The following is a 72089-nucleotide window of genomic DNA, read 5'->3' on the forward strand; positions in this document are numbered from 1 at the left end:
AGACAGACAGACAGACAGACAGACAGACAGACAGACAGACAGACAGACAGACAGACAGACAGACAGACGTATACGGGCATTATAATATAGGTTTGTTACTAATCCTTTTTTACCAACTGGCATTGATTCTAATAATTATTAATTATAAGAATTTCATAAAAATTTAGGTTTTTTTCGAGTAAGAGCTAATATTTAAGGTTCTGGTAAGAACGGGACTAAAAAAATGGCAAGCAGGTGTTTAATAGATAAAAAACGCAGTGTGTGTCATATCAAACTCAAATTTTGTTTATTTTTTTATTTTATTTTACGAATTTACGTCGTAAATTCGTAAAATAAAATTCGTCCGTCCGTCCGTCTGCGCAGGTAGTGAGACGCATGCAATGCGGTATAAAAAGGACGGGCGAACCATTGGATTTTTCCACGGGCTAACGACTAGTTTTCCAAAATTATCTAACCCCATGTTTATTAAGACCCTCCTCCACCCTGTTTATATGTATGTGCAAAGTACATGGTGGAAAACAAGCTCATGTAGCTAATACCATCTGTGGGGTGGGACGTAAGCTCCTAAAATTGCGCCTGAATGGGGTTAAATTATCCGGTTAGTTTTTTTTTGTTTTTTTTCAAGTGACACAATAAGGATAATATAAGTATTTAAACTCACATTATACAATTTTTGTGGTTTTCAGATATGATACTTAGTATGTAGATATGTGTCCGCATGTGTGTTCGGTTAGTTGTGTTTTTGAAATAAAGTATATTGAGTTCACACGTGTTGTTAGTTTGTACGTATTAAACTCTTATGTTTTTACAATTTGTGATTTTAGAATTGAGATAGTAATTTGCCTTAATAAGGCAGATTGAAGCTACCCTTTAAATTTCTATTAAAGCCATATAATATTTGTTGATTATTAAACACAATATTGTACACGTATAGTAACCCGCTTTAGCCTCTCAGAAGAAGTGTTGACATAAACAAAAAATGTATGGCTACGTTTAAGTTTTATTCTATTTTAAAATACCTAATAAAAGTTATGGAAGGTACAGAATCCGCTTCACACGGATCATAATATGCTTAAAATACTCCGGGTTAAAAGCATTTATAAATCGAGCTATATTTTTAAAAACGTTAATAAATCTTTTATTAATATGCATTTGAAAAACTGAACAAATGTCACTCGTTATTCAGCTTATTCAACACGATTGTTTTTATCGCAATTTTAAAACAAGAATAGAAAGGAGATACATTAGCATGCAATGTAGAGTTGGCCTAATGTTGTTTTGCCAGACCTCCACATAGTAACATCTTTGACTATTTCATTTAAAAAAACGCAGAGGCAGATACACAAGTATTCAACTACCTCTTGCTGCTTCACTTGGAGAAAAGAAGATGAAGCTCGGATTGTTTGAAATTGCAGTTGCTGCATTTCAAATACTTTTTGTAAGGGGTGGTTATTATACTCAGGATGATGAATTACCTGATGGGGGTGTAACAAAGTATTTGAAAAGAGAAACTAAAATAAGCTGTGTGTTAAAATGCGAAATAGATGAGGATTGTGACAACATCATGTTCAAGTTACAAAATAAAGAGATGATGAATGGAGAGTGTTGGTTTGTGAAAGACAATGCAACTGATACAGCTGAAGACAAACAGGAATTGAAAAAGGACAAAGCAATTGAAGGCTATAAGAAGGTGATTTAACGTGTTTATTTTCTTCCTTTTTCTCTTTTTCTTCCATGCTAATCTTCCTTCGGCTATTTTATCATGTGTTTACATGTTTTACTTTTTTAAATGCAGTAATAGAAAAAAAATGAAATTTGTAGAATACGGTAGACTCCTTTGACGCATGTTCAATATATTTGAAATATCTCCTTTACATGACACTTTTTCATAAAGAAAAATTTAAACATTATAAAACAATAAAAAATTCTCTACGAGTAAGAAAGAAGAAATATTCGTAGAAGAAAATTGCAACGAAGAACTTACCTCAATCAATTTTTGTTTTCATTTCACTCTCTTATTGAGGTCTATAATTTCTTACTAAATTTTTTCAAAAAAATCTTCACAAGTTATAATGCATTTTGCTCTAAAACACTGCAAAAAAATGTTGAATCTTTCGTCGATGACTCAATTATTATTCAATTTTCGAAATCAAAAAAAGCAAGACTTTTTAAATAAACTGACATTTAAAAAAATATTGATTACCCAGTCTTAGACAAAATGAAGGGTAGTTATCAACGTAAACATGCAGTGTATGACTGAACTTCTTGTTTTAAGAAAAGACGGTTGAAACAATTTAAGGTGTGGCGTTGGGTTTTTACTTAATGAATAATTAATGATCAAAACATTTTCAGTTTAAAATTTAAGTAATTTAAAAAATTGATAACGTAAAAGAAGGATTCAAAACGTACAATAAAAAAGAATGATAGAAAAATTAAATGTTAACAGAACAGCATGATAATGATAAATCTTTCTAAACTGCCGTTTTCAAAATATGCTTTAAATCAATGCCATGGGCACATAACGTTATTATAAAGTTATTTTTAAGTGTTTTTTTTTTTTGGTTGCTTCGTTCGGAACCAAAAAATGACGTTTATTTAAACGATTCTTTAGCAACGTTTTCCACACAAACCTAAATTAAACGTTTCTAAAACGGTATGAAAATAAGGTTCTTTAAATACCGCTTAAATGACGTATTTTTAACGTTATTAGTGTGACGTTATTAAAACATTACACGAATAAACGTTTTCGTAAGTAGTAGTAGTAGTGTGTATTTTTTTCGTCAAAGAGAGTTACAAGTTCGTTTATATATACAAGTTCGTATCGTTTAAAAGTAAATAGAAAATATATACATACATCAGCTAGTAAAATAAAAATCTCAAACCATACGATGGAGTTTAAAAGACTGACTGGAGCTTGCAGAAAGCAATTTTGCCTTATCACCAAGCCCCCCCTTAAGTTTCATTAGAGTAGAGAGTTATTATTCCTTGTTGTTGTTTAAAAGAAAGTAACTTCGTTTTCAAATTTCGCAATAAAATTTTTCACACACTGCTTAAAAACACATAATGATGTTAACTTTTTTAAATCTTCTTTTCTAACGTTATTAAGACAAACATAAATTTAACGTTTAATAAACGTTGAGAAAAAAACGTTTTTTACACGCCATTAAATGACGTATTTTTAACGTTATTAGTGTGACGTTATTAAAACGTTACACGATTAAACGTTTTTGTAACGTTTCTTTTCTAACGTTATTAAGACAAACATAAATTTAACGTTTAATAAACGTTGAGAAAAAAAAAACGTTTTTTACACGCCATTAAATGACGTATTTTTAACGTTATTAGTGTGACGTTATTAAAACGTTACACGATTAAACGTTTTTGTAACGTTTCTTTTCTAACCTTATTAAGACAAACATAAATTTAACGTTTAATAAACGTTGAGAAAAAAAAAACGTTTTTTACACGCTATTAAATGACGTATTTTTAACGTTATTAGTGTGACGTTAAGAAAGCGGTATAAAAATAAACGTTTATCTAACATCTGTTTTGTAACGTCATTTACACTAACCCAAATTAAACGTTCTTAAAAAAACGTTTTTTAAAAGTCACTGTCACGTATTTCTAACGTTATTAGTGTGACTTTATAAAAATGGTATACGATTAGACCTTTTTGTAACATTTCTTTTGTAACGTTTTTTTAAGAATTATCTTAAAGAACCCGAAAGTTACGTTTTTAAATAACGATACTACAAAAGCGTCGTTTGCATAGTAGTGTCAAAAAAGTGCTAAAGAAGTGCCCCCAGGGAGTAACATATTCAAGAAAACACACGTAGTGCGGTAGCTTATTGTTTTAGTGCGAGCAACTTATCTCGTTGTCCCAATCACATCGTTTCCAGAACTCTGTCTCTTTTACTTGTGCCTTGGTAGTCAAAAGAGAAAAGGAATCCGGGGACGAGGTTAAAGACCATCAGCTGAATTTTGATGAATTGGTTTTCATGTCAGTGTTGTAATGAACTGCATGCTTAGCCTGTCGTACAAAGTAAGTTTTTTTGAAATTTATGACTCGGCTTTCATGTCAGTCTTGTAATAACCTGCATGTTTTGCCTATCACACAAATTGTTTCCTTATTTTATTCTAGTTGTCGTCCTTACCAGACCGATGTGGAGAAGGTGGATGAAAAAGCAACAGGTGATAGAAACCTCAAAGGAGAAAAAAAATTATTTATTATAATTTATTAAGTAGATATACAATAGGTAAACATAGGTTATTGAGATTTATTAACCCGAGGTGATTTATATTCAACGATACGTCACAAGCATTGAATAATACGGGTGGAATACGATTATTTATTCAATGGCTGTTTTTGCTTACGGGTATATAATAATAATATTTAATTAATACTGATAGTTTGATGTGTTCTATAATAACTAACGCCGTTTGTATTTCACCGATTTTAGTTTTAATAAATTCATATATTTATATTCTGTTTTTTTTTAACTTCCTTTCCTGCGAAATTCACTTAATGACGTTGGAGGTAACTTAAACGTTCCAAATGGAACGTTATTTGAACGCCCTGAAAAAAGTTGTTATTGAATGTGCAAACGGTACGTTATTTGACCGTTAATTGAACGAAATGACGTCTTTTGAACGTTAAAAAAACGCTCTTGTGCCCACTGATGTTACGAAAAAATACATTTTTTTTATCCACCAAAATATTGCTTTCATTAAATTTCTTTTGAAATTTGTAGGAAACTTAGCATAGAAATTTTATCTGCAAAAGAAAAAATATAAAAAATTTACTTAAAGGGTCTACCGTATCCTTTAACGAAGTCTACCTGCTTGTTAAGGAGCTAATCCTTCAACATCTAATCGTGATAGATTAAATTTGCCTTAAGTTGTAACTAAAACTTAACCAGAATATTTACACGCAATTAAAATTTTGTTCATGCGGCTTTGACTCTTTTTTAGCTGTCCAAACAGCAGCATTATTTACTCAACATTTTATGCATGTATTGACGTTTTACTGTTTCCCCAAAATATGTTCTTTAACACGTATAAAAATTATCTTCACTTATTATATAAATTGCGAAGTCAGCAAAAATTTTCGGTGATGTAGATGTATAACTTCACTAAAACGTCGCATTGAACCTATATTCGGCAGAATTAATTAATTATTAAACAATGTAATTAAAGCTCGGTTCCCACTACTGTGGTTTAAGTGTGTTTTAAGTGTGTTTTAAGTGTGTTTTAAGTGTGTTTTAAGTGTGTTTTAAGTGTGTTTTAAGTGTGTTTTAAAGTTAAACCATAATGTGAACGTGTTCGTGTTTTAAAATTTTCGGCATAAAACCTGTTTTAACCACAGATAATATTAAACCTTAGATCAAATTTTTTTGATATTGTGGTTTAAAGTTCAAAGGTGCCAACAAATGCCGAAGGAGTTTTCAATGATTTTAGGGCACATTTTGGCCATTTTCACGTTAAGACAGAAAAGGGAATAAAAAATGGCAGAAAAAAAACTTAGTTTGGTACAGGAAGAGAATCTTAGCGTACTTATTCGCCAATATCCAGTGATAAATCACACAAAGTCTACAAAGAGAGAAACGCTACATGTTTTTGCTTTTAAAACATAGTGGGAATGCTCAGCTTTTATTTTAATTTTTAAAACACATTTAAAACCTTTTAGGTTTTATATTTAAACCCAAGTTAAACCACAGTGGGAATCAAGCTTTAAAGTGTTGAAAATCAATAGGTGAAAGATAATAGTATGCAATAAAATCGTGATATAATAGACAAAAGAAAATAATAATGTAAGCGATTATGTGAATTTTTTTTCCGAATATGAAAGTGTTACTGCCACCTCAATATCCTCACTTTAATATTTAGACACTACCCACAAAAGCCGTCACAGATACGACCAAAGGATTGTGCAAAGGTGAAAATCTGAGTTATTTTGAGCTGATTTCTTTCAAGTCTGTGTAAATTACTCAGCTAGGCTGCATATTAATTAAAATTTATTTTTATTTTTTTAAGGACAGTTGCATAGCAATTTTCGTCAGAATTTAGAAATAAAAATCACAAAGGCAGCATAACTATTTTTCTTCCGACATTTTAGATCATGGCACTTTTCTTGAAATAATGCAAATATAACCTAAATAAAAAATATTGTTTATGGAGGAAGGGATCGTGCGAATTCAAATTATGAGAAATACCCTAACAGTAATTGCGCAAACTGCGGAATAAATAACCGCAAATTAGAACTCGAAAATATTGTTTTTCTTGTTTTCTTTGCCTGAAGTGAATTTAAAACTAGTTGTAAAGAAAAAATTGCGAAGGAACTAGAAATACGTAAAATTAAAAAACAAAATCTTGTTAATCTTCGTCTCTGTTTAAAATGTTCCGATTTTGTCCAGAATAGGGAAATACAAGGCAATTCCTCAATTATTAATCCTGCAATATTTTCGTTTCAATATTTTCTTTTTTATTCATTGTAAAGAGCATCTACTTTTCTTACTATTCTTGAAGCAGCAAGTATCTACATTACAATACCCGCATACGTCAGTCTGTCTGTTCAGAATTGTTCCGCAAGTAGCGAGACACACCAATTGCGCGTATACAAAGGACGAGCGAACCCGTGGGTTTGTGCAAGGGCCGACGACTAACTATTTAGCCGGTATGTCTGAAGGCATTGCAATGAGTTGTATGTTAGAAGAACTAAAATCTGTGCATTTTTTTGTTCCTTCCCTAATTTTAACTGCTAATCGCCTTGGCCTGCTTGTTTGGAACTTTAAAGGTTCATACGCTTGGAATATGTGAAAAGGCATGATGGTATACTATAGTGCCATTCGGCGAAACTAGTTTCTAGCTTTAAGATTATTTTTTTTAAAAAATAGATTAAAAATAAATTGAAAAATTTCGGTGAAATATAAAATATAAAAAGTAAACAATTAAAAAATTTAAACTATACATATAGAAAAAGTACACAAGCACAAATTAAATGAAGTCAAATAAAATGACAGTTCAGGATCAACATGTTATGGGTATTTAAAAAAATAAAAATAAATGATGAATTATTAGTAGTATGAAAACATTTCTTAGGTGAATGGATTTTATTGAAACGCAATGTCTGCTTTGGAGCACGTGAAAACGAGTTTGGAATATTTAAAATACAAAATGACGCAATAATGACTGACATAAAATTGGTACATGTTGGTGGACCTGGTCTAGCGTGCGTAGAAAACACACCGCCAACAAAGTGGGGATGTGATTACATAGGCGTTTATGGTTCGATAAATGTTGCGGCTGTCATTACAGATGACCAAAACAACCTACTTTATCCATCTATGGAAAATCATGAAGGTTACGGATTCTTTACTGTACCAGGATACGACGCCAATTCTCCCTACCTTATCTACAATGCAACAAATCACACTGTTCACAAAGGACAGGAGCTGAGATTACATTATGGTGAAGCTATCATGTCTAAAGAATACCTCTATAATAACAGCGGTGAATCATGTGCAGATATATATGCAAAATTGTGTGACGAATAATTCTTCTGTCACTGATGCTATTCTCTTCAGTCTGAACTAAATAGAGTTCTTGTTTGTTGGAAAAGTGTTACTTAAATGCGATGAGTGTTCTTCTTAAACTTTAAATGAAAGAAATTGATTTTAAAGACTTTTCACGATAAACATTTTATATAAAATTTCTATGTAGATACACCCGAGATTGAAAGAAGTTAGTTAGAGGAAAAATCACTTTTGAAACTTACAATCATATTATTTTGAAAATATTAGCAATAAAAATTTGTTAAAACTGCTGCTAATGTTTAATAAGACATTCGGGATTATCCAGCCAAACTTTTCACGACGCTCGGCTGAGTCTCCAAGCCTTATGTTCCGGTTCGGTTCCAGCAGTGGTTATTTTGTTGTTTTATATTTGTGTGTTTTTATTTATTTAATAGTACATATTTCTACTAGAGATATAATGTACAATAGTTGCACGAGGTTATAAGATATATTCCTAAGAATTCAGCAGTTTCTTTATATGAGACTTTAAAAACACTTTATTTAACCATTAAATCCATTTGTGGAGTATTTAAAACAAAGGCATTTTTAACTGTGTATTATTTAACACTGTCAACAATATAGTGTTAAATTTAAAAACAGTATACTTTTGGAGTCCTTGTAGTTATTTTGTTTTTATCGTTTAAACATTTCCACCACTATTTTTCAAAACTTCGCAGGGATCAAATTTCGTGAATAGGCTCATCCATCCGCGAATTTTTTGGTTTAGTTTCTTGTCACAATAAACACTTAAGTATTGTAAAGACTTTAATTTAACTTATACAATCCATAATTTCTTTTCACATTTTCCTGACAAACACAAAACACAACTACTGAAATTTGTCGTGAATACTTCACGAGTAATGCAAGTAAAGTTTACAGCGAGAATGTTGGCATGAGCTCATTGCACAGAAATGATTACTTTTATTGAATCGCCACCTACTCCAGAATAACAACCGCCGTACTTTGTTATAGCCGAAATAGAGGTTATTATGCTTTTTTTCGTCTGGGACAATTGGTACTAAATGACGACGTAAGCAATTACTAAAATACTTTCCTATTTAACAGTGTTTAGACAGAATAATAAATACTGAACTATCGTTGACTGTTGCGTCATTCTTTATTTCCAAGGCTTTTTGTGGGAGATATTACATGTTTTTAAATTGATTAGGTAGTTCTTTTGGTTTCGTCAAGGTTGACATAATATATAAAAAAGAGTAAACAATTGTTAAGTACGTCCTATACATATAAAGTTACCGATGACAGCTTGTTGCGAGAGAGAAAGAATAGCATTGAACTGTTGAATATAAATTAGACGCGCTTCCAACGGAGCGTGTATAATCCGAAAAGAAACTTCGTTTCCCGACATCTTCGAAATCGGGACACATCGCTTCTTTTTACATCTTTCTGACAAACACAGAAAACAACTACCTTTTTGGTTGGCCGGCTGAAATCCGAGAAGTATATAATTTTCTAGCCGCTTGGTATGAAATAGGATGGTGACCTAGCATGTTATGACCCTCTTCAGTTTTTGCAAGGCAACATATCAAAAATTACTCGAATGGATCTTTAAGGTTCGTCAATGCTAAGTATTTTCTTAGCCAAAATGCTGGACATGTAGCAGAATCGCTTTTAGTTGGTGTGTTTTTGATGTTTCTAAAAGTATTTTGAATAAGTCGGCCTTCTCGTTTATATTTTTTATCTTCAAGTTTAATAGTTCGCTAATTCTAAAAAGCCCTGCAAACCCTAAAATAGCAATCAAAAGAAATTTTAAATGAATTAAGTTTTGCGAAGTGCAATATATTTCGACTAGATCGTTTCAAATCTCGATGGTATAAGGCTCTTTTCTGTAGCTGTTTTTGGATTGGACAAGACGTTTGGCTCCTGTAAACACGAGTTTAACCATTGTAGCATCGGTTGGAGGAAAACATTGCCTGGATATGTCCCAAGCGGATTCTAAATAAAACGTTAGTTATGCTATTGGTAGACTGGTTTGATAATATTAATTTCTTAAAGTAAATGCATATAGAAAATGGATCTGCCGGAGAGTATGGAACCTCGTAATAGTTTTTAAGAAATAAGATAAGAAAACAATGTCTTGTCTTAGGATACTATTTTGAATAGAGTTTAACTTTTTCTTATTCTTTTCTTACAAATCTACCCATTGGATAAAGCCCACCTTTATTTTTCAAATGCTCTGTTGGAAAAAGCTGCGTCGAAAAGTTGTGGCAATAAACATGCTTTTTGTCTTAGGATACTATTTTGAATAGAGTTTAACTTTTTCTTATCCCGAGGTCCAAGATGTGATCTCCTTCTCCAGTCAAGTTGCTCATTTTCTAACCAAGGCGGCTCTTTTCTAGCCAAGGCGGCTCTTTTTCTAGCCAAGGCAGCTCTTTCCCTAGCCAAGGTGGCTCATTCTGTAGCCAGTAAGGGCTCTTCACTCGACAAGGTGGCTTTTTAATTCGCCATGGTGACTCTAATGCTAGCCAAGTCGTAATTTTTTCTGGCCAAGACGGCCCTTTCACTAGACAAGACGGCTTAATCGTAATTGTTTATAATTAGTTGATTTTGTTCAAAATATGTAAATTAATTAAAAACAAAAGAAGTAATAGGTTAACCCAAATTTTCTTGTTTCTTTTTTGACTGAAGTATCTAATAACAACGTACACAACTTAGTAATTAACAAGATGGCTGAAGAGCTACGAAGCTGTGGAACCAATGTTATCACGAAGCTGGTTTTTTTTGTTACTCTAGGATATGCGAATCCTATTTCCAATCATCAACGTATCGGAAGTCAATTAAAAAACTCATGCCTCGATTGCGTAGCATTTGCAACAGGTGATGCTAGACTAATTACTAAAAATCGTTTTTTATTACTTTTCACAAACTCAAGACTGAAATATAATGAAATAAAATGTTACATCATTTTTTGATTAAAAAAGTTTTCTAATAAAATTTGTACTAGTAAAAGCATGTTTAGATAAAACAAAATCCCTGCCTAAGAGCTATAGTTTATGTCAATAAAGTATATACATCATTGACAAAACACGTTAAAGTATGGAAGATCAGAAATTCATTTAAGCAACAAAAGGTGAGCATTGCAATTTAGGTTGATCACTTAGTCCAGTTAAACCATTTCGCACAACCAGTGTGGAGTGCTTCCAGTAAAACTCTTACAGAGGTCTGTTATAACAAAAACTGTCAGACGACATATTTCATTTTACTTCATCTGTTTCCCTATAAAGGTTGCAAAACTAATGTTAAACAATGACCGGTCACACAGTCAACACAATAAACCATATTGACCACCAGGATACAGGTATGTGTGTTACACATCCAATGAGAAGGACCTTTAGAAATATAAACATAACATGACAAATTATTACTTCTCTCGGTTAAGCGCACAAGATTGAATATATATATACTGTATCAGAAAAGACAAGCTATTAAGCTTGCACTGTTAATACTTTATTTATAGCATGACTAATAAAGAATGAGCTTTTGGTGTTTTTTTACAGCGAAAAGATTAAATAGGCTGCCAAAATTGTAGAACCCCACCTGTTTAGTCACCTAACAGAAAGCTCAATAATAATATAGGTGTATCCAAATTGTAATTTTGTGCCAGGGACGCCCGAATAAAGGGATGACAAGGAGATATATCATGGGCGAAAATCTAAAAAGGATAATTAGCCATTACAGGGTAATTATACGGTACAGTAAAATTACCTGCAGAGATCTTATTTGCTTAAATTACCACACTTCAAAATCAACCTTCAGATCTGCCATAACATGTTATGCTTCAGTAAAAAAAAGCAACTGCGCATGAAAGTATTCATTTTTAAAATATTACCGGCTAATTAACCGTATAAATGCGAATTTTACTAGAACTGCATGGCTTCAGCTTTATCATAACAAATATGACGGCTTTTACTGTATAATTAGCCGTGTATATAGTGTATATATAATTAGCTGATTTAATTTATGAATGCTCTTCAAACGACAACGCTGACTTTATGGATAAACATTGAAAAGAAGTAGGCAGGGGTGAAAAACATGAAAAGAAGGCATACTCTACAATATCGACATATTAAGACGGTTTCCATAGAAAAAAACTATATCACAGAGGATTGTCTTTTCTGAGGATACTTGATGAGGATATCATAGTATGTGACGGTGCGACAAAATTAAGTCAAAAATTTTAGTGATTGGTTGTCATGGTTACTCGTTGCTAGGAGAAGTATAGGCAAAATATGAAATTTTGCTGCTCGACGCCTAAACAAATTACTGAATAACATGCGTTATTTCAAGCGCCTTTTTGGCCGTTTTTGTTCCTCAAGGGACACGTGTAGGATTCAGTGAAGCGCATTCTCGCAAGGCTGACTTGTCTTCCAGAGAACTGATGCGGTATTTTTTGGACGACAGGAGAGCCAAAACAGGGCAAAACAGACAATATCTCGACAAAATAACTAAAAGACAAAACTTCGATTTAAAAATCGGTTTCATTTAATCACTGGGTGGTACTAATGTCTGCATCCACAGAAGAAATTGTAAAGCGTGGGTGATTCGATCTTGAAAATTCTTGTTTCGCGTGGACTCCGAACTTAAACGGTAAAAGACTTGTTTAAAGATTATTTTATGGACATTCTTGACTTGTGGATCGACTAAAGGTGTACGCCAGCACTATTTCGACCTGAGAAGCACAAAATACCGAAGTCCGTACGTGGAAACTCTGACGAGTTCACTTCGGAGGGTGCGTCGTTAAGACAGCTTTCTGAATGCTTGTGGAACACCACATTTAATATTCAGAACTGTCATATATTGTCTTAGGAGGCCCTAAAGTATCATCTAGCTATTGCAGGGAATTAAACATCGACGGAGGGGCAAGAAAGCTGTTTAAAAATGCGAAAATGGTTGCTATGGGCGTTGCTATGCACTTATATTTGGGGTTGGTTGGAAAAAGTGGCAGAATGCGCAATAAAAACCTAAATTTGACATAAGCACTACTTGCCACGTTATTCTAAGATGAATTTGCTGTCAGAAAACAGCTAAATGACAATTCTTGAAATTTTTTTTCTAGGGGAACCACCTTAAGGAAAATTGTGGAAATTTAAGCAAAAAAAGATCTCGACCGTATCATAGCCGTATAAGTGTCGACTAACTATCATGTTACAGGCTAATTATCAGTTCTCCCTGGCTGTTAACTTTCTTCTTCCTTATAGTCTGCATTTTATTATATGTCGATTTTTCCGATTTTATACACAAGCTTGGAAATCCCGTCAAAACGTAAACATTGAAACCCGTTTATACCACTAAGATAAAATATTTTTTATGTTGCTGTGAAGCTAACACATTAAATTATGATGTGGGGAAAGATACAGCTTCTAGTTTCTGCTGAAAATTCGCACAAATTCCTGATCTTCTGGGATGTTAGGGAAGATATGCGTATCTCGGACGCGGTTAGTAAAATTGACGTTTAATTGGCCATTTTAAAAGTTGTATAGCTCAGGTTTGGAAAAGATTCTGCAAATTTAGCTATGATACTCTCCTTTTTGATTGGGTGTCCCTACTATCCAGTGGAGGATTCGAAGTATTGTATGTAGAGAAAAGATGTTGTCTGGGTAAAGGGATGACCTCAGAAACAAGGGCTTCATCCGACGCACAGGCCTTGTTTCTTATACCGCTTTCTGCTCGGATAGTGAATTTGATCCATGTATAATCAAAACCACCCTATCTGGCGTAAGCGGTCGGTCATTATGAAGGGTCTGTTTATAATTAACGAAAAGGCTACCTCTATATAATTCTTTCTCGATTTGCTTGTTGGCCATGCTCAACAGATTTGGTAAGTGATCGATAACAAACCACGTGCGATTATTAGCGAGGTGAAAAAGGAAAGGGAAAAAATATGCTGTCTGGTTGCTAAAGAAAATTAAGTCACGTGATTTTATGGGTAATTATATTGGTAGGTGAAAGGCACCTGTAATGGTGAAATTTTAATTGGTTGAGAGCATCACTGCGCCTCGGGTAGGTGACATAATGTACAGTTGGTGATGGGCGATTGTAAAACAACGCAGAGGGGCCGTGCTGGAGACGTGGAACACGCGCACCTAGGGGTAATCTGGATGAATAGAAAACTTTCGAACGAGCTAGCGTCTATGTACAGTGAAATCAGTCGATGAAGTGTGCACAAGGGTAGAGCCTTGACTATAAAGGGGTAAAGGAAATGGTGAAGGTACTCATACACCCTTTTCTCTCGTTTATACGGACTCTCGAAACACGGGTACACTGCAGAGCTGGCTGCACATGGGGCTGTTGAGCTACGGCGCGAGTAAAGTCTGTGTAAAATATGTATTACGCATTACATGTTAATTTACAAATAGAATAATATCCATTTTAATAGATCCGTACCACGTGGTAGTGGTGATTGTTTGTTATACATTCTATATAATAAGTATACAATAAAAAATTTCACTGTCAAAAACGGATTCCTGAATAGTTGAAATAGAAAGGATCTAACAACTACAAATCTTTTATAAAATATTTGAAATATTTACCGTTTGTTGTTAACATTGACCAGAAATAGGAAGATTGCCACAAGGGAATAAAGCAAACGCCTTTTGCTTTGTTATCTTTATGAATCAAAATTTCTCCAATTAACGAAACAGGGGGCAAGATCAATTAAATTGATGCGCCCGATTGAAAGTAAACGCATTAACACTAAAAAAACCGATACAACGAAACTTGGAGTTAATTCTCTTAAATTTAAATTCTGACTGTCGGCAAATCGGTCGTATGTAAATGATCTCAATTTTGATTGCATAAATTTTAAAGTCGATCCCCCAGCTATCAGTGTCTTAGAGTTTTGAAAAGTTGTCTGCGATTAGATTAAATTCTCTCGGGATTCAAGCCAATGTTAATTTGATATTAATTTGCATGCACAAATCGTAAAGTTCTATAGAGAGCTATTGAGATCTATTGAGATCATATTGTCGAAAAACCATTGTACATTTTCGTTCTGTAGTTGTAAACCGAAAGATTGAACAATGAATTTTACAGCTAAAACTTCGGGAGATGTTGGGCAAGTCGCAGATTCTTGGGGTGAGAATCTTTCGGCTGCTAATAAATTCTACAAATTTTGTACCACATATCCACCATACTCTGCATCGCTAGCTTCTGAGTAGACAAATTTTGATTACATGTTTTGATTCGATAACGGTTCAAATTGATAACGCTTCAAATCTTGATTGTTGAAAATGGGTGGTCCCATGTATTACATGCATCAATGAAAGCATACATTTGACGTGTAAACATTCGAGTTAGTGGTCTGATGGCTATCTAAACTTTAGAAACCTCTGTAGCTGAAGAGATATTTCTTTTATATAAATTTTGAAGTAACATAAACAAAGTTTCGATTTTTTCTTGAGATACAGAAAACTCTGTGGTGGTTATATTAAAGCCAAGCTATAAATCGCCTGTTTTGGAATAAAGCTCGATTTCTTTAAGTTGATTGTTAGTTCAGCTTTTCTTAAATCGTTCTTCACAAAATCCGCGTGTAGTTTTACCAGGTAGAAACTTTTTGCTGACTGAATTCCGTCATCTAAGTACATATATTCTTTATGCCCTGTTTCCTCCATTTTTTTGTGATAGAGGTTTGATAAGTTTAATGAAAGCGTAGGAGCAGCTAAGTTAAAAGGTAAAACTTTAAATTGAAAAAATCTTGTTGTGCCAGCCTCATATGTCCATGCAAATCCCAAGTTTTCTTTTGTCTTCGTCATAAATAGAAACATGGTGACAATTAGTAAAGTAGTATTCTCTTTCCAGATGGTGTCTAGCAATTTTAAATCCTCATATTTAAACTTTGGAAAATTTAGATATTCGTTGACATGCCTCAAATCTATGACTAATCTCCACTTTTGTCCTTCAGCAACTATCAAAGGATTGCAGCAAAATTGCATGCTTTAACCTCTTCTATGCAACCTTGATGGAAAAGCTTGTTTAGGCTGGTCTCGACGAAATGGCTGTGTCTTAGACTAGACGCGTTGTTTTTCGCGCAGAAAAAAGGGATTTGTCTTGAAGAAAAAAGTATTCTATATCCATGTTTAACCATGCCTAAAGCGAAAGGCGATGCTTCGAGGTCGCTTCGCCAGAATTCGTAACTTTTCGATAGCTTTTCGATAGTTTTGCGACAACGCTTTCTGTAGCCTCCTGTTCTCCCACTTAATCCCTAATATGAAAGGCGACTTGCTCGTTTTAGATTATATATGTCTAAATTTCACCGCATATGTAAGCCACAAAAACTACAAAAACATATAAAGTATTAGTTAACTTTTATATGTCTTGGTTAAAGAAGCTGGATGTCTGAAGGAACTTGAACTGCTTGGGTTTCTGTTGAATTGGTATTGCAAATATAAATGTCCTGTCTCACCACAACCCCAACAACTTTGCTCAGAATAACCTTTGTACTTTCACTTAAATTGATGATACGCATTGGTCTCATCAAAGCTTTTCTTATCACTTCTGGATTTCTTTCTCTTTTCCATTTTCGCGTTGGCTGATCTAATTGCCCTGTTTATCCCTATCTCGACGTGCGAGTTTGAGGCCATATCGTCGCTTAGTAATATTTAACTGTAGCCCAATTTTCTCTATCAGCCAGTCTAATCAGTTTAACACGTTTGCCTATCAACTTTTCAAATTTATCCAGGTTTTCTTTAGTTAATTCGAGGTTCCTGGTTTCTGTTTCCTGATCTTAATTAGGGGAAAATTAAGTTGCCGACAAAACTCGAATTGTTATCTGTTGCCTTTACTTTTTAAATCCACAGCACGAGTCTTCAGTTCGATGTCATCGTGGAGGGCTTCGTTGTCTTTCCTCTGTTTGTCGAAGAAGTCGCTGGCAATCTTCTCAGCTACTTTGGAAACAGCCGTCAGTGTTTGTTCTTGATATTTTGAGAGGGCATTGTATGCTTTGAATCTTGTCCTTAATATCTTCCATGTCGATTCCAGTTAACGAGAATAACTTATTGCGAGAGAGAACGAACAGTATTAAACTGTTAAATATATATATATTAGACGCGCTTCAAATAGCGCATACGCGCTTGTAATTATTGAATTTCCGCGCCCGAAGGCGTAGGAAATTCTTTAAAACCGTCGTTTTTTTCTTCTGGAGCATTTTTTGAGAAAATATCGACCCTGGGATTTCACGTTGACGGACACAGATGTAAACTTCGTACCCAAGCTCCTTAACCCTATTCGGTCCGGGGTTTGTCGAACATATTATGACCGGGGGGGGGGGCGCATTCCGCACCCCCTCAATAAGTTTTCATAGGATTGTTCAAATTAAATCAAACTTGGCACACTTATAGTACGTCAAAAAGGAACAAAATGGCGGTAATAAATTTTTGCTTGCGTCAGCACATTTTTTGTGACGTCATCAGAAGCTTGAAAATTGTTAAAAATGCCACTATCTGCTTAAAATATAATTACTTTTGTTCTAGAGTGAATTTTTACATTCTGTTTGAAGTTTCTGAAAGCTAAATAAATTTTTTTAACATATCTTCCGGTTTTTACATGGATCGGTTAAAAAATTGCCAAAAATTGCCCGAAAATCCGTTTTTCCCCATTTTCGGGTAAAATCCGACAAAATCGGGAAATCGGATTAGTCACGTGTCGAAATTATTCAAAATGATTCTTCTTGATGAAACAAAGTTGTGTTGCAAGTTTCAAATTCTAAGGATAATCGTAACAGGAGTTATTATATTCTTCCCATTATAAGGATTTCATAGAGATTTTAGGGGTAGTTTCGAGTAATGGCCAATATCAAAGCCTCTGAAGGGTATGGGACCTAAAAATTTAGCATGCAGGTGTCTAATAGATAAATGTTGAAACTCAGTAAGTATTATAGCCATATAGGAAAGCAATCAGGAGTTATTAAAAAGAAACCGTCAGGGGGGGGGCGGAATCCGCCCCCCCCCCCGTGGACCGAATAGGGTTAACTACTGGGAAGTTTAGTATTGACGCTTCAGGCCAAAATTGGTATTTGTTTTCGACAAAATTTGGCACAGTTAACAAAAAAAGTATGCTGAACATAATGGTGACATAATAATTTTGATTTTTGTCACCTAAATGTCATTTTAGGCCAAAATTGGTCCAAAAATTAGAACTACTTTATTTTCAACAAAATTTGAAACAGTTAACAAATAAAGTATGCTGAACATGATGGTGACATCAAAATTTTGATTTCTTCTTACCTAAATGTCATTTCAGGCCAAAATTGGTCCAAAAATTAAAACTACTTTATTTTTAACAAAATTTGGCACAGTAAACAAATAAAGTATGCTGAACATGATGGTGACATCAAAATATTGTTTTTTGCCACCTAAATGTCATTTCAGGTAAAAATTTATATAAAAATTAAAATGCTTTATTTTCGACAAAAATTGACACAGTTAATAAAAAAAGTAATTTAAAATTTTGAAAGTTAGTCAAAATTTTGATTTTTTGTTAACTAATGCCGTTTAAGACCATAAACGTTTCAATCGCAAGACTCTCAACCATGAATGATAGGCTGTATTTTTTGTTAGCAATCTCTTTTAAAATGTGAGATTATTATGACACGTTTCGTTTTGTTTGCGTTTGTTGTAAGATATAATGTCACTGGTGTGCTTTATCTTCGGAGGTTCATGCACCAAACCCCTTCGAATGTTTGGCACAATAACACAACGAATTAGCAGGTTTTCATCAAATATTTTGGTAGCGCGCGGAAATTCTTAGAGCCCCCAGGGCTTCTTGTTAATTTTTACCACAAGTAAAAATAAATTTGTTTAGCAATAATTTGTACTTGAGTGGCTAAAAAATTTAACGTAACGTAATATACTTTATGATGTATACATACCTTAAAAGTAACATAGAGAGATATGCAGGTTAAAATGTTCTGACATGATAATGTGATAATGCGAGTATACAAGTTTTGAGATTCTGTTGGCTTTACTCGACTTACGCCATACTGCATACCTGTACTATAGCGCTTCACCAGGATGTGTGAAACAATTTGCAGCTCTCATTAAGTGTTCCACTGGACGTTTAATGCTGCGTCACACAGTTACTTACTTCACTTTTACTTAGCCGTTTTGTGGAAGGGATGTTTTGAGCATAAAGGCCAATCCCAATAACTTTCCTTGTTTTGGTTTTAAGTCATAAAACTTAGTACAAATGACGTATGTTACATGACAGTCAGCATTATTTTTTGCTGATGTCAGCTTGTTTTTAATTTTCCGCTTGGTTTAGCTTCCTAAAACAACTTAACTTCTGTTTTAAAAATCATTAAAAAGAAATATTTTTTTCTAACTTTAGTAGCATTTTACCTATTTTTGCCAAATTCATGCATTTTTAAGGCGCCAAAGTAACAAGAATATCACTATTTGAAATCATGTTACTATTGAGTTTATTGCTCGTTTTTTTTATATTTTATATGAGATTGATGTTCGCCTTTGTTTAGCTACAGCTGTTAGGTAGATAATGTTGGGGGTTTAGACTTCGAACAACAAAAATATGATGACTATAACAAAATATTAAAGATTTAGTGTAAAAAAGGGCGTAAATGGGCGTGTGTAAGTAAAAAAAACAACGACCACAGGCGTAAAGGGGTAGAAGGGCGAAGTAAACAAGCTTCGTGAAGCATCTTAAATATATAAATATAAAAGTAAACAGTATTTACCAAACTGTTAAAAAAACAATAGAACAATGTCTTTCAAACAGAGCGTTGCACAACACCACCTCCTGCAAACTTTTTTAATTATATGTTTTCATATATTTTATTTAAAATGATAAAAACTCAACTAGTAGGGCGCGTGTTATGGATAGAATCGACGTTCTTGATTGCTTGTCGTTACGCTCTTTGAAATTTTGCTGTCTTTTCCACAAAATTATATCCGGTGTGTTGTATTCATTTCTTTATTTTCACCTATATACGATAACTTTGAAGTATTTGGCGCGTTTGTTTACAAAAGCGGATATATAGGTGCATCTGCAACAACAACACATGATTTTTTATATGTACACAAGCTTCGGGGAACTTTTTCGGGAGAAAAACAAAAATTCTTACAAGTTATGGGAATTTTCATAAAAAAGAACAAAATGAAGTTAAATTCTGAAGTTGCGTCTTTACCAGTCAAGAGTCAATTAAGAACAAATCATTCTAAAAATTAAATTTTATTGTGGCTGGAAAGGGCTAAACAATAAGAACAAAATAAAAATAATAACTGCTAATATTTTATCATTTTTCTGTAAAGGACTTTTAGTAGTATTAACTAAAAAGTTAAAAGTAAAATGCCTTGTTTTTACAAATGGATTTAAAAGTTAAATAAAGTATTCCAAAAAAGAAACTGCTGAATTTTAGGAATATATTTTATAACCTCGTGCAACTATTGTACATTTTATATCTAGTAGAAAAATGCACTACTGGATAAATAAAAGAAAAATCACAAATATCACGGTTTAATGGGACATCAAAATTACCATAAGACATTAAGACTCGCCTGAGCGTCGTTAAAAGTTCAGTTGCATAATCCCGAATGTCTCATTAAAAATTGGCAGCTGTTGTTACTAATTTTTATTGGTAATATTTTTGTAATAATAAGATTGTAAAATACTTGGATTTAAAAGTGTTTCTTCTTCTAACCGACTTTTTTTTAACTCGTGTGCATCTATATTCATCGAATTTAACGAAAAGTATTCAATCAAACAGGAATGTTATTTGTCTATTTAGTTTGAAGAGAACTTCATCATTCACAAAAACAATTATTCGTCATAAAATTTCGCATATACATCTGCGCATGATTCACCACTGTTATTAGAGAGGTATCCATCAAACAGAGTATCACCATAATGCAATCTCAGCTCCTGTCCTTTGTGAACAGTGTGACTTGCTGCATGGAAGATGAGATAGGGGGACTTCGCGTTGTATCCTGGTACATTAAAGAATCCGTTACTGAGATAATATTCCGTAGATGGATAGAGTAGGTTGTTTTGGTCATCTGTAATGACAGCCGCAACATTTTCCGTAACAAAAACGCCCCCGTAATCACATCCCCACTTTGTTAGTGGTGTGCCTCGTACGCACGTTAAACCAGGTCCACCAACATGTACCAATTTTATGTTAGTCATTACTGCGTCATGTTGTAATTTAATTGTTCCAAACTCGTTTTCATGTGCTCCAAAGCAGACATTGTGTTTCAATAAAATCCAATCGCCTAAGAAATATTTTCATACTACTAATGATTCATCATTTATTTTTATTTTTTTAAATGACTTTGTGTATATTTTAACTTGCTCCATTCTTATCCTCTTAAGAGAATTAGAGATTGCTTAAGAGAATTTAAAAAACAATCTTGAAATCAATATTTTATGCGCACGGGGCTTTAAAGTTTCAAACAAGCCGACGAAGGTTATTCGCAGTTAAAATAGAGAGAGGAACAAAAAAAGTAGTTGTATTTCGTCCAACTTGCAACTCTTTGTAATACGTTTAAACAGTCCAACTAAATAGTGAAAATCTATTCTGTGAAATGTTTTAAAATTTGAATAATGTAAAACCTTTTAAGGGGCTGTTCATATGTAAACGAGCTGCCTCAATTAGGCGAGATCTCGTCATGTTGCCGAAAACTTTATAGAAAAAGCATATGCTTATATGAGAAGCGAACCAGCCGTAAATAAAATATCAGCTCGCCAAAATTAACAGCCCCTAACACAATATAAACGATTACTTTGGACTGCAATAAAAAATATTGCTTGAGGTTAAAGAACAAATCCAGTATGTAAGGTCTGAACCACCGCTGTGATAGTTATTGGTGTGGACTGAATAAAATGTTCGAGACTTAATTGGTAAATACATTTTTCCTCTATACTAGGAATAATTTTAATGTCAGATATTGTTTTGAGCAGAATTTTCATATCTTATTCACAAATTAAATTATCACTAAAAAGGTTTAAAAATAAATTCTTGCGAAATCTATAAAATTTCAGGAACTTTCAAACAGCAACTCAAAAAGTGTTTTTTTTTTACGTCCAGGTAATTATCTTACGTCAACATAACACTTTTTCATAGGAGACTTATCTAGCTTATAATCTTTTTTTTTCGGTTTTTAGGAAATATAGACAGTATTCTCAGCTTTTGTAATAGGTGTTCCGTGTAACCTTATTTTAAATAATTCCAGCATCAATTCTGGACAAAGATATATGCTAAACGATGGACTTTAGCAAATAATATTGCGGTCGGTTTTTATTTGAGGCATGATTTTTAATTGTCCTGTAAGAGATTAGGGTTAAATTAAGAAACTTAAAACTAAAGCACCAAATTGATGAGTTATTGAAATCAAAAACACTGGAGATGACTTGCGAAAAACATACCGGTTGGTATTGAATAATGGACCCTGTAAAAAAAGATCTTAAAAAAATCTGTAAAAGTTAACCTGCGACAGCGTTATAAAACCCACGAAGGAGTAGCACATTGTCCGTAAGACATTTAGTTATCAGAAAGTTTTACTTTTTGTTAGAAGGACACTTGACCTAATCAACTCGAAGTACACTTCAACTTAAATAGTTTTTTTAGTTCTTACCCAAAAAGGTAGGTTCACATTTGAAGCCTGCATCATCACATGTATCCACACATTTTCTGGACTTGCATGGTTTTCTTTCTTCACAAACAGGGCCGACCTAAATAAAAATAAAGGTATACTCCAGACATTTTTTTACATTACCTAGTTACTGATTAGATATATTTAAATCAAGCGAAATCTTCAAGGACATTTAAAAAATATTTATGAAGAGATCTAAAAGACACCATTGAAGATATGCAAATATGTCTTATAGAAACCTTGTTTCAAGTTACAGTCATTTGTCGTAGCCGTCCAAATAAGGAAAATATAAAAAAACACATTCGTTGCGATTGAAAGAATGCAGTTTGCACAAGCAAGAAAAATAAAACTGCACATAACAAATAAGATATTTTTTTAATTTCCATACCACCAGTTAGTTACATTACTCCATTTCAGCACATTTGAGTACTTTTCTTAATTTAATTTGATATTCAATGTTTCTATTAAACTAGTCGTTAGCCCGTGGAAAAATCTACGGGTTCGCCCGTCCTTTTTATACCGCATTGCGTGCACAGACAGACAGACAGACAGACAGACAGACAGACAGACAGACAGACAGACAGACAGACAGACAGACAGACAGACAGACAGACAGACAGACAGACAGACAGACAGACAGACAGACAGACAGACAGACAGACAGACAGACAGACAGACAGACAGACAGACAGACAGACAGACAGACAGACAGACAGACAGACAGACAGACAGACAGACAGACAGACAGACAGACAGACAGACAGACAGACAGACAGACAGACAGACAGACAGACAGACAGACAGACAGACAGACAGACAGACAGACAGACAGACAGACAGACAGACAGACAGACAGACAGACAGACAGACAGACAGACAGACAGACAGACAGACAGACAGACAGACAGACAGACAGACAGACAGACAGACAGACAGACAGACAGACAGACAGACAGACAGACAGACAGACAGACAGACAGACAGACAGACAGACAGACAGACAGACAGACAGACAGACAGACAGACAGACAGACAGACAGACAGACAGACAGACAGACAGACAGACAGACAGACAGACAGACAGACAGACAGACAGACAGACAGACAGACAGACAGACAGACAGACAGACAGACAGACAGACAGACAGACAGACAGACAGACAGACAGACAGACAGACAGACAGACAGACAGACAGACAGACAGACAGACAGACAGACAGACAGACAGACAGACAGACAGACAGACAGACAGACAGACAGACAGACAGACAGACAGACAGACAGACAGACAGACAGACAGACAGACAGACAGACAGACAGACAGACAGACAGACAGACAGACAGACAGACAGACAGACAGACAGACAGACAGACAGACAGACAGACAGACAGACAGACAGACAGACAGACAGACAGACAGACAGACAGACAGACAGACAGACAGACAGACAGACAGACAGACAGACAGACAGACAGACAGACAGACAGACAGACAGGCTTATACGTGTATTATAATATGGATATTGCACATAAAAGTTAAACTTTACCTTCTCATCCTCCTTGGTCCATTTTGAAATTTTACAGCTGGTTTTGAAATTGTATTTCGAAATCTCATTGGTTAATACATTCCTATTCGCTGCGGTAGCTGCACTTATTCTAGCTACTGCGACGAATGCTAGCGAATGAGAGAAAACTACGTAGTATGCTAAAAATAAACATTGCACATGTGCAGATTCATTGTCACTTATTCGGGAGACTATGACGAATGAGGTGTGAAGCCGACTAGAGTGCGTTTTTCGCGCACCTAATTTAGAAACGTTTAAGATGGTTTATTCTTTTTACTTCACTAGCAAAAGATTTTTAGAAGGGTACAGATTTTGCTTCTTCACTCAGTTGTTAGAATGTTTGTTTCGTTTCGCATTTGACCATTTTCTTGTTCGTCTTCCTTATAACATGTAGGTCTAAAAAAGCTAAGAATTTTTCGAATAAGCTTTTCCAACGTTGATGACAGACATAATTTCTAAGCATGGCAATCAACAATTTATTTTATTGAGCGTAATATTTAAAAGTTATAATCAGGCATATGACCAACGTGTGTCAAGAACCTTTAGCCTCTATTAACTCATGTTAAAAGCAAAATTCCCCGGAAACGAGGTTTGTTTTTGAAGTGGAAAGACCATGCACTAAAAATGCAATTGAACTGCTTACAGGTATAAAACTTTAACAAGTAAATAGTTACGTGCTTTCTCTTCTTCTTATCATTAAAGTTTAATCAATCAGTTTTGAATTGACTGACGTTAAAAATTTCTCCTAAGTGCTTATACAGAATCGCTCTGCTTACTTTTAGGTTCGTTAATCATCTTTGTTATGACATCACACCTCTAGCTATAGCGACTCATCAATAGTCAAAAAATTAAAAAATTATTTTTATTTCTCTTTAAATGAATGAAAATTGATGTTTCTATTGAATTTTACATGTCTCTTGATGACCATCTGGCGCTTATAAACTGTTTCTTTAAAACATCTTACGCTTTTTAACAAAAACTATTTTAGAAGAACAATGAAGCTGAGAACTGCTTAAACAAACAACAAGAAAAACTATGTCAAGTTTAAAGTTTTAATTATTTTCAGTAAAGCAAAACAAAGATGAAAAAATATTTTTTAAGGAAGGAATTTTTGTATGTTGCAATTTTGTGAGATGTGTATAAACCTTAATTCCAGATCTCAAAAATTTAAAATCCACTGTAAAGTAAATGTTAAAGATATAAGAACAAAGTAGGTACAGTTGCAGCCGGAACAATTGGGGGCACATGCATACAAATTAATATCTTCACAATCGACGAAAAAAGAAGCTTTTAATAGGAAGAACCAAATAAAAAGTATGAAAAGCGGAAAATATCATAAAACGTATAATTTTGTTTATTATATTTACTATATTTATTTGGTACTTGAGATTCCACCACATAGAGTTAAGGTAAGGGATGTGGGTGATAAGCCTCAAATACTAGAAGTTTTTTAAACCATTTTTGATTTGAAATGAACAATTAAATATCCGAAAATCATCATCGCCTTTTATAGCGCACTGGTTGGTAAAGATTGTTGCCAACCTCGTTTCTGGCGCCTGTGTAGATTTTTTATGTCTGGTCGGCGAGACGAAATATGCCCGTCGTGTCATTCAAATATAAAGGAGAATCAACAGGCCCTGGAAACGAGATTGTATTGTTGCAACATGTTTCTTTTAAAAAGAGACAATTAGAGATATTGAAATTTCGTGAACCTGTTTTTTTATCAGGTATATATAAAATTAAAACAATTTTCTCAAAAAGCAATCTAAACTACTCACGTTCGTTGCATTCTCATTGGTTTCATAGTGTGTCCATCCATTTTCCTTTTGTAAGTTACTTCCAGTGTCAGTTCTAGTGGAATGGTGTATTCGGCATTGTGAGTGATGAAACATGTAGCTGAATGATTTGCATTTTGGATATTGCATGCATATGATCAAGCATTTATTCAGTTCGATGTTTCTAACCAGAGAATATGTCGTATTTATCAAAAGAAAATTGTTGAATACAACATCAAAGACAGCATAAAACTTGTTGCATTCAGACAGTCGTAATATATCTCCCTTACTAATGCATACGATACATATCAACAGTGTTAAAAATAATAGCCCCATTTTTGATGCCATTGCACTTCTTACGTTCTTACCCAATATAAAGAAAAGCTTTTCACAATGAAGACTATCTTTAGAACAGAAACTATTTTCAAAAAGAAGTAATCAAAAATTTAAAGTTTTTGGCTGACCGCAATTAACTATTTATGTTTCTTATTACGTGTTAGATCATGAATTTCATTTGTTCGTGTGTTTTTTGCTTAAATTAGCACGATAATAGTAAGCAATTTCGTTACAAGAAATTTTTTCTATAAAAGTGATTGTTTTTATCCACATACGTTTTTGCTTACATATGTTACGCAGGTAACGTATATCAATTAACGCAAATCGGGTTTTAATAAAGCGGCAGTGTTAATAAGCAACATCTTAAAAATGCAAAATGTTAAAAAATATATGAATAAAAACACAACAACCTGGATCAAAATTACAAATTCAGATAGGCAAATCTCTGTTGAATTTTTTTTCAATTATATTACTACATGTGTGATAGAAGAAAATTGTTCGGATGATTTTAAATTCATTTATCTTGTGAGAGTTGTCATTTTGTTTTGTACCGATGATCTGGAACCTAACATCAATACTGACGCAGCTGTACTCATAAATAAAAAAACTACTTTAGGCATATTGACAAAAAGTATACACGCAAATTATACATGCAATTTTGCTATTACATTTATTATTTCTTCAATGAATCATTTCTAGTTTTAAATGCTGTTACTCATACCATGGATTTATATTTATTATGAGCAACACTAGCGACAAGATAAACTCAAAACTATGTTGCAAATCCATGCAACCAAACTGAATGACACTGAAGTAATTCAGGGGAAGGTAAGGCAAGGCAATTAAGCAAAAAATTATTATCGTTCTGAAAATTTATTTTCTTGCATGTATACAAACAAGTGCGGGGACCACCAGGCAACTTTTCCTTGGTTTAAATAGAATGCGTTATTATGTCCATTATTAGCAATCACGCGCGTGGACCTTCCCCACTGTGTTACTTTCGCCGATACAAATTAGTCACCATCGTCGAGAACTCGTCTACGTAGCGACTGGTGGAGATATTTATCTTAAACAAAAATGGTTGAGTGAGTAAAAATGATCTTCCTAATCCAAAAGAGCTCCGTCGTTATGACCTCGCAAAAACTATACATAAGATGGTACCTAATATGCGAACCAAAATTCAACTCCATACAGAAAACAGAATAATGTCAAGAAAAATATCGCGCCCTAACTGACTGATGACGGACCGGCCTCAGGCGATCAATAACTATACATTGTTTTCTTTTGATGTTTGTTTACTGATTATTATGTTTTCAACTTTTTGAAACTTGTCTTTTTACCACAACGAGACAAACTTATTCCTGCCCCGTGTTTGAACGCGCCATTGATCTCACGTTCAGAATACTTGCGTACGAGCAAAAAAAATATTTAAAAAATGGGTTTTCGACAGCATGTCGGGTACATGTTGTAAGAAAATATCAAAAAACTTTTTGGGGGGTTAACTTCCCCTCTAAAAATCAATTTATGAATTATTTACGATTCAAAATATCGATTTCTTAAAAAACACAAAGGTTAAACAAAAAAATTCGTTTCCAGACAGAATGATTGCTTTAGCGTAATTTATTTTTGCAGACCTCAGTAGCTATCTAGCTATGGTGAAGCGGTTAGAAACCATTACCTAATTTGATGGTGTTTGACAACGTTGTATGTTTTTTCTTCTCAGTTTGTTTCTATGTTCTGCTACTTCTACAGGTGTTAAAACATTATACTTCCTGCACATAAAAAGTACTTTAACTCTAGTAGAAATGTGCCTGGTGGTTTCACCCACATAGCTAGCATTACAACTAGCACAAACAAATTTATAGACAAGTCCAGATTTAAAAGATTCAGGAACTCTGTCCTTGCAAGAAAAATAATCTTTAATTTTACACGACTTAAAAATATAAATAAAAAGTAATAATTTGTCGAAAATCCCCCCCCCCCCCTACCCTCCAGAAAATTAGTTAGTGTAACGTATTAAGTTCAAAACCTAAGAGAACGTAACAAGCCCTGGCTACGAGGTGTTGCGTCATTCACTGTTTTTCTGGTCTACCCCAGTTCCTCTTATTTGCGCGTTCTTTTCGTTCTTGTCAGTGACATTTACAAAACAATCACGAGAACACGTGTAAAGTCGGTAAACAAAAATATAGATTAAAACCACGAATTCCGCATATTTTTTGCTTTATTCTGGTAGTAAACATAATATTTGGAGCACTCGAAGAGATATTAGTACTTTATGTGCAATTTAGTGTTGGTTGATTGTCGTATTAAGTAATCCATCGCACGTTTACTTGCTTTCAAAAATTTAACAAAGATCATGGAGAGCGTTGTAAGCAAAACAAAAAAAAAACCTCTTATACTTATACTAAACTTATAGAGAGCACTTTCCGAAAAGCAGAGGTATCAATAGATAAATTTGGAAGTGAATCATTGGAGTACAAAAATGTAATTACTTTTTGTGATATCTTAGTAGAAAAATTTGATTATTTCATTTCATTTCATTACACACATTATGGCTTTACTGTTTGAAAAAGGCAGTAATGAAATAGACAGGGAAATAGATTTAGCTACAGAATATGCGCTTGCATTAAAGAGACGGATTTTGAACATTAATGAATTGGCAGACGAAGACAAGCAAGAAACTGCGTCCGTTATCACCACACCGAGTACGAGTAATTACATAGTCAGACTTCAAAGATTAGAAATAAAACCCTTTGGGACAGCAACAAAACTGGTAGTGTTTTATTGATAGCTTTGGGTGTGCTGTAGACAGAAATGAAAATTTAGCCTATACACAGAAGATGACTTATTTAAAAAATCTTGTCGAAGGACATGCAGCTGCTGTTATTGAAAAATAAAAGCAATTGAAAAAGATAATTTTCAAAAAGCATCAGTTGTGAAGACATTAGTTTTTGAAAAAACATCGACCTCATGTAACCTCCATCAAGTTCAGCCGCGTTTCTTTTTGTAATTGCTTCTTGCCTTTTCTCTGTTAGTCCAAGTGAACATGATTTAACTTGCATAGGTGAATATTTATCATTGCACATCCGTATTTCATTCTCAACAGAGAATGCTTCACCCCAATCAGACCTCTTATCATGACGGGCGAGTATAATGCGTGTAAGTCATATTGTAGAAGAACTACTTTGTTCATTACTGACATACTGCCTGGTAGTGAGCGGGATTCAATCCGCGGTCCCCTACAATATGACTTACACGCATTATACTCGCCCGTCATGATCAGAGGTCTGATCGGGGTGAAGCATTCTCTGTTGAGAATGAGATACGGATGTGCAATGATAAATATTTACCTATGTATACACACCATCCGGATAAACTATCTGAGTTCATCAGTAAGATATGGTCGCACGTAGTGTAGTGGGTTCGTCTGCGGCTTCCAGTTCTGGGGACCGCGGATCGAATCCCGCTCACTGCCAGGCAGTATGTTAGTAATGAACAAAGTAGTTCTTCTACAATATGATTTAACTTTATGATTAAAAACATGACCAAACTCAGGTATTTTATTAGCTAGTCCTTTTCCTACTTCATTGCCCATTCCTGACAATTCTGCATATCCTATGTCATGTTCTGCATCTCCATATTTTAAAACAGAATTAACTTCAGCGGTGTCACTGCATGTGAATTGCTTCTAGATGTGTCTCTGTGAGTACACGTGAACCTGTTTCCACTTCCTGATTCAAAACATAACCAAGCTAAAGTATGTTATTAGTGCGACTTTTTTCTACTTTGTTGTCCATTCCAGGCAATTTTGCAGATCCTACATTATCTTTTTCACCTCCATTTTTCGAAACAGAATGAAGTTTAACTGTGTTACTGCTTGCAATTGTTTCTAGACGTATCTCTGTTAGCCCAAGTAGACCTGCTTTAACTTCATGATTCAAAACAAGACCAAGCTCAGGTATTTCATCAGACAGACCTTTTTCTTCTTCGTTGTTCATTCCCAGCAATTCTGCAGATCCTACGTCATCTTCCGCCCCCTTTATTTTTCGAAAACAATCAAGTTCATTCGTGTTACTGGTTGGGCATTCTTCAATATTTTTATTTCTTAGTTTAGGTGACAATCCTACAACTTTCTTCTCTAAAATACGATTGAACTCGTTACAATTTCCGGTGCTTTGTGTACTGGTCATGATAGAACTGTTTTCAATGTCTGTTCGTCACTGAAAATAGGACCATGTTTAGGTACTTTACTATTTTCACTTTCATCAACATCCTTTTGTCCTAGACCTGAAAAGGATAACAACGTAAATATGAAAGGCATAAAATTGGCTATGCTTTTTAACAGTTTAACAATCTATACTACATTCTCAAGACAATACCATTGTTGCTATAGGGCTTAAGCAAGCAGGCAAGCAAGTAACAGAAGTTTGATGTCCATGGGGCATATCAATCTTTATGGTTTGCTCTTTATCCCCTTCAATGCCTGTCTCACAAGCCCACATGCAAGAAAATTGAAATAATGAACAAAAGCATATATTGGAGAAAAACTTAAAAATAATGAAGTGCAAATCTGGTGTTATTAGGGATATTCTTGCGCGAGAGTTATCCATACCTGTTGCATTGACACATTCATAGCAACGCACTGCACGGCTGGTTATGTTTCTGTAGTGTGGTTGTGTATCTGTTATATAGCTTGTAAGTGACATGTGTGGTGTAATAGTCGTTTTAAGCCTATTAACCATTTGGAAGTACTCAGCATTTTCCTTTCTTTTCCTTGACACTTGTTTCACATATGAAAATGATACACGCAGTTTTAATGACGGGTTTTTGCTTTCATCCAGAATGTCAACTACTATTGTTTATAAATGAACCTTGTCCAAACGTTTTAGAGATACATACCATTCTTTTTCTGATCATCAATTTCTGTAACATCATCTAAATAATTGCAATTCTCAAGCTATAACATGCAGTACTTCGCCAAAAAATTAAGTTGTTTGATGGCCAAAGTGATTGTTAAATATTATCCCACACAAAATTAAATTACACACTTCATCGCATCAATGATGCTAAACAACAATTACATGAAAACGTTTTACAGCATGACAATAAAAGCATACCTTTCTAAGGTATTGTTGACTTTGACAAATTTACTTAAAAATCAACATTAGCTGGCGAAAACAAAAGTGTCAGGTGCAGTGGAAGCAGATATTTATGCTAGAAGTCAGATGCAAAATTATTAGGGAGTAATTTGCTTGAAAATCAACTGTTATATAAACGCCTCATTTTAGAATTAGATCTCCACAACACTTCGTCTCAATAATCATAGGTAATTTCCTCATGCTACTGAATTTTACCTGTATCAATGTATGGCCCATTCTAGTTGTCTTAGTTAAATCAATGCTAATATGAAAGTATACTGCAGTAGTAATAACTTTTACCAGCAGTAGAAAATTACAACATTAAATTACAGGATTAATGTTTTTCGAGATGGTGCCACTAGAACAAGGGGAAGCTGTAAAAATGCAGATCTGTCACTGTATTTTCATCTATATTTGGTTTTGAGGAAAACACAACAATACACATATAATATTTATCAACATAATATACATCAATTGTAGTAAGTATGATAGATATAATCTGCCTCCGTGCCTCACTCTCGTCACATAACACCTCCCACACATTAAAATTATAAAATAAAATACACATCTACCACTGCTTTCCACAAAAGTATAAAAAAATTCCCAGGTTCTCCCTTTCCCATTTAATGTCTCTCCTTTGTGCCTCTTTGAATGCTATACTCGACAATGAAATTACTTTCTTCAAGTTCTGCAGTAGTAAAAACATCATACTCTAAAAATAAACACAGCAACCACAAATTTAATCTTTTCAATTTTATCAATACTAAAAAGTGATATCTAAACGGTACTTTTGAAGGTAAATACTTACTGCCAACTTTTTCGCGAGCAACAAGACTTGGAATGTTGACAGTTACTCTTTACTCCAAATTCTAGCTTTTGTATAATCATGTGAGCATGGGCAAGTAATTATAAAATGGATTCGAATTACGTATTCATCGATTTCAGTACAGTGTAACTTGAGGGCATCTATAGCACAGGCGCATCAAATGTGACGCCAGGAAACACTTTAACATTTTGCATTTTATTGCTACTAATTTTCGTGCATTTTTGTTAGTGTGCAAAAATTAGTAAAGAAATTCTGCGCAAAACGTTTTACGCAAAAATATACTTTTTTTAAGACACAATAGAAACGCATTTATACTTTTTCTAAAGCCCTAAATTTTACTATTTTTTCCTTCTTATTTGTGGGTAGTTTCAACTTGCGCAAAACATTAATATGCGGGAAAATTAATAAGAATAACACAATTTTCGGTGAACTTTGCAGAACCTCTAGCTGGCTTCATAGAAACCGTTGCAATAGAAACTCACCAATATCTTTCCCAATAAATTACCTTCTCAAGAAATCCGGATCTGAATCTATATAACAATAAATATTTGCTATGTCAATTGGATTTGATTTTTTTCTGCGTAAAGGTAGCATATCTTCTTATCTCAGTTACCTTATTTCTGAAGTCATAAATCATATACATTGATTTAAACACACAGTTTATTTTCTGTGATAAAGTGCAAACAGTAGACAACAATGGCTATCACTTCACAAAAAATCTTGGACATCTTCTCTCTTAACCCTATTCGGTCCGGGGGGGGGGGGGGGGGGCGGATTCCGCCCCCCCCTGACGGTTTTTTTTTAATAACTCCTGATTGCTTTCTTATATGGCTATGATACTTACTGAGTTTCAACATTTATCTATTAGACACCTGCATGCTAAATTTTTAGGTGCCATACCTTTCAGAGGCGTTGATTATGGCCATTACTCGAAACTACCCCTAAAAATCTTTATGAAATCCTTATAATGGGGAAAATATAATAACTCCTGTTAGGATTATCCTTAGAACTTGAAACTTGCAACACAACTTTGTTTCATCAAGAAGAATCATTTTGAATAATTTTGACACGTGACTATTCCGATTTCCCGATTTTGTCGGATTTCACCCGAAAGTCGGAAAAAAACTTTTTTTCGGGCAATTTTTGGCAATTTTTTATTCGATCCATGTAAAAACCGGAAGAATTTTATTTAGCTTTCAGAAACTTCCAACAGAATGTAAAAATTCGCTCTAGAACAAAAGTAATTATATTTTAAGCAGATAGTGGCATTTTTAACAATTTTCAAGCTTCTGAGGACGTCACAGAAAATGTGCTGACGCAAGCAAAAATTTATTGCCACCATTTTGTTCCTTTTATGACGTACTATAAGTGTGCCAAGTTAGATTCAATTTGAACAATCCTATAAAAAGTTATTGAGGGCGGATTCCCCCCCCCCGGTCATAGTATGTTCGAAAAACCCCGGACCGAATAGGGTTAATTCAACTTCTGTTCGTTTATTGGAGTATGCAATTGCAAAACAAAATATAAATTTGCGACGTAAAACACAGGTTTGGAGATGAGAAACAAGCAAATGGCATTTAGTGTTGGCAGTTTTTTGCCGACATGAACTAAATTAAATAGCCTACAAAGATGACTTTTACAGTGACTTATTTGTTTACATAGTCTGTTGAAAACGGTTAGCGGTGAATGACGGCAGGCAAAAATGCACATGCTTAGCTAGAGACGGGCCCATCTTAAATTTTATTTCGGGACTAAAGCATCGCCTTATCTTAATATTCACATGAAGTTTAGATTTCTTGGAGATCAGGAAATATAATAATTTGGTTTGGAGACACAATTTTTTAGACTATTGGAAACTTTCTACAGAATTGATGATGAAGTGACAAAATAGCTAGCTGCAAAGATAATACTTGAGAAACAAAAGTAGTATATAGAGATGCAACCCTCTAAAGTATCTGCGCTTATGAAAAATCTCCCTTATTACAAGGATTTTTGTTAAATGACAATAGCACATCAAAATTATTGACAAAATACAAAACAATGAAAAAAAATAGATAGAAATAAAACACAATAAGCAAATAAGCAATCCAACCGGAATAAAATAAATAAAACAATGTAAATTTGAAAGTCATTTAGTCAGTTGGGACAAAACACAATAAGCAAATAAGCAATTCAACCCGAAAAAATGGGGACACATTTCCTTTAATAATACAAATGTTAAGTTTTCTGACGTTTCGGTGCGACGTCAATAACACTACTTTAACTGCAATATCTTAACTTAAATTAATGAAACCATTACAGTGCACTTGAATCTTTCAGGCCAAATAACTTGGGGACCACCTAGGATCAATATGGGTATATTTTCTAAACCTGACTCGCCGAATCTGTTTCGGAATAAACGGGTTGATAACGTCATCAAAATACCTTCAAACCCAATATCTCTGCAACCGCTTGACGTGCATAGGACTTCCACACACTTTAACGGTTTGATTTATATGTTTATGACGTGAAGAAAGATAATGTTCTTTAAGTTACAAGACAAATTTAGTCAAGTCCAGAATTAAGTATATTTTGCTGAGAAAGAAAGATAATAATTTTCTCAGTCATTATTTCAGGAACTTGCCATAAAGAGTTGAGAACAAAGAATACAATTCTATACACAAAAGTATTCGAAAGTATCACTGAAAATTCATTGACAGATATAAGTCCCTTCGTAATCCAAGTGAAATTAATTTCAACGTAGAAAATCATTTTATTGCAATTTGTGAAATGAGGAATTGTTGCAAATAAAAGCTCGCCTGTAACAGATGTTATTTAGTCAAGTACTCCAAAATATCAAAATTTCAGTATTGATTTGGCTTATATCAATATCGTGTACCATCAATCACTGTACAGCCACACTGGTTTCTTCGCATGACTTCACAATTCATCATTTGTTAATATCAATGTTTGCTACAATTGCCCGGCAAATTTTGATGCACCTTATGGAAAGCAACGCACCTCACATTGTATCATTCAATTTATAACAATAAAACCTCTCGTTCAGGATCCTTAATGCTTGCCCTGTTAATCTTGGTGCAAGGAATGTACGGACCGGAGCGTGCAACCGCAATAATATGCAGTGAAATTGATGCAGCTGGTATTATTATATGTGCTTTCAGTGAAGTACGTCATCCAGGTACGTGCAATATGATTGAAAAAATTCACACAATCTTCTGGGGCGGTGGTGAAGATAAACAAGCTGGTGTTGGTTTTGCAATCAGTAATAGGCTTCTCGCTCAAACTGAAATGCCGAACCCTGTCAATGACAGAATAAAGACATCACGTATACAGCCTGTCAGTGTTTTTTTTCTTACACTCATCAGCGTTTATGGACCTACTATGCAAATACTACAGGAAGAGAAAGAACCGTTTTATGAGACCCTCGAAGACTGTTTAGATAAAGCGAAAGATGACAACATTATTATTCTCGATGACCTAAACGCACGTGTTGGGAATGATTGTTCCTCTTGGTCCACAGTTCTTGGTAAACATGGAGTCGAAAATATGAACTGGAACGGTCTCATCTTACTTGAATTCTGTTCCAGATATCAATTGACTGTTATGGGAACAATGTTTCAGTTGAAAAAACATTCTCAAGAACACTTGGCAACACTTACGCTCAAAACACTGGCACCACATTGAACACATACTATCCAACAGGATTGCAAAGCAAAATATCACAGTTACTAAAGTATGTCCTACAGCTCATTGTTTCACTGACCACAAACTTCTAATCTGTAAAAATTAATTTCACAATAAGCAAAATGAAAGAAGGTATAAAGGCACCAAAGAAGTTAGATACCCATATGTCTAATGAGAAGATACAAATGCTAAACCAATTCCTTGATGAAAAACTGCCAGAATGCACATTGAATTGGGAAGAATTTAAAACTCTCCTCCAAGACGCTGCGAAACATACTTTTGGTAAAAAAATGAAGAAATCTGATGACTGGTTTGATGACCACGACGATGAATTATGGCAACTTCTGAAAAACAAGAGACTTCATCGGAATGAACTCAGAGCTCGTATCAGGATGTTAAAAAATCAATAATTTCAGAAAAAAGCTAATAAAGCTGAGCACTTTGTCGAAGTGCAAAACCACCGTGAGTTCTATGCAAGTATCAATAATTGATCCCTTCGAATACAACAGCGGTATAAAGCAGGGTTGTAAGTTAGCTCCGACACTTTATAGAATATACGCTGCCCTATTACTTCTGCTTGCTTAAAAAAACATTGGTCATTCGTAAAGTATTAAAATACGATTTCTGTATGATGTTCGATCTAAAGAGACTTAAAACCAAATCAAAATGCTATCTTGACTTTATCAGAGAAACACAATATGCAGATGATATAGCTATTTTCAGCAATTCATCCTTTTGTTTGCAGGCTCTTTTGACAGTTTACAACGAAATGTCGAAAAAGATGGGTCTTTCAATTAACATCAGTAAGACCGAAACCATGTTTAAAAATACGAAAAAACCTACCATGTTGTCAATATTTAATTTCGATATTCAAAATCAATTAAAATATTTCTGTCCTCTGGTTGGTCTAAGGGTAGTTTCTAAAGCAGTGATGAAGAAATTTTTGTTTATATGCTTTATGTTGTCTGCAGCCTAAACCTTCATCGTTGCTGCAGCCATGTGTCATTACAGTGGAAAAAGAAGACTTTAATGGTGGAGTAACCGTTTCTTGCTTCGATGATCTCTATGTTACATTCAAGTGGTTGTGATCGGCTATACAATTTTAAGAACGCTCTTTCTTCAGCTAATGAGTTGTCAGAAGGTAGCAGACGCGCAAGTTTTGTTTGTAAACGGAGATGTTGTATGTCATACTTAGTGGCAAGAAATTAACATTCCATTCTTTACTCTTTGGGTACTAGTTTTATCGTTGGCGTTTTTACATCTGTGTGAAATCTGAAGAAGAATGAAATTAACATAAGTAGTTCTTTGCTGTTATTCCACTCTTGACTCCTATTTACTTTGTAACTTCATATTGTAAATGCAAGACGGATACAAAAAGCGATTCTGCAATAACACAATATACCATATCGTCAAAAAAAAAATCAGCAAAAAATTAGTGGGCAAAAATATAAAGTCGGCAACAATATTAGTCACTTGGACAAAAGTTAGTCACTTTTTGCCGACTAAATTTTTAAATTTAGTTACTTTTTGCCGACCAAAAAATGATCAAAACAGTTTAGATTTTGAAGGTTTTTTTTTAAAATAAAACAACAACAACAAAAATTGTTATAAGTATATAAAAAGTTTAGTCAATTTGAAGAATAATTGCATGAAACTGATGAAAACATTAGTCATCTAGCCAAAATTTAGTCACTTCTTGCCGACTTTTTTTACCGATAAGCCATGAAAATGTTTTTATTTTGCGATACATTGAGACTCTAGCAGAAGTTAATAGTTGCCATATTCTCCCCTTTATAACCAATCCAATTTAACGTCTTTGCTTCATTCTAGTCGTTTGAGACTAAGTATAGTGTTAAAAAGCTCTCCGCCTAATGTCAGCCTAAAGTTTTTATTAAACTATAGCTTCAACTAAAAACAAAAACATGTAGTTTTTATTACTTCAGTGCCCTTACGTATATCTTTTTAGGGGCGTATGATAACCTTAAGAGATTTCATACCAGGTGAAAAAAAGATTCAAAAAATATCGATGCAATAAATGTATGACCGGTGAATTGGCATGGATATCACAGGCTATTGACTGTTTGTAAACGTTTTGACCACCCACAAAAAATGGCCTCCCTAGCACGGGGACGAGAAACCTGTCGGTGCTTCGCTGTTGAAAGGGGGAGTATTCGCTAAAATAATGGAAATATCAGGAGGGGGTTTTCAGATAAATAACCAATTGGGAACTAAAGATCTTTTAATTTACATTCGATTCCTTAAAAGTAGGTTGAAATTTGGCAAAAGGATTAAAGCACCTCAGTGCTGGAAAAGTGAAAGCTTCTCAACTGTTTTCTTCATTCTTTTGTTTTGCAATACTTCTAAGATTACTATTCGCATTTTACCAAGATTACAGTTTTGTATACTACTTTCCACGCATTTTTTTTAGTTTTTTGTTTTGTTTACCTAAAAGACAATCTATAGCTAGCTACCCAGCCACCTAAATTCTCTGTTATTTATATATTTTTACACGTTAAGATTAATATATTGTCATGTTTTCTAGCCTCATATCAATCTTAGACAAACCAGTTCGAAGATTTTGACTACAAGATTATAAAGGAGCCTTATTTATTTCTGTTCTTTTATAGTTTTTACTTAATTTAGTATATTACTATTTGTTTGTATTTAGGAGTTGTGGTTATCTACCTATCTACCTTTTCCACTCAAAGAAAATATTTCAGCGGAACAAAACGGAATAGAACAAAAAAGCTTCTGAGTATACGTACTTAAATTGCTTACATTACGTGGAGGAAAACTTTTTTAACAAAGGTGGAACTTTCGTACATTCAGTTAGAGAGCTTGTTAAAAATTTTTTTAAAAAAGATTAAAATTTTTATGTAACGCTACTTTTTTGAATTCATTATCTTTTGTCAAACCTGACATAATCCCGATAATCTGAGCAGCAAACACCAAAAAAAGTATTTGTATTTTCTTGAAGCGTCACAAATATTTTAACAACACTATCCTTTATCAAGTCGAGTCATTTTACCAGCCCCTTTACCAATATGACCTGGTTAAAACTGAGTTTTATGAAAAAAGTAGAGACACTTCGAACATCTGATAACTGCGTTAGCTTTTTGGTCGTTCGGATGCTCGAATTATCAGGACCAACTTTCACATTCCAAAGTTTTATAGCTTATATTTAAAATGCTTAGGTTGGGTGATAAAAGTCAAATTAACATGTTAAACTTGGTTGATTCGTTGGCTCAATTATTATTTAGGAAACATTATATGATAACATACAGTCACACCTCCGTTAGGGTTAGATTGTTGATGCAGGATCTACATTCTGTGTTATTTCATTAACAAGACATTTGTCAACTCGATTATTGAAATGAATAATAACAATAATAATACTAACTAGCCGAATTCCCGTGGAAGAATCCACTAATCTTTCATTAAACCGATGTAAGAGATACCAAACAAAAACATACAACACAGTAATTTGAATTTTCAAAACTCACATTTCAACCTCGACTCCGGGCTCTTTGTCTCTTTTATAACGGGATGGCAAAAAGAGAAAAAGCCCTGGGATCGAGGTTGCTCACAATCTGCATTATTATATATTTATAAACGCTGAAACAAAACATCTAAAAATATAAGATTGTGCAACAAAAAAAAGTTATAAAAAAAATTATGAAGAAAAAATGGAAAATGTCCAAAAAAATCAAAGGCGTCTAACAACCGTTAAGTAAAAAGCGAAATACGCTAAAACTATATACTTGCTTGGCCAGGAAGAAAAAGGATACCAAACATTAAAAAATAATCCAACATTTTTCGTTAAGTCATACAAAATCAGCTATTCAGTCTATTGCATACGGCAAGCCTTCCAAAGTTATACTCAAAATATAAGAAATTAATAGTTAAAAACACATAAAAGAGAAATATAAAAACTTGAATCATTTGGTATATTGTATATCTACTGAAATATTTCAATCCAAAATATTAAAAGAACAGTTTGCTTTAACAGACCCAAACGCTGTTTTTATAAGAATAGTGGGTTTTAGTTTCAGCCTCGATGTTCTTAACTTTTTTGACAAATGCTATCCTCATTATTCTCAATATGCTCTTAGAATGACTATGGCGTGAAAATACCTTTAATGCCTCAATAAAATAAAGCATGCTGTAAGTTACTATAGCTAGCTAATTGCCATTGCATGGACACAAAAAAGTTCAGTTAGTTTGATATACAATAAAAAAAGTAACCATTAATCAATTTTGTGCGTCATACAAATGTTCATATTTAAACTATCATGCTTAGACATATTCTTAGGACATTCTAAACTTCTGGTCTATTTTTCAGAGTATATTCTTTACAAAATAAGTTCTTCAAGAAAATATTTTCCGGCTCAAGACAAAACAACAAACTTAATATTTAAGGAAAAATTTAGCTCTGAAGGAAACGGTTAAAATATCGTTATACACCAAGATTCATTTTTCTATCAAATAATTTAAACAAAACACCTGCTTTTCGTTCGCTTTCTCAGTTAGGTCGCTAGCTAGGGTTCTTTGAATAAAAGTTTAATCATTTTTTTACTTCGATTACTATATTTCGCTTCATCCCAAAGGGAACGAATTGAAAATGTATAGCTACAATTGTCTGATGCATTTCCAGTAAATTCTTTTTGTGATATCATATCATCGTATGTCTTTCTTCATTTTAAAAAATATTTCCACAACACCAGTTTGTTTTTTACATTTAAGATTCGAATTACATTCATATTCGAATGCGATACAACCTCGGTCCCAGACCACAAAAATGGAAAATAGAAAAACATATAAGCTTTAATCTAACCTACCAATGAGTAAACTTTATTTGAAATAACTTTTTTCAGGATTAATTTGAAAAACAGACAACCTTCTTCACATCGGTTTTCTTTTGTCAGTTGATAAACAACTTGTTTCCATGAGATACTGTGCGCACATGGTAAACCGGGGGTAAAATTAGATTATTTTAACCGTAACGGCCGAAAACGGCGCTGTAGCATACCTTACTTGTATTTGGATTGGAGTCGTACTATTTTTCACTCAGTTTTAAATTCGCGCAACTTAAATTCGCGCATCCTAAGGTGGAGATATTCGCTCAGTTTTATATTCGCGCACCCCAAAATGTCTACTCTCGTTAAAAACTCTGCATATTGTTCTAAAACGATGGTCGAAATGTCTTTCAATTGAAATTTATTCGTCAAACTAAAGCAAACGTTGCAAATCAAAGGAGATTTTAAAAGCTATTAATTACAGTACAGTTTGGTAGATCTTTTCTTTTTCTTCAAACAGTTCTTTTCAACAGCATAAAAAATAATACAAAAATTATTCGAAAGGGTCCTCTTTGTGAACTTGCTCTCTAAGTGCATCGACGATTCCCGATCTGCGCCAACCGTTTATTATGATTTCTTTTCTTGTACGAATATGATCATAGTATTTGGTGACCCATTTAGCATGTAGAGGCTTGAGAATGCTGATTTTCAAGTCGACAGAAACATTTTCTGGTGCAATTCCATTAGCGATCTGGGCTTGCACTTGTTCAGCATACCACGTCTGTGCTTGGTCACGTAAAAATGATTTACATGATCGATTGACAGTAAGGTCAAGTGGTTGGAAGTAATTTGTCATATTATGAGGAACTGGAACCATCTTTCCATGATGTTTTTCGACTAGATCTTTGACCTTGTCAGTCCATTGTGCTTTGAATACATCTGCAATCAATAGCCATTTCTTTGATGAACGAAAACCAAGCTCTTTTTTCTTCTTTTGGACGTAAGGTACGAGAACCTTGTTGATGAGCTCAATTGATTTTTCTTCGTTTGACCAATGATTAATGCTATGTGTGATATTGAACTCTTCGGGAAAGTCGAATGTAGGATGGCAGCGGGCTGTTTTACCCTGGTAGATTATTTGCATCGGTAGGAAAACTCCAGAGAGACTGATTGAGAAAGTCCCTGTTACTTGACGATAATCAGCAGAGTTAGCTATCGGTACTAGCTTTTCGTTTTTCTTATCCATTGTATACTTGCTGAGTAAAATAAATGGCAATGGTGTCTGGTCAATGTTTATCACTAGATCGTCAGGTATATCGTGAGCATCAACGAGTTCTTTAATAGAACGATGAAAAGAAAATCCCATCTCTTCCAAAAAACCGGGAGACACGGGTTGTTTTGCTGTTGTTGCACGTCGCTTTGTAAAACCAATCCGTCGGAAAATTGATTGACACCAAGAAAAATCCAAGTTTATTTGACCTCCATTTTTCTTCAACAGCGAACGGTCATTTGCCAAGACAATCCCTTTTCCAATGGCTATAGCAATATTGTAATTCACTGCGCATCCAGCTTTTCTCATGTTTTTGATCATCTCAAGAACTTTTTCATCGATTTCGGCTGGAAGAAGGGGTTTAGCACCACGATGCTTTCTTGGCAGTTCTCTCAATTCCCCTTGATCTGTTTTGGCTTCTTTGTAGCTTTTGACGATACCTTGAACCGTAGATTCAGGGACTCCAAACTTTCTTGCAGCAGGTCGTATGCCATAAACTATAGCCCATTTCCCAATCTCTGCACGCTGCAGCTTGTCATAATCGCTATATTTTTGCCTTTTCTTTTTTGGTTGGGGCTCGCTGATCATCTGCAACTGTTTTTGAACCTCATTTTGTTCAGAATCTCCTAGACCACTAGCTTGTGCACTCTCTGAGACAGTATCTTCAATTTTCTTAAAATACTTAAAAAGTGCCATGATTACATTTTCAACGGAGATCTGTTTTAGAAAGACAAAACCATAACACAAACATATCAATGCAATGACATCTTACGTTCGAAAAGAAATTTTCGTTCGATTTTGCAATGCAATTGCATCCTCGGATGAAAACAATCACGTTGCATTTTGACAAGTGATTTTAAAAATGGCTGAGGGAAACTGCGTCGGTTGTCAAGCTATGACAAAATATCTCTGCTTAAAGTGTGGTGACTTTGCCTGTAACAGAAGTTTAAATTGTTCTGTGCCAACATCTGAAAGTTACCCTGGGTGGACAGAATGCAAAGTCGCACTGTGCATGAAATGTGAGAAAGAAGAACATGCCTCTTTTTATCAGGATCACCATCTTGAAGATGGAAAAGATTACAATAAAAGCGAGGCTCAAGACCAAAGTGAAGTTGAAGGAGCACAGGAACTCGAAGACTTACATTTGACTTCAGATGATCATGATCTTGTTATTGATTGTGCTTCCAGAGGATTTCACGAGTACCGAAAGATTTGGTTACCAAAGTTAGGACAAAGGCTTACCGTGAAACGGGATAAAGCTAACCTTTTTGACCCATATTCCATAGGACTATACTATCAAATCAAAGGAAAGATCGAGAAACTTTCAATTGTAGGGCATCTTCCACGAGAAATTTCCCGCTTTTGCAAATTCTACCTTGAATACAACGGTGTGATCAATGCAACAGTACGAATGACAAAGTTCCGCAGAAGTCCTTTGCCTCAAGGGGGCTTGGAAATACCAATTAAATTATGTGTTGGAAAAGGAGATTCAAGTAACGAAGTCTTCCGAAAAATGAAAGGGTTCATGCTCGAAAATTACCTTGAGCCAGAGAAAATCCCGCTGGAGATAAAGGTCGAGGAGGAAGACGAAGACGAAGAAGAAGAGGTTTCATTGTAATTTTAATTTTATTTAAAACAGAAAAGAAGTCACTATACCAGCTGAAAACTATCTCAAATTTTTACTTACAAAAACTGTTACTAAATTACATATCAATTTACGGTTTCTTAAGCGACTTCCAAGTTTGTGATAGGAAAGCTATTCGCGCGGATTATTTTTCGCTCAGTCTTAATTTCGCGCACCTTACGTCTGCGCGAATTCTAGTACAGCGCGAATTTTAATACAAGTAAAGTAAATGACAAATGGACCCCCTGTTTTCTCATTTGGCGGCTTACTTATTTTTTTAGTAAATTTTAGCGTACGGCCACGTCATAAGAATGTGACCCGTGATTTCCGTGTCGTGGACTCACAGTTTTACTCACGCAAGGGAATTAATATATAAGATAAAGTAAGTTTACTTTTTTTATGTTTTCTGCTTCCACAACACAGCTACAATCGCGTGCACCAGTCAAATTACCAATTCTATTATTTTTATATTTATTATCAGATTTGTTAACGCATAAAGATGTTATATAAAAAAAAAAGACACAACGTGATAATTTTTTAATCAAAGCCCTATTGTTTAAACAAAAAATGCGGAGGAGGCGTGTCACTGGCTTCCAGTTATTTTTGAGCGTTTCTCGTAAAACGAGTAATTACCGATTCCTTCAGTATAGAATCCTGACAATTTTTCTTGGAAAAGATTAAGAAACTAATTACGTTTTCCACTGAATTCCGCTAAAGTTTATTATTTAAATAGCTATTAGGGGTTTATCCCCACCTTCTAAATAATTTATCGGCATAATTTTCAAAAGAATCAGCTAGCTAGCTAGCTAGCTTGCTATACCTTGAGGAGGACTAACCACATAGAATTGCTAGACATTTAGAAAATTTCTCCTCACAGCTATCAGTTTTGACTTGTTAGTATTTAGACCACATTCTAGTGATGTAAGCTCTGAACTCTACTTCTTCGGATCAGATAAGTAAAATATGCACAGACAAATAATTAATTTCACACAATTTATTTAGAACACGCGATTTAAAACAAACTGTAGCAATATTAGAAAACCAATCAGCATTACCAGGAACCTTGTATTGAAGTGTCGAACCACGATGTATTTAAAACGAACATGTATGTATATGCGAACCAAGTTACTGATAAACAAAATAAATTCCACAAGTCGTGCCAGATGAAAATATCGATGCACTGTGCATTTACTCATCGATACACGCCAGTCATATTGAATTTTATTATGTTTTGGACAAAAGTATTGTCTTGAAAATCCATTTTGAGTAGTAATAACTTAATCGAGCTCTACAAACATTTTCAAGATATATGCAAAATACCACACTTAAACAGTTATAAATTGACATTGAAATGGATTTACAATATTTCATTGAAACAAAATGAACAGTGTGACATTCAGGAAATTTAGGAAATTGGTTGGTAATATTTGGTAACCATGTCAACAATAAGAATATGTACATACCTTTAATATTTTATTCTTATGAAAATGTTATTAGTATGTACTGTATCAAAGCTTGGTATACACTTTTCCGATCAGAACCATGGACATTCGGCTTTTTTTACATGATCAGCCTGAAATGTTCTTTTTTTTTTATATTTTCAGTGTTTTAAATTTTTTTTAAATTTATATTCTTGTACGCACATCACAAATATTTGTAATGTAATATCATTCTTACAAGTATATAAGCCTATTGATTCGATAAAGCATTTTGGGCGTGTGTGTGTTTGTGCTTGTTTTCAGGATCTATATAATAATACGCCAGTTCCGTGTGTCTGTCTGTCACTTTTGCAAAGTGGATTACATTCTTCAAAATTTTCTTTAACAAATTCTATAAAACATCGCCTATAAAATTGTTCTGTAATTTACCAAACTTTACCGATAAAATAGTATTGACGTCAAAGAAAAGTTAATTAAGATTAGTAAAGACATTACAATGCACTTAAAACTTTGAGGCCTAATAACTTGGAAACGAGGTGGTGACGTCAATGTTTTTTCACCGCGTGGGTAACTAGGGACAACCTGGGACCAATTTGGGTAAGTTTTCCAAACCTGGGTCCCCGAATCCGTTTCGGAATGGACGGTTTGATGACGTCATCAAAAAACCTTTAAACCTTGATATCTCTGCAACCGTTTGTCAAAGATACATGATCATATACATTTTCTTGATCAGCATTTCAAGATATATACGATGAAGGCAACAGGTATACAAATTTCTAAAAAAATATATTTATTTTGTATTTGCACTGCTGACGTCAGCAAAAAAAACTAAAACAACCTATTTTTCCATTGTCCTTCTGCCTAAGTGGATTACTCCGCGGGATTTATGGACTAGTCTCTATAATAATACGCTAGGTGTGTCTGTCTGTGTGTCTGTGACAGGCAAAGTGGATGTCTTCATTTTCCTTTGATGTTGCCGAAAAATGCATGTCTAATATGTTAAAATTTCTGACGTTACGACGCGACGAAAATAACACTACTTTAACGTCAATAACCTATATTAAATTAATGAAGCCATTACAGTGCACTTAAAACTTTGAGGCCAAATAACTTGGAAACGAGGTGGTGACGTCAATGATTTTTCACCGCGTGGGTAACTAGGGACCAACTAGGACCAATTTGGGTAATTTTCCCAAACCTGGGTCGCCAAATCCGTTTCGGAATGGACGGGTTGACGACGTCATCGAAAAACCTTCAAATCCTAATATCTCTGCAACCGTTTGTCAAAAATACGCGATCCTATACATTTTCTTGATAAGCGTTTCGAGACCTATACAATGAAGGCAGCAGGTATACAAATTTCTAAAAAAAAAATTTGGGGGGTTTGACTGGCCATTGCTGACATCAGCAAAATGTTAAAACCCTTATGTCTCATTAACTGCTTATCAAAAAGATATGATCATATACATTTTCTTGGTCAGCGTTTTAACATCTGCATAGTACAGGCAACGAATAAACTAAATTTTGCCAAATATTTTTGTAATTGCACTGCTGACGTCAGCAAAAAATCTAAAACAACCTACTTTTCCATTGTCCTTCTGCCTAAGTGGATTTTTCCACGGGCCTTATCGACTAGTCTGTATAATAATACGCCAGTTCCGTGTGTCTGTGACAGGCAAAGTTGATGTGTTCATTTTTCTTTGATGTTGCCGAAAAATACATGTCTATTACGTCAAATTTTCTGACGTTACAGCGCGACGTCAATAGTACTACTTTAACGTCAATATCCTATATTAAAATAATGAAGCCATTACAGTGCATCTAAAACTTTGTGGGGAAATAACTTGGAAACGAGGTGGTGACGTCAATGATTATTCACCGCGTGGGTAACTAGGGACCACCTAGGACCAATTTGGGTAATTTTCACAAACCTGGGTCCCCGGATCCGTTTTAGAATGGACGGGTTAATTACGTCATCAAAAATCTTCAAACCCTAATATCTCTGCAACCGTTTACCAAAAGTACATGATCCTATACATTTTCTTAATCAGTGCTTCAAGGTCTATACGATGAAGGGAACAGGTATACGAATTTCTTAAAAAAATTTTGGGTTTTGACAGTTCATTGGTGACGTCAGCAAAATTTTTAAAACCTTATATCTCCTTAGGCGTTTGTCGAAAACATATGATCCTATACATTATTTTGATCAGCGTTTTAACCTCTACACATTGCAGGCAACGAATAAACTAAACTTCGCCAATTTTTTTTGTACCTGCACTGCCGACGTCAGCAAAAAATCTAAAAAAAACTATTTTCCATTGTCCCTCTGCCTAAGTGGATTACTCCACGGGCCTTATCGACTAGTAAAAAATAATAGCAGTAAAATTTTAGCCTTTTCATCTTCTTATTTTGTTCTCATTTTTCAGCTATCCCCACCTAATTGTTTTTAATTTTTAAGTATATTTGGCATAGGAGAGTCTGGAGATTTTAATCTCAGTCAGGGAAAATGAAAATTGACCGGACACTCACTATACAAAATGCTTAAATTCTATTTGTTTTATGTTACTTTTGTTGCAGATTTGTTTCTAGCTTTTTGTGTAAAACAGTTTAATGAGCACATTTTATCAGCTTATACTCAATGTTATACTCAATGTCCTTACCTAATAGCTATTTTCAACCAGTTAATACAAGAAATCCGTAGCGCTGATTGAATTAAAAGGCTTAACGACGGGCTTTATAGAGCACGGTTTAACTTTTAACCTCTTAGAAACCAAAATGGTAGCTATAAGTATGAACAAATAACATTGCCAGAGAATCGTGAAACCATAGCTAAATACAAGTCTTGAAATTTTACTTTAAAACTATATTTTTACAAAACAGCTTTTTTTAAGGCTACAAAAAACAACAACATGATTGATTCAAGTATCATTGAAGAACTGGAATTGAGTTTATTTCATCCTAATCCTTGACGTCAGTTTTCACAATCGACGATAAAATCGACGATTTTTTGGTTACAAGTAAATCTAATAGAACGACATATCAAAATTTATCAAGATAAGCACATGTCAGACCTAATCAGTTTGAATTTATTTTAGCTGTTGTTCCAGCCCAGCACGTTAAAAAGAATGTTTGGTATTTGGAGCGACCTTTGGGTAAACATTTATCGGGAAAATTTCCCTCTGATGCTTCTGATTTATTAAAGAATCAAAAATCAAGTTGTAGTTAATCCAAAATCTCGAATCGTTCCGCCAGAAAAACAGCTATTTCAACTCTTCTTAACAACGACGTCCATCCAATTCACGTTTCTCAATTAAGTGATCACAAAAACATCAAAAAGTTTAAAATCATACCACACGGCTTCAAGTGAACAGCAAGACCACATGTCAGGCCTAATCAGTTTGAACAAAAAACGTCCTTTGCAAAAAATCACTAACACTACATCCATCTCATCATCAAGAAATGTTGATAATTTTAAATCCATGTTCGATGGTGCACACATAAATAACTGCGTTTTTAGTATAAACATTCATCAGCACAATGAGCAACAAGCAAAAAGACGTCGAATTTTGTGTGATTGTGATTTGTGACTCTTCTTCTGACGAAAAACAAACTTTGATTCAAAAAAAGTTTAAAAAAGTTCTACATATATTTATTCGAATGTTTTGTTTTCCCTTTGTACATGTATTTGAAAAATTGAAACAATGAAATTCTAACCTTGTCACAAGTAGATCTTTAGAAAATAATCCTGGTTTCTACAAACATTTGGAAAATAGCATCTGTTAATAAATACATTATAAATTGTTTTTGTCTATCTATTCCGAGAAATATTACCCCCAGTCACCGTATCGACCTCTCAAGCTTGGTCTATACTTTTGACCTCGGGTAATATTTATCGGTATAGATAGACAAAACAGTTTACATGGTATTATTGCCACTTAAAGATCACTTGGCTGTTCTTGGATAAGGGTGAGCTTAGTGTTATATTTATCAAAATCTTTGGGCTTATTTAGTACTGCTAATATATTTATATTTTATGTGGTAAAATTCGTTTCAACCTATGACTCAAGATAAAAATTTTATTGACATTTGTTTATATTTTTCTTTCAGGGCCTTGCTATCAACTGAAAAAATCGTTTAAACAAGTCTAAATTATGCTAACACGTGCAGTTAATTATTACAAAATATCTAAGTTGTGGGAACATTTGTGAACCCTGATTGAACGAAATAAAAATCAAAATATTTTCTTTGACATGATTGGATCAGAGCAACAATCCAGCTTTGGAAACTTTAAATTTTTATGGATGCACCATCTGCATAAAGGACGCTCCTCAGTACAATAGCATGAATTGCAGTTGTGTCTTTCTCTTTTATTATATCTCTATGTTTAACCTGTTGCGTAATTTCATTAAGTAATTTTCCATTCTTTAACATCGAAATTAAATACATGGCCTATTTTGTGGACTTAACAATCACCTTATCGATAGAACTCTGCTGTTCAGTGTAGCAGTACTGCAGCCTTAAACAATATCGACATTGCTGCAGAATTATCAAAAGTTTTGCTACTTTATCTAAGTCAAAGTTCGCTAAAAATGTATAACAAAGGCTCAGTTAACTTGATTGAATAGTGTGCTATATTATATTTACTTTTTCAGGCGCTTTGATCTCACCTAAAACACTGTCTATTTGTAAAAGATTTGCAAAACATTAATAAACCAATGATCTATCTTTTATACCTCCAATTGTTAAAAAACAATAAAACAATATTTTTTAAACAGAGAATGACATACCACCACCAGTTTCAAAAATTTTAAATTATACTTTTTTTCATATTTTTAATACAAATGAGCTACTAGGGCGCATGTTATAGAATTGCATGTTGTTACGATATTTAAAATTTCGCTGTCTTTTTCACTAAATTATGTCCGGTTTGTTGTGTTCGTTTCTTTTTATCCACCTATGTACAATAACTTTAAAATAGCGCGTTTGATTACAAAAGCGCATATATAGGTGGATCTTCAACAACAAAACTCGATTTGTCATATAAACACTAGCATCGGGCTACCTTTTCGGAAAAAAAAAAAAAACTTTTTTTAGGAACAAGAGGAATTTCCATAAATAAAACAAAATGAAGTTCAATTCTGGAGTTGCGTCTTTACCATTCGCTAAGAGCCAATTAAGAGCAAATCATTGTAAAAGTTCTAATTTATTAAGGCGGGAAATGGCTATACATTAACAACAAAGTAAGAACAATAACGTCTAAAATTTTGTTATTTTTCTGTGAAAAACATTTAATAGTGCTAACTAAAAAGTTAGAAGTAAAAAGCCTTTTTTAATACTCTTTAAATAAATTTAAAAGTTAAATAAGGTATTTCTAAAGTCATTAAAAAAACTCCTGAATTTATGGAATATATTTTATAACCTCGTGCAACTATTGTGCATGTTATCTCTAGTAGAAATATGTACTATTAAATAAATAAAAAAAAACAAAGATAAAACAACAAAATAACCACTGCTCGGACCGAGAACAACTTTCCGGCTTCTTTTATTGCGCGGTTTAATGAGACATTGAAATTAACATAAGAAACTGAGACTTTCCTCAGCGTCGTTGAAGTTCAGCCGGATAAATCTGAATATCGCATTAAATATTTGCAGCTGTTGTTACTAATTTTTAATATTTTTATAAAAATAGATTGTAACTAAAACACATGGCATTAAAAGTGATCTTTCTTTTAAGTAACTTCTTTCAATCTCGTGTGTATGTACATAGAAATTTAATATAAAATGTTTATCGTGAAAAGACTTTAAAATCAATTTCTTTCATTTAAAGTTTAAGAAGAACACTCATCGCATTTAACCAATACTTTTCCAACAAACAAGAAATTTATTTCTCTATTTAGTTCAGACTGAAGAGAATTTTTTTATACAATTTCGCGTAAATATCTGCACATGATTCACCATTGTTATTAGGCAGGTATCCGTCAGCGGTCCAAGCTTCACCATAATGCATTCTCAGCTCCTGTTCTTTGTAAACAGTGTGACTTGTTGCATTAAAGATGAGGTACGGAGAGTTGGCGTTGTATCCTGGTACGGTAAAGAACCCGAAACCTTCATGATATTCCATAGATGGGTAAAGTAGGTTGTTTTGATCATCTGTAATGACAGCCGCAACATTTCCTACAACAAAGGGGCGCGTATACTGACATCCCCACTTTGTTAGCGGTGTGTCTTCTACGCACGTTACACCAGGTCCACCAACATGCACCAATTTTATGTCAGTCATTATTGCGTCATGTTGTATTTTAAATGTTCCAAACTCGTTTGCACGTGCTCCAAAGCAGACATTGCGTTTCAATAAAATCCATTCACCTAAGAAATATTTTTATACTACCAACGTCATCCTTTATTTTTATTTGTTTAAATGACTATGAAAAGTTGATCCTGAACTGTCATTTTATTTTACATTATTTTATTTGTTCTTTTGTTGTTGTTTTTTGTGTTTATTTTTAGTTTCTCCATTCTTAAGAGAATAGGAAAGTGCTTGAAAGAAATTGAAAAACAATCCTGAAACTACAAACTGAATTCGCCAAATGCTCCTATATTATGGCACCCTTATGCATTTCTATATATTTTACACGCACAGGTCTCGCCATATTTCCTAAAACCTTATAAAATGCACGTATTCATATGAGAACCGAACCGGCCGTAAATAGAATATGAGCTCGCCGTCATTAACAGACCCAAATACAATATTAACTATTTCTTAAGACTGTATTAAAAATATTGCTTGAAATTAAAGTATTAATCCAGTATGCAAGGTCTTAACCACCGAAGCGATAGTTATCGGTATGGACTGAATTAAATGTTCGAGACATGATGGGTAGATAAAATATTCTCTATACTAGGAATAATTTTAATGTCAGATATTGTTTCGAGCAGAATTTTTACATCTGATTCACCAATTAAATTATCGCGAAAAAGGTTTAAAAATAAATTCTTACGAAATCTATAAATTTTCTGGAATTTTTGAACGGAAACTCGAAAAGGTTGCTTCATAGGAGACTTACATAAGTAGCAGCAAATATCGACAAATATATGCTAAACGATGGAATTTAGCAAATAATTTTATGGTCGGTTATCATTCGAGACATGATTTTTAATTGTCCTGTAAGAGATTAGGGTTAAACTAAGAAATTTAAAAGTAAAGCACCAAATTGATAAGTTATTGAAATCAAAAACACTGGAGACTTGCGACAAACATACCGGTTGTGACCAAATAGTGAACCTGTGAATATAAAGATCTTAAGAAATGATTCCGGTGTATAAATTGAGGACCAGCCTAAAAATCATCTTTAAAACCAAGTGAGCGACAGCGTTATAACACCGATGGGGGAGAAGCACATTTTTCATCAAGCATTTAGTTTTCAAAAATCTGTTGTCAAATGTTTTTTCGAAAGGCACTTAACTTAATCAACTCGGAGTGTATTTCAACTCTAATTGTTTTTTCGTAGTTCTTACCCGAACAGGTAAATTCACATTTGTAGCCTTTATCATCACATGTATCCACACATTTCCCGAAGTTGCATGGTTTTCTTTCTTCACAAACAGGGCCGACCTAAATAAAAAAAATAAATTTGCGTACCCCAGACATATTTTTACATTACTTAGTTACTAATTACATAAACTTATAAAAACCTTGTTTTATGGACATCTAGAGTGTGTTTTTCGCGCACCTAATTTAGAAACGTTTAAGACGGTTCATTTTGTTCTTTGCTTAGAAAGTTACAGATTTTGCCTCTTTAACACATTTGTTAAAATACTTCTTTGGTTCCGCTTGTAACCATTTTCTCATTTTTCAATCTTATAACATGTAGGTCTTGCTTATTCCATGTAAAATTAAAAATCTTTCAAATAAGATTTCCTAAAGCTATGGAAAAATCTTTTGTCTTGCCTCATCGTTACCATATATCATTTTTGTTCTTGATTTTTACAAAAAAACTCCCGTGCATGACAGATATATTTTTTTAGCAGGGCAAATGACTAGCATAAATATTTTCCAAAGCGTAGTAATTATAAATTATAAGCAGTCATATGACCAACGTGTGTCAAAACTTTATCACCGGTATTACCTCATCTTAAAGCAAAATGCTCTGGGAACGAGGTTTGTTTTTGAAGTGGAAAGACCAAGCACTAAAAATTCAATTGGACGGCTCACAGGTATAAAACGTTAACAAGTGAATAGTTACGTGCTTTCTCTTCTTCTTATCATTAAAGTTTAATCAATCAGTTTTGAATTGACCGACGTTAAAAATTTCTCGTAAGTGTTTTTACAGAAATGCTGTGTGTACTTTTAGGTTCGGTAACCATATTTGCTATGTCATCACACCTCTTGCTATAGCGACTCATCAGTGCTCAAGAAAAAGATAGAAAATCTTATTTATTAATCAATGATTATTCCTTTATTTTTTATGAAGTTGAATATTGATATTTGAATATTGAATATTGATGTTTTTATGGAATTCTCCACGTCGCTTGATTATCATCTAGTGCATACAAGTTGTTTCTTTAAACAACGTTATACTTTTTTAACAAAAACTATTTTATGAGAACAATAAGGCTAGGAACTGCTAAACCAAACAACAACAAAAACTATGTCAAGTATGAAGTTTTTCTGAAAATGATTTTCAGGGCAGGATTTTTTGTGTGTTACAATTTTGTGAAATGTGTATAAACCTAGATTCGAGATCAAAAAAATTAAAATGTGCTGTTAACTTGATGTTCAGAATATAAGAACACGCTTGGAATACTTGCAGCCTGAGTGGAATATGTATACAATTTAAGATCTTTAAATCACCGAGAAAAAAAAGCTCTTAATAGGAAGATATAGGAAGAAACCGAATAAAAAGTGAGAAAAGCGGAAAATAAGATAAACCGTATAATTTCGATTATTTACTTTGTTTATTATATTTTTTTGGTACTTGAGACTACCCCCATAGGGTTAAGTTTAAGGGTTTGGGGATAGCTAAAAATGCTAGAAGTTTTATAAATCATTTTCGATTTCCAAAATCTTTCGCTTTCGCCTTTACAATGATTTTGTCAATGACCTCGTTCCAAGCGCCTGTTGTTGCTTTTTTATGTCTGGTCGGCGAGACGAAAATGTCCGTCTCCTCATTCAGACATAAATGAGAAACAGCAGGCCCTCGAAAGCAGGTTGTATTGCTGCAACATATTTTTCTTAATAAGATGAAACTATGGATATTGAAATTTCGTAAATCAGTTTGTCTATCAGGTATATATAAAATTAAAGCAGTTTTTTACAAAATCTATGGTGCCCAGTGACTATATTTTTATCAAACGCATTACTTTCTTCCAAATGAACGAATAAGGCCTTAAAAGCAGTCTAAACGACTCACGTTCGTTGCATTCTCATTGGTTTCATAGTGTGTCCATCCATTTTCCTTTTGTAAGTTACTTCCAGTGTCAGTTCTAGTGGAATGGTGTATTCGGCATTGTGAGTGATGAAACATGTAGCTAAATGATTTGCACTTTGGATATTGCATGCATATAATCAAACACTTTTTCAGTTCGACGTTTTTAACCAAAGAATATGTCGTATTTATCAGAAGAAAATTGTTGAATACAACATCAAAGACAGCATTAAACTTGTTGCATTCAGACAATCGTAATATATATCCCTTACTAATGCATACGATACATATCAACAGTGTTGAAAATAATAGCCCCATTTTTGATGCCATTGCACTTCTTACGTTCTTACCCAATATGAAGAAAAGCTTTTCACAATGAAGACTGTCTTTAAAACAGAAACTGTTTACAAAAAGAAGTAATCAAAAAATTAAAGTTTTTGGCTGAACGGAATTAACTATTTATGTTTCTTATTACGTGTTAGATCTTGGAGGAAAGAATACGGAAGGAGAAACAACTCTTTTAAATCTATTGAAACACTGCGTGAGGTTCTAGCAGGTGTCTGTATAGAAACTTAATTTGAAATTTTGGCGGTTGTGTGACTAAATTATTCGTGAATAACAATTTGCAACTATGATTGGTTATAAAAATAATTAGATAATTTGATGATGAATTTGATAATATTATCAAAACAAGAAGCCATATTGAAATCGGTAAAATTTCTTTTGTTCTTATGTTAACATGCTCCACACTTTTGTAAACAAAACGAAAAAGTTTATATCTCGTTTTAAAACGACGTTCTGTTATAAGAAGTTATTTCTTTAGTTAGAATAAACATCAATCCAGCACACATTTTGTCGGCACACGTCCGGCGCATATCTATCTATATTATTTTTCATGATCAAAGTGGTATACTCAAGCCTGCAAAAATAGGTTAATATCATGGTTAAACGCTTATTTCCAAACGTATTATTGAAGTTTTTAACAGCAATGTTTACCGACTTATATTAGGCACACTTTCCATACCAATATCACGTCCCTGCAGCGTGTTACAGTCAAATATCAATAGAAAAAAGTTAGCTCCTATTAAAGGAGAACATGGAATTTAATCATTTTTTTGCGAAAAAGACTCGGTCGAGCACCTCACGCACTGATTCTTTTGAAATTAAAAACAATAGAAAATTCAATACATTTAAAGCGTACAGAAATGAAGTTGTTTCTCCTTCCGTATTCTTTCCTCCAAGGTTAGATCATGAATTTCATTTGTTCGTGTGTTTTTTGCTTAAATTAGCACGATAATAGTAAGCAGTTTCGTTAAAAGGGTTTGTTTCTATAAAAGTGATTTTTTACATCAACATACGGTTTTGTTTATATATGTTATTCAGGTAACGTATATCAACCAACGTAAATAATTTTCAATATGGCAACACCAATAATAAGAACCATCTCTTAGCTCTTCACCGTCGTTGAAATTTTGCTATCATATTTATTATTTTTTCAATGCATCATTGCTAGTTGTAAAGGCGGTTAGTCATACCATGGACATATATACAAGTTGATATGTATTTAATATGAACAACTCTAGCGACAAGAGTACCGCATTTTTTGACCTCGCAAAAACTATATAAAAAGGGATACCTAAACTGCACACCGATATTCAACTTCATAAAAAATAACGGAATAATTTCTGGGGAAATATTGCTCCCTAATCAACTTATAACGGACCGCCCCCGGCCGATCCATAACTATATTTTCTTTTCCTTTTAATTTTGGTTACTGGCTAATATCTTTTTTAACTTTTTAAAGCAGGCTTGTATTTTTAACACAACAAGACAAACGTGCCCCGTGTTTGATCGCGCTATTGATCTCAAGTTCAGAATACTGGAGTACGAGAAAAAAAAAATTTATAAAGGGATTCTTGACAGCATGTCGGGTAGAAGAAAATATCAAAAAACATTTTTGGGAGTTAACTCCCCCTCTTAGAATCACTTTATCAATTATTTAGGACTCAAAATATCAATTTTTTAAAGATAATTTTTTCCTACATATACTGAGGGTGGCACTCGAGGGCTAGAATATGCTAATATCAGCAGCAAAAATCTTAAAATCACAAGGGAGAATCACATTTTTGCAAAACCATCCAGGGTTTCTCAACGTTGTCTATTGTATTGATTAGCGCTGAAACTTGTTGGCTAGCTACTTTAACAATTTTTCAAGCATTTTTTCAATATGCCTATTGACATATCTGTTCCGGTTCCGTAAAATACAGAGGAATATCGATGCAGTAAACATAAAAACGAGGTTTATTATGAACATTTTATTTTTCACGGCGTGTTTTTGCTGAGAAGAAGACTTTACCACAATAATTTAACTTTATAGTCAAATTTTATTTCCATATTTTTTAAAATGATGGACGCAGATAAAATCAAAGAGGTTAATAGTAGTAAGGGTGAAAACAAAAATATTCTCGTGGTTTGCAGTGTACAACTTTTGTTCACACGCCTTTTATGTTTTCAACGATGACAAAAATGAGTATACAACAGCCCATGATCATTCGTATGCCAAGTTCCATTCAACACAAAATTCCTTGCTCAATATATGTATACTTCAGGAGAAAATAAAAGATGACATCAAGGAACTTTCCAATAATATTGTTGTGCTAAAAATGGATCTTAACAAGGAAATCAATTCATACCACCAGAGCAAAGCATTGTCTTTAGAAGAAATAAAAAGTGATCCATAAGCAGTAAAATTTTACACTGGTTTTTGAAACTATGAGTCACTGTTATCAGTTTTGTCATGCTAGGAACCAAAATTACGTCATATCCACTATTGGTCTGGTTCAAAGTCTCTTGGTAAAAATCATGGTAATTTATTTTATCAAAACACTAATTAAAGTCTTTCCAAACCTGGTCGTAAACGATCACTGTCTTTATTGGATGAGTTTTTTATTGTCTTAGTACGTTTGCAGGTTAGTTTGTCTGTTGACCATATTGCTGATCGTTTTAATGGTCTTCTGGTCACATCTCAAGAATTTTTACCACTTGGATAAACTTTCTTTATTATGAACTTCTTCTGTTGTTTCTATTTCCTTCTCAACAAATGGGTTAAAAATACATTCCTAAACAATTTTGAGAGTATCCCACCATACGTGATGGTACTGAAGTTTTCATACAAACCCCTTCTTCTATGATCTCACAGTTACAAACATGGTCACAGTATAACCATCATAACACTTGGAAAGCTTTGGTTATCCCCCAATGGAAGTATCACGTTTGTATCAAAGTTATGGGCTTGTCGAGTGAGTGACAAAGAACTAACGAATAAGAAGTCTGATTACCAGACGTTTAACGACGAGTAACACAGTTGCTTGTGACTTAACCAGACATTTCAACGTCAACACTTGTCTACTTAGTTAATAAAAAAATTGAATTTTGATATCCACAAAAAAAGTAAAGTAGTCTATATGTGCTGTAAGTTCATAAACATATATACCTGTAAAAAATTTTTATATATATTTATACCCTTTTGGTCTAATGGCTATGACACTCATGCAATTGAGAGATCCAGGTTTAAATTCTGGACAGGGCTAGAAAAAACAGAATTATCTTGCATCTACAACAACCAGGCAATAATGAGTATATGACAGCTAGCTATATATACATCTATTGTGAGGATAATTGGTATTTCTCGAATTGTAGGGGTAGTATTAAAAACATTTATTACTATCATTTATAGAGCACAATAATGCCTTGTCAAGAAAGGGTAGCTAAAATGTTTGCTTGCGAACCTAGGAGACCTTATGACACTCTCCCGTATATAATACCATAAGTATCGGGAACACGCAACAATCCAAGTCTTCCAAACCATGAACTGTTTTAGTATGAGGAAATAGTGCCTGAAACTGATTGATGTTGTACTCAATTGCAGCCAAAAAAACAAAAATGTATAATTGTTAAGTAATTTGTGCGCTTACCCGCTACAATTTCAAATGGTTCATAATAAATCTCGTTTTTATGTTGCGCTATTATTCTGAGCCGTCACGGTTAATTGTGAACATGTGATATGGAAAAGAGCTCATTAAATAAAGGTAGCTAGCTATTTTCTTTTACTATCTTCCCATAACAGTGAACAGTCAAGACTTAAGTATATAGCTAGTAAAGTATGCAAGACTTTGTATGTTGATCAGATATGTTGTCACAAAAGAACAGAAACCTTCTTTTCATAAATAAATTTCTGTAGATTTTCAGGTTTCTTTTATGAAATAATGTTTTTTTGGAAACTATACAACATAACTTTCTCACAACTTCATTTGTACGGCATAAAATTTAAATTGAATATTTGGTCCTAAACCTAGGACACATTTCATATATCAGACTTATTTTAATCCTGAGAATCACTTTTAATATTTTGTGTACATGTATCTTATCAAAATTGATATGCGAAAAAAGTTTTTCGGAGTCTCCAAGAATGGCCAATTTGAGGAACTTAGGAACTGCAATACCAGTGATTTTTTTTTAGACTTTTTTTGGTCATATTAGTCTCAAACATATAATACAAGTTTCAAGTCATTACTTCATTTCTTACTAAATTTAAAGGACTTTTACTTGTTACGAAAAGCATGTTTTTTAAGCCGCTGAAACCAAAATGGCTGCATGGACTAATTGGTTTAAAAAACTTTTAAAACAATTTGTTAAAAATCTTTTATTCTTTATGTGTTTTCAATTTCTTGAAGATAAGGAGTTGTTGCATAGCTTAGCGACAATAGGGTAAGAACGAAATATTTACACACTCTGTGGGGCATTGGTTTTAAACCTAAAAAAATCTCAGCGCGAAAAATCATAAATTGCCAAAGGTTATCTTGGAAATTTTTAAATTATTCCGATGTTATTTTATAAGAAAATCTTCCATTTTACCCATACTTGAGGAATAATGAATTTCCTGCAAGTGTTCTCAAATATGTGTAGCTAAAAGGCTAAAAACTGCAATTTAAAAAAAAAATCTTAGTCTTGTTCTTTCACACTTAGTCTAGCTAGCTAGAGAGAAAAAGTTTAATATTTAAACTTGACCCATTTGACTAATTATTAACTAACTAGCTGTTTCCCGTGGAAGAATCCATTGTATTCACATTTAATTTATGTAGCAGATATACGTCCATCAAAAAACAAACAATACAGCAGTGCAAATCTTACAATCTGCGTTATTATATAAATGACCAAAAAAATTAAAGGTGCCCAACAACTGCAGTATATATGTGACATTTAAAATCTATATCTACTAAAATTACTTCTCTGACCATCTGACAAATGCGAAAATTACTCGGAAAGAAGTTTTCAAAAGCATTTCAACATACATCTCACCCATAAAATTTAAATCACTCAAAACGTCACATATATACAAAAAAAAGCTGATCAATCTCAAACACAAATCTCTCTGATTGTATATGTTAAAATCAGTTAGTTTATTGCAAACCCTGCCAAAGGTTGACACAAAATGTGAAAGATAAACAATAAATTGTACCTAAGTAGAAATTCTTATCTAAGGTGTTAAAAAGGGATTGCAAGGAAAAATTATAATGCAATAAAACGTTTTTTTGATATACTGCATACGGTCCTTCCTCACTAAACTTTAGAGAAAATGTCAACAAAAAAACGGTGTTTAAGCCTGAAATTAATAAAGTACTTTCAGCAACTTGGATGCTGTTTTACTATCAATAAAGTAAACAAAATTTCAAATCTCATATAGTATTTTGTCACAAATGTTTTCATAAAATATATATAAAAGTCATAATGAGTCATGTTAAACAACAGCAATCAATCTATAAGTTCACTTTATGTCAAATTTTGCACCAAATTTGCAACACAAAATACAAATTGTAAATAATACTAAAATCTCTTATTTTGGTCCATCGCATACCGACGGTCTCCCAAAAAAGTTTAATCAAAATGTAAAAAATGAGAGGTTACGACAAAATCGAATTATGCGAAATTTAATTATTTTGGTACATATATCAACTGCATATGCCCTCTAAAACAATGTTTTAACCCAAAATGCAAGGGAATTAATATTTTAGATAATTGCTAGTTTAATCCTAAATGTAGCTATAGGGAAGGTAAGCTACCTGTAAGAACAACATCAAACAACGTCGAGGTTAATCTCTTTTGTAAACATACCACTGGTTTTCCTGTATTAGTACTAAATTTTGTGTGTACATTCCTTGCCCATGTGAGTGTAATCAAAGTGTCCTGTAAATAGATCTGAAAGCTGTGCGCAATTGGCTCACTCTTTGCAAATGACGCCACTTAACAAAGAAATTGCGTTTCACTATTTCCCGTGAACTTTACGAGATTTGGTTGCGATATATGTCGAAATTAATTGCCTTTAAACATTGCGAATGTTAAACAAAAAAGTACGATTCGAGACAGAATGATTGCTTCAGCGTAATTTATTGACTTCACTAGCAATTGTAAAGCGGGTAGATACCATTATCTAATTTAATGTTTTTGAGAATTTGTGTGTTTTTCACTTAGGTTCGTTTTTTTGTCTGCTACTTCTACAGCCCTTAAAACAATATGCATTTGGCAAATAAAAAGTAATAATTATTCGAAAAATTGATAAAAAAAATAATAGACTTGCCTCCAGAATATGCAATCGCATTTAAGAGATGTTTCTTGAACATAAATGAATTTGTAGATAAAGAGAAACAAGAACCTCCTTCCGTTATCACCACACCGAGTACGAGTAAATACAGAGTCAAACTTCCAGGATTAAAAATAAAACTGTTTGACGGACAGCCACAAAACTGGCAGTGTTTTATTGATATCTTTGAGAGGGGCATCGACAGAAATAAAGATTTAGCCGATGTACAGAAGATGACTTATTTAAAAAATCTGTTCGAAGGAAATGCAGCTGCTGTTAATAAATAAATAAAGCAATTGAAAAAGATAATTTTCGAAAAGCAGCAGTTGTGGAGACATTAGTTGTTGAAACAAAATCAACCTCATGTTCTTCTCCATTAAGTTCGGCTACGTTACTGCTTGTAATTGCTTCTAGACATGTCTCTGTTAGCCCAAGTGCACTGGCTTTAACCTTATAATTTTAAACATGACCCAGCTCAGGTATTTTATTACTCAGACTTTCTTCTACTTCATTGCCTATTTCATGCAATTCCGCATGTCCTATGTTTTTTTCCCTTCCTCAATATTTCGAAACAGAATCAATTTCAGCGGGGTGATCCCGCTGAAATTTGCTTGTAATTACTTCTTGACGTGCCAATGTTAGCCCAGGTGGACCTGCTTTAAGTTTATGATTTAAAAATGGCCAACTCAAGCACTTTAGTAATTAGAGTTTCTTCTACTTTGTCTCTCATTCCAGGCAATCCTGCGAATCCTACGTCATATTTCTTTGCTTCATTTTTGCGAAACAGAATCAAGCTCAGCCGTGTTACTGCTTGCGCATTCTTCAACATTTTCATTTCTCAGTTCAGGTGACAATTCTCCAAACTCCCTATCTAAAACACCATCGAACTCTGGTATTTTACTCGTTACAATTTCTGGCACTTTATGTACTGGTTCTGATAAAACTGTTTTTAATGTATGTTCGTCTCTGAACATAGAGCCATGTTTTGATACTTTATTTTTTTCACTCTCATCAACCTTTTTTTTATTCCAGAACTAAAAAAGATAACAAAGCAAATATGAAATGCATGAAATTAGCTATGCTTTTTAAAAGTTGCTATGTGACCTTCTCAAGACATTACTATTGCAGCTATATGACCTAAACAAGCAAACACGCAAGTAATAGAAGCTTGGTGTTCTCAGGGCATATCCATCCTTATTGTTGCCTCTTCATTCCATCAAATTCCTGTCACACAAGTCCATATGCAAGATAATTGGGATGATTGGGATGAACGAGAGCATATATTGATGAAAAACAGGTTAATTAAGGTAAATTAAGTGCAACTCACATAGTATATACACTAGTACAACTTATAACTTATTATTTTTAGTTGATTATGAAATTAGGACTTATTTGGGATATTCTTGCATAAGAGTAGTACATACCTTTTTGTGTTTGGAAATCTCCACAACAGTTAATGCAACAACAAACATTGCATTGACATATTCATGGCAACGAACTGCACGACTGGTGATGTCTCTATAGTCTAGTTGTATGTCTGTTATATAGCTTCGAAGTGAAATGTGTAGTGTAATAGTTGTTTTTACCCTATTAACCATTTAGAACACGCAGTTTTAATGAAGTGTTTTTGCGTTCATCAAGACTGTCAACTACTAGTGTTTGTGAAAGAACCTTGTGCAAACGTTTCAGAGATATTTACCATTTATTAACGTTTTCTTTCTCATCATCAATTTCGATAACTTTATCTAAATAATTGCAATTCTTCAGCTATAACATACTAAAAATATAAGTTGTTTGATGGCCAAAGTGATTGTTTAATAATATCCCACACAAAATTAAATTGCACACTAAATCGCGTCAATGGCACTAAACAACGATTACATAAGAACAATTTACAGCATGAAAATAAAATTATACCTTTCTAAAGCATTGTTGCACTGACAAATTTACTTGAAGATCAACATTAGACGGCGAAGGCAAGAGTGTCAGGTGTAGTGGATGCAGATATTTCTGCTAGAGGTCAGATGTCAAATGATTACGAAGAACTTTTCTTGAAAAACAGCTGTTATGCAGATTCTTAGAACACACCATTTTAGGATAAGATTTCCACCACACGGAATTTCATCATGCTGATCAATTTTAACTGTATCAAACAGGCACAACTTTGTTTTCTTCTCAACATAAGGGCGGAGCATTTCGGTATTTGGTTTTGGGGAATCGCTGATAAACTACCCCATTTTAGTTGCATGAGTGCTAAAAGAAAAGTACACTGGTGTAGTAATAAACATTTCCAGCAATAGAAAATTAGAACATATTTTGATTATTATTTGCAATGATTAATGTTATTTGAGATGGTATTACTAGAACAGGGGGGAAGCTGTAAAAATGCATATCTGTCACCGTATTTTCATCTATATTTGGTTTCGAGGAAAACACAAAAATACACATATAATATCTATCAACATAATATACATCAATTTATTTAAATATGATGGCTTTAACCTGCTTCCGTGCCTCACTCTTGTCACATAACAGCTCCCACACATTAAAATTGTAAAATTAAATACACGTTTATCACTGCTTTTCACAAAAGTATAAAAAACTTCCCAGTTTCTTCCTGTCGTATGTAATCTCTTACCTTTGTGCCTCTATGAATGCTATACTCAATAATAAAAATCATCAGCTTCAAGTTCTGCAGTAATAAAAACACCAAAGCCTGAAAATAAACACAACAACCATGCAGAGCTATAACATTTGATCTTTTCCATTTCATCAATACTAAAAAGTAGTATCTAAAAGGTAATTTTGAAGGTACATGCCAACTGTCAACTTTTTCGCAATCATTAACCAAATTATGAAAAGAACAAGATTTGGAATGTTGGCAGTTATTCTGCACTCCAAAATCTAGCTTTTACATAATCATGCAAGCATGTGCAAGTAAATATAAAATGGATCCGAATTACTCATTTATCAATGTCAGCATTTTGTAACTTGGGGGTATCCATAGGTAGCACAGGGGCTTCAAATGTGACGCCAAGGTACACATATCTTATTGCTACTAATTTTTGCACATTTTTGTTAGTGTGCAAAATTTAGTAAAGAAATTCTACACAAAAAGTTTCACGCAAAAATATACGTTTTGTCTAAAGCCCTAAATTTTACTATTTTTTTCTTGTTATTATAGTTTCAACTTGCGCACAATATAATAGGGTAGAAATAGATTTTCTTCACTGCGCAAAAATTAAAATGCGTGAAAATTAGTACGAATAAGGTAATTGTAACACGAGGGATATAGAGACTGGATCTTGGGTGAACTTTGTAAAACTTCTGGCTGACCTCATAGAAACCGTTACTACAAAACTCACCAATATCTTTTCCAGTAACTTACTTTCTCAGGAAATCCGGATCTAAATCTTCATAACAATATATTTTTTCTATGTCAACTGAATTTGTGTTTTTTTTGCGTAAAGGTGGCATATTTTCTTATTTTAGTTAGTTTATTTCTGAAGTCATAAATCAAATACATTGATTTAAACACAGAGAATTTATTCTGTGATAAACTGCAAACAGTAGACAACAATTGCTGCCCTGTTACCACTTAACAAAAAATCTTGGACATCTTCTCTCCTAAAAACAACTTTTGTTCGTATATTGAAGTATGCAATCGGAAAACAAAATATAAATTTGCAAAGTAAAACACCGGTTTGAAGACGAGAAGCAGGTAATTGGCATATTTTATGTTGGCAGTGTAGTAGTTATCTATCATCAGATAAAAAGTATTCTTCTGATAAAAGGAGCTAATCACATATAAACATAAAGTCTGATATCAGATGCTGTGACACCATCTTGGATCGTGTTTAGAGAGCCAGGCGAAACTCACGGCATCCGATATATACCTAGTAAAATATATTACAATCCCTCTTTTTCTCGAAGTTATTGTTGTTGATTTCTTGATTGTTTGTTTTATAACATGTTCACATATTTGCTTTTCAACTCAGTTCCTCTGCACGTACATAAAACGTTTTTGTTCTTCAGCTATACACATCGGTCTTTTACTATATACATCGTATCGTTCGTCTGCTATATATATACATCGTTTATCATTATCGTTCTTGTTATCATTATCTTGTTATCGTTCTTATTTTTTTCTCTAAGTCTTCTTCTTGCGCTTCGGATTGATGATGACGTAACGCTCTGTAGTTTTTCTTTGTCGTTTCGGGTAGGTTTTTGCACCGTTCTTGTGGTTTTTCTTTTCGTATAGATCTTCTTCTTTGTTATGGCCATCATTCGGTTTAGATTGTTGGTTCTCATCAAAATTCGCATTGCTTGAGCAGGTACAAGGGTCTGCCCTGTTTCGCGCGTTAGAAACACTCGATTGCTTACCCTTCGCAGATCTATACAGTTTCGCGTGTCCGTTTGCTCGTAGAAACGTTTTTCCTTCCTTGTTTCGAACCATGATGCTTCGTTTGTATACTTTAATGATGGTGAAGACTTCCTTTAACCAGGGCGGTGAAAGTTTGTTTTTGTTGTCGGTAAGATTTTTCAACAATACCTTTTGTCCGACTTCAAAAGTGACAGTTTTTGCCTTGCGGTTCTGGTCGGTGTTTTCCTTGGATTTCTGTTTGTGCTTTTCATCATTCTTGTTTACTTCTATATCCAATTCACTGTTGCTTTTCACAAGTTGACTAACGTCAGGAAGATCATTCGTTAGCGGTCTACCGAACATCAGTGTTGCAGGTGGAACTTTAGTTACGGTATGAGGTGTGGTTCGGTAACTCAAAAGGAATGTGTCAAGAGTTTTACGCCAATCCTTTCCAGTGATGACAGCAGTTTGATTGTGTCGCTTCAATGTGCGGTTAAATCTCTCAACCTCACCATTAGCTTGTGGCCAGTATGGAGTTGTACGCCGGTGTTTTATACCATGTTGTTGAAGGTATCGGCTGAATTTGAAGGACGTGAATTGTGAACCGTTGTCAGTTACAATTGTTTTTGGATAACCAAAAATACTAAAGGTTTGCTTCATAACATTTATTATGTTTTGCACACCAGTGTTCTTGATAGAAGAAACTATTGGGTATCTGGATCTGTAATCAATCAAAACTAACAGGTTGTCACCAGAGGGATAAGGGCCTTGAATGTCCATTGCAATAGTGTTCCAAGGTTGTTTGGGAATTTCTGTTGGTTGTGACGGTTCATGCCTGGTGGTGGAGGGTGCAGTTACTTGGCAGGCATGACAGGTAAGTGTTAGATCTTCGATTTGTTTGTTCATCAGCGGCCACCAAACTTTTTCACGTAATAGTAGTTTAGTTTTGGTTGTTCCTTGATGCGTAGCATGTGCTATCTGCAACATTTTCTGTTGTAGAGTGCTTGGGATGACAATTCGTTGTCCTTTGAGTAAAATGTTATTCACAAAGGATAACTCATGCTTTGCATGTCTGTATGGATTCAAAGCAGAATCTTTTGGCCAGGCCTTCGAGTTAATGGCTTTGGTGACTTTTTGAAGAATGATGTCTTTTGCAGTTTCATCTTGTATCTCTTCGATATTGCAGCTTTTAGGTACTGCTTCTGCTGCTGTAAAGTTGATAAAGGATTCAATTGAGTCGTCAGTTTCTCCTTCACTGTCTGTACAAACAGGGTCTCTTGATAGTATGTCAGCAGCATTTTTGGCACCAGGAATGTATTTTAATTTGTAGTTATACCCTTGTATGCGAAGAAGCCATCTCTGGATCCTCGGTGGTGGAGATGTGGAAGTTGGTGACATTACGTGCAAAAGACTCTTGTGATCAGTGGTGATATCGAAGTCACGGTCATATATGAAAAAGTGAAAGTGTGTGCAGCCAAAGGCAACTGCAAGAGCTTCTCGTTCTGTTTGTGAGTATCTCTGTTCAACAGGTGTTAATGCTCTACTTCCATATGCTACCGGCTTGAAGTTTCCATCTTTCTGTTTCTGTGTAAGTATGGCACCAAGACCATACGGACTTGCATCAACAATTATGTCTGTTTCCGCCTCAGGATTGTAAAATGCCATAGTTTCAGAAGTGCAAAGTTTTTCTTTGAGTAAATCAAATGATTTCTGTTCAAGATCTGTCCATATGAATGGTGTATTTTTCTTGGTGAGTTTCCTCAGTGGAGCTGATAATGTACTGTAGTCTTTGATGAACTGACTGCAATAATTTACTAGACCAAGAAAGGATCTGACTTCTGTCGATGTTGTTGGTGTTTTGAATTTGTTGACTGCAGTGACTTTGGAAGGGTCTGGAGATATGCCATCTGTTGTGAGAGTATATCCACTAAATAAAATTTTATTCTTGCTAAACTCACATTTTTCTGGGTTGACACGCAGGCCATTCTCAGAAAGATTACGAAGAACCTTATCGAGATTGCGGTCATGCTCTGCTTGTGTTTTTCCCCAGATAAAAATATCATCAGAGATGTTCTTTGCCCCTTCACAATCAGCAATTACCATTTCAATATTTTTCTGAAAATGTTCAAAGGCACTTGAAATACCATATATGAGACGCTTGTATCTGAAAATTCCTTTATGGGTAATGAAGGCAGTAATGTTTCTGCTTTCTTCGGCTAACTCAATTTGATGGTAGCCTTCTCGCAGGTCAATTTTTGAGAAGACAGTGGCTCCATTTAATAATGGTAGGATTTCTTCCAGTTTTGGAATAGGATGCTTCTCTCTGATAATGGCAGTGTTTGCTCTGCGCATGTCCACACACAATCTAATTTTGCCATTTTTCTTAGGTACTGCGCCAATTGGTGAAACCCACGAAGTTGGTCCATTAACTGGCTCAATGATATCTAATTTCAGCAGTCTATCGAGCTCTGCTTCAACTTTCTTTCTGGTGTGAAACGGCAGTCTCCTAGTTGGTTGCTGGATGGGGGTGACATCTGGATCAATATGGAGTTTCTGTTTGAAGTTGTTAAGTTTTCCCATTCCTTTGAATACCTTGTTGTTTTTGTTGAGGACTTGTTCTGTTGATACTGGTATGCCTTTTGACAGACTTCTGCTACCTAACTGGAATGTTCTATGGTTGATGGGTGTTGTAGCTGGTCCAATTCGTAATAGATCTAGCTGCTCAGCTGTTTTGTGACCAAGTAAATTGCCTCCTTGACCAGGTATTACGTAGAATTTTGCTAGTATTTTATGGTGATTTGCTGCAACTGTAGCTTTGAAGGTACCAGTGATTGGGAGCTTCTTAGTAGCATTGTATGGGTAGATTCGGGCATTGGATTTCTGAAGCTGGATGTTGCTGAATAAGCGTTTATAGGTTCGAAAATCGATGATATTTGTTGTGCTTCCAGAATCAATGATAGCAGTCATTTCGCTATTGTTTACTAGAACGGGGAAGTTATTTGACTTCGTAGTGTTCATCTTGTATAGGTAGATATCCTCATCTTCGTCATCAGAGTTTTCATGGTTGGTTTGATGAACTTGCTGTTTATTTTTGGTGCGGCACATTTTTGCAAAATGTCCTTTAATACCACATTTGTTACATGTTTTATCTCTTGATCTCCGACATTCATGACTTTTGTGGTTCTTCATACCACAGCGACCACATTCTGGTTTGTTGAATGATTTGGTTGGGTTGTTCCGATGTGGTGGTGCATTGTGTTTCCTATGGCTACGATGAGGTGGTCTACGCCCATGTAGTTTGTTGATTTGTTCAGAGCTTTCTTCTTCAGTGTCATGTTGTGTTTGTTTACCATTAGCTATTTCTTTGTTTTGGTGTTCTGCAGATTCAAAAAGTCGTCCAAGGTCCTGTGTTTTCTGGAGATTCAAATCAGTTTCCATAAGTAAACGTTTGCGGAATTTAATATTCGATGTTTTTGCTATGACCATGTCTCGGATTTCATTGTCAGTTTCTGATCCATATTCACAATATAAGGAAAGTTGTCGTAGACGGGTAATGAATTGATCCGTACTTTCCCCTACTTGTTGTGAGGCTTGGTGAAATTTATGCCTTTCGAAAGGTATGTTCTTTTTGACTGAAAAATGTTCATCAAATTTATGGAGGGCTTCTTCAAATGTTGTTCCAGGATCAGAGAAAGTTTCAAATATTTCCTGGCATTTAGGTCCAATCATGTGGAGTAAAATTGCCCTCTTTCTTTCATCATCCCTAACTCCACTTGCTAGTATGTAGTATTTAAGACTGGTCTGCCATTTCGTCCATCGTTGACCAACTGAAGTCGGTTCTCCATTTGGGTCAAAGGGTGGTATGGCTGGAAGTTGCAAAACGGACATGCTAGCTGCACAGAAATGCTCAGAGCGCGCGCACAAGTATAACTATCGCTTGAAATTACAAAGGACAGCCTAGCAAAGTTTCCTTTCGCACAGTAAGAGTCAACAAAATTTGTTGTTTTGATTCGAAAATTCACACGTCTTGTTTCACGCGAGATTGCTTTGTAATTATGAAATATACCTCTCCATGAGTTCTTGGAATCCTCGTCGCCAATTTGTAGTAGTTATCTATCATCAGATAAAAAGTATTCTTCTGATAAAAGGAGCTAATCACATATAAACATAAAGTCTGATATCAGATGCTGTGACACCATCTTGGATCGTGTTTAGAGAGCCAGGCGAAACTCACGGCATCCGATATATACCTAGTAAAATATATTACAGGCAGTTTTTGCCGACATGAACTATATTAAATAGGCTGCAAAGATGAATTTTACAGTGACGTTGTTTGTTTTCATAGACTGCTGAAAGCAGACGGCAGGCCAAAATACACATGCTTAACTGGAAACAGGCCCATTTTGAACTTTATTTCGAGAGTGAAGCATCGTTTTAATTTGATTTTCACATGCAGTTTAAATTTTGCGGACATTTGGAAATGTGTTAATTTGGCAGGGAGACACAATTTTTTAAACTACTGAACACTTTCCATAGAATTGATGATAAAGTGACAAAATAGCTAGCTGTAATGATAATACGGCAGTAGTGTGTAGAGGTGCAACCCTCTAAAGCATATGCACTTATGCAAAATCTCCCCCATTAATAGAATTTTTTTTAAATGCCCATAGCACAACAAAATTAATTGCACAATACAAAACAATAATAAAAATAGATAGACACAAAGCACAGTAAGTAAATAAGCAATTCAACCCGGATAAATGTGCACAAATCTCTTATAATAATACGGTGAGTGTGTGTATGTGTCTGTCTGTCTGTCTGTCTGTCTGTCTGTCTGTCTGTCTGTCTGTCTGTCTGTCTGTCTGTCTGTCTGTCTGTCTGTCTGTCTGTCTGTCTGTCTGTCTGTCTGTCTGTCTGTCTGTCTGTCTGTCTGTCTGTCTGTCTGTCTGTCTGTCTGTCTGTCTGTCTGTCTGTCTGTCTGTCTGTCTGTCTGTCTGTCTGTCTGTCTGTCTGTCTGTCTGTCTGTCTGTCTGTCTGTCTGTCTGTCTGTCTGTCTGTCTGTCTGTCTGTCTGTCTGTCTGTCTGTCTGTCTGTCTGTCTGTCTGTCTGTCTGTCTGTCTGTCTGTCTGTCTGTCTGTCTGTCTGTCTGTCTGTCTGTCTGTCTGTCTGTCTGTCTGTCTGTCTGTCTGTCTGTCTGTCTGTCTGTCTGTCTGTCTGTCTGTCTGTCTGTCTGTCTGTCTGTCTGTCTGTCTGTCTGTCTGTCTGTCTGTCTGTCTGTCTGTCTGTCTGTCTGTCTGTCTGTCTGTCTGTCTGTCTGTCTGTCTGTCTGTCTGTCTGTCTGTCTGTCTGTCTGTCTGTCTGTCTGTCTGTCTGTCTGTCTGTCTGTCTGTCTGTCTGTCTGTCTGTCTGTCTGTCTGTCTGTCTGTCTGTCTGTCTGTCTGTCTGTCTGTCTGTCTGTCTGTCTGTCTGTCTGTCTGTCTGTCTGTCTGTCTGTCTGTCTGTCTGTCTGTCTGTCTGTCTGTCTGTCTGTCTGTCTGTCTGTCTGTCTGTCTGTCTGTCTGTCTGTCTGTCTGTCTGTCTGTCTGTCTGTCTGTCTGTCTGTCTGTCTGTCTGTCTGTCTGTCTGTCTGTCTGTCTGTCTGTCTGTCTGTCTGTCTGTCTGTCTGTCTGTCTGTCTGTCTGTCTGTCTGTCTGTCTGTCTGTCTGTCTGTCTGTCTGTCTGTCTGTCTGTCTGTCTGTCTGTCTGTCTGTCTGTCTGTCTGTCTGTCTGTGCATTCGGGGCAAAAAATAACAGCAGTAAATTTTTAGCCCTCTCCATGTTATTATGTTGTACTTATTTCTCAGCCATCTTAAGCCTAATTGTTTTTAATTTTTAAGTATATTTGGCATAGGCGAGTCAGGACATTTTAATCTCAGCCAGGGAAAATAAAAATTGACTGGACACTCACTATACAAAATGCTTAAATTCTATTTGTTTTATGTTATTTTTGTTGCACATTTGCTTTTAGATTTTTGTAAAACAGTTTAATGAGCACATTTCATAAGCTTATACTCAATGCAGTATATTAGCATAGCTAAGTATCGTTTCTTTTAGCATTGCTGTTAATTACTCTTTGATGTTTTTTTATCATAGCTAAGTAAGATTTTTTGGTCCACGACAACAAGTCTACTATAGGTCACCTAGCTCTTCTTGGCTAAGGGGGAACTTAACGATATATTTATCAAAATCTGTTGGCTCATTAAGTACTGCTAGTATATTTATGTTTTATGTGGTAAAATCCTTTTCAACCTATGACTCTAAATAGAATTTTTATTGACGTTTGTTTTTGTTTTTCTCTTTCAGGACCTTGCTATCAACTGGAAAAATGAATGAGTCTAAATTATGCTAACACGTGCAGTTAATTACAAACTATCTAAGTTTTGCGAACATTTGTTAACACTGATTGGATTTTTGTTCAAACCTAGGTTAAATCGCATTTGAATATGAATGTAATTCGAATCTCAAATGTACAAAACAAAACTTTTGTTGCAGAGCGACTGTTGTTGTCGAGCGAGAATAAAAAGAGCTTATGTCGTGGTCGGAAATATTTGCTATAAAGAAGATAAACGTACGATGATATAACTTCAAATAGAAAACTGATTGGAAATCCATCAGACATTTTGTTACATTTTCACTTTGTTTTCTTTGAGATGAAGCGAAGTTTATTAATCGAAGGAAAAACTGATTGGACTTTTATCGAGAGAACGCTAGCTATAGCAGCCTACTGAGAAAGCGAAAGAGAAGCAGGTGTGTTGTTTCGATTATCTGGTAGAGTAATGAAGTCAGGTGAACAACGTTTTTAAGTCATTTATACGCTTCCAGCTAAACTTTCCCCTAAATATGAAGTTAAATATGTTTTGTCTTCAGCCTGAACATATTTTGTTTTGTAAGAATATTACTTACGGTCAGTTAAGGATATCTTAAGAATATGTCCAACCTCGATTGTTACAAGCTCGTGAGCTTGTATTAAAACGCAAATGTGT

General features: G+C 34.3%; 3 protein-coding genes across 3 annotated transcripts; all 3 read right to left on the reverse strand.

The window, feature by feature from the left end:
- Positions 1–19936: 19936 nt before the first annotated feature.
- Positions 19937–24549, reverse strand: LOC130657862 (uncharacterized). Its single transcript, XM_057460855.1, has 5 exons — positions 24514–24549; positions 24116–24209; positions 23737–23993; positions 22172–22268; positions 19937–20809 (listed from the first exon to the last, which is right to left on the reverse strand). Exons 1-5 carry the CDS (start codon positions 24547–24549, stop codon positions 20358–20360), a joined length of 936 nt encoding a protein of 311 aa, XP_057316838.1. The 3' UTR covers positions 19937–20357.
- A 27494-nt stretch (positions 24550–52043) lies between these two features.
- Positions 52044–54217, reverse strand: LOC130656723 (uncharacterized). Its single transcript, XM_057459638.1, has 2 exons — positions 54053–54217; positions 52044–52254 (listed from the first exon to the last, which is right to left on the reverse strand). Exons 1-2 carry the CDS (start codon positions 54197–54199, stop codon positions 52078–52080), a joined length of 324 nt encoding a protein of 107 aa, XP_057315621.1. The 5' UTR covers positions 54200–54217; the 3' UTR covers positions 52044–52077.
- Positions 54218–64854: 10637 nt separating this feature from the next.
- Positions 64855–68955, reverse strand: LOC130657863 (uncharacterized protein K02A2.6-like). Its single transcript, XM_057460856.1, has one exon. It carries the CDS (start codon positions 68953–68955, stop codon positions 64855–64857), a length of 4101 nt encoding a protein of 1366 aa, XP_057316839.1.
- Between the last annotated feature and the right edge of the window lie 3134 nt (positions 68956–72089).

Source organism: Hydractinia symbiolongicarpus, chromosome 9 (assembly GCF_029227915.1).
Source record: "Hydractinia symbiolongicarpus strain clone_291-10 chromosome 9, HSymV2.1, whole genome shotgun sequence".
Taxonomy (NCBI): domain Eukaryota; kingdom Metazoa; phylum Cnidaria; class Hydrozoa; order Anthoathecata; family Hydractiniidae; genus Hydractinia; species Hydractinia symbiolongicarpus.

What these genes read in the sequence shown, in the direction of transcription:
- LOC130657863 (XM_057460856.1), bottom strand. Translation starts at nt 68,955, where the DNA reads ATGTCCGTTTTGCAACTTCCAGCCATACCACCCTTTGACCCAAATGGA.
- LOC130656723 (XM_057459638.1), bottom strand. Translation starts at nt 54,199, where the DNA reads ATGCAATATCCAAAGTGCAAATCATTTAGCTACATGTTTCATCACTCA. An exon ending in CCAATGAGAATGCAACGAAC is followed by an intron (nt 52,255 to 54,052) that starts GTGAGTCGTTTA and finishes TTTTTTATTTAG; the next exon opens with GTCGGCCCTGTTTGTGAAGA.
- LOC130657862 (XM_057460855.1), bottom strand. Translation starts at nt 24,549, where the DNA reads ATGATTAACGAACCTAAAAGTAAGCAGAGCGATTCT. An exon ending in AAAGTAAGCAGAGCGATTCT is followed by an intron (nt 24,210 to 24,513) that starts GTATAAGCACTT and finishes TGCCATGCTTAG; the next exon opens with AAATTATGTCTGTCATCAAC. An exon ending in ATGTGAACCTACCTTTTTGG is followed by an intron (nt 20,810 to 22,171) that starts GTAAGAACTAAA and finishes AATATTTCTTAG; the next exon opens with GCGATTGGATTTTATTGAAA.